Genomic DNA, 72,089 nt, shown 5'->3' with positions numbered 1-72,089 from the left:
TACTTAGGAGACAGGAATGACAGGTTATAGATCTAGAGATACTTGTGGAGACAGGAATGACATGTTCTAGATATACTTAGGGGACAGGAATGACAGGTTATAGACCTATCGACACTCCTATGGATCCAAATGGTAACCTTCTACAAAGATAGGGGTAGCTCCTTAGTGATCCTGCAAGATATAGGTGGTCGGTTGGTTGGTAAGTTAAACTACCTCACTGTGACTAGACTTGATGTTTTTTCCTGTGAGTGAGAATAGACTCTCCATGCAATATTCATGGAAAATTGAATGGTTGCTGCGCTAGTTTTTTCATGTTTTTTAATAATTCAACATAAAAGTTCAATTTAAAAAAAAAAGAGGATCTCTGAAAACACAGAACAAAAACTTGAATGCAAACATTAGTTAAGAAAGTAACAGAAATATCAAATTAAGAACAATCACTCCTCCAACCAGCCCCTACATGACAGTAAAAAATCACCATAAGAGAAGTTAAATTGAAGGTTCAAATGCATACCAGCACAGCCAAATGCAGCATGGATTTCCAAATGAAGGAAATGCACAATGTCCACAAGTTTCACTGTTACCTTCAGTAACGAGTAAACTAGTTGGTATACTATTCAAAGAAATTTGATTAATAAATCTATAACAGCCTAACCATATCATGCTAAGAATATGTATCATTAACGGGTCCACTGAGAAATAGGAATCGAATTACGATTATGTAAGTTCAAGAATTAAAGAGATATATAAAACATCACTGACTTGCTACCTCTTCTAATATCTTGGACCAGAGGGAATTCTTTTTCAAATTGTTGACATGTTTCCTTTGACTTTTCAACTCTGCCCATAAAATTGCAATGGTATCTCCTACACAAACGAAAAAGAAAAAGATCAAAAACTACAACGGAGAAAAAACTCACAGATGCTAGTCTCTATAAAACCTAACATCATTCTTAATCTGTCACTTAAATTAACCTTCCATAATCAACATGTGTTAAATCATTTTCTTAGGTAGTTGCATGAAAAAAATTAATTTTGTGAAGCACAAAGTAACCAGTGATTAAGGAGTATCATTAAAGCAATCAAGTAATAAGCTCTCAAGTCTCATCCTCATAACCAGATTTATATCACCCAGACAAAATGGTTCCTAATATTAAATGGGTGGTCAGAAAGGAAAAGATTCTGAAAGGGGGTGAGCTTTAAAACTACTTATTACTCATGAAGTCTACGTCTAAAACAATGTCAGTTTATTCATTATTGTAAAAAGAACTAAAAACAGAAGGATCAAACACTATGGTTGACTAAACCTAAAAGTAAACAGAATAAGGAGTAAGCAAGCATCTTCAGCCAAATACATGAAAAAGAATGAATTGATTAGCTATGTTTCTCGGACTTTTCAAAAATGCTGCCGGATGCATGTTGAGTCCTCCAAAAGAACTGCACTTTTGGAAGTTAGAAAACAGGTGCAACACCATTTTTGGAGAGTCCCAACAACATAGTGGATCAGTAAAAACTCGAGTCCGGAGCCAAAAGGGCAACATTTAGACGGTCTAACAAACACCGTCTAAATTAGGAAAAAAGGAGCAAGGCGCGAAGTACGATGCGCCTTGCAAGGCTCAAGGCTCAGACTTTTCAAAAATGTTGCTGGATGCATGTTGAATCCTCCAAAAGTACTGCACTTTTGGAAGTCCTGAAACAGATGCGACACCATTTTTGGAGAGTCCGAGCAATATAGCGGATCAGTATAAACTCGAGTCCGGAGCCACAAGGGAAACATTTAAACGGTCTAATAAACACCGTCTAAATTAGGAAAAAAGGAGCAAGGCGCAAAGTACGATGCGCCTTGCAAGGCTCAAGGCTCATGTGCCTCTTTCCTTCCTTTTTTTAAGTTTATGTTGTAATGTTTTGCTTTTAGTTAAGTTCCTTTTTTTTTAGTTTTTCCTTTTAATTTTTTTTTTCTATTTTGAAGTTGTTCCTATTTATTTTGCATGTGATATTTATATTTTTTATAGCAAATTAATCAATTATTTAGGTAAAATTTTATTAATTCAAGTTTGAAAAATATCAAAATCTAGCCATTTTTTAAAAATATTACTATAAAATATATATTTTTGGTTTTTCCTTTTAATTTTTGTTTTTTCTTTTGAATAATTTGCTAAAATAAAAAAAATCACATTCAAAATAAATGGGAATAACTTCAAAATAAAAATAAACAAAAATGAAAAGTAAAAACAAAAAAGACAAAAAAAAAAGAAGAGAAAACTAACTAAAAACAAAACATTAAACATGAACTAAAAACAAGAAAACAAACGGAAAGAGGCGCGGGAGCCTTGCGCCTTGTAAGGCTGCGCAACCATGCGCCTTATAAGGCGCGCCATACTCCGCACCTTGCTCATTTTTCCTAATTTAGACGGTGTTTGTTAGACCGTTCAAATGTTGCCTTTTGGCAATCACCTCATTTTTGTTTTCTTTTTAGAATTTTTGGCAAATTTTCTTGCCTTTTAGGCTCCGACTTGTATAAACTCCCTACACCTGGTTGAGATATTTCCCTGGTTGTCGCCACCAAAACTTCTGCGCTATGATTGAATAGAAAACAACAAATTAAACCAGTTGACTGCTCTAACTATTGCCTATAGTTCATTCTACACTTTTCCCTCATTGCCAACGGAAAAATATGGAAAAAGCTCTATAAGGCCATCTTTTGGGTAGCATCCTGAACAATTTTGTCAAAGGCGCGCTTAAGCGCTATAGAGAGGCTCAAAGTATGTTGAGCGCTTTGCCTCACTTCGTGTGCGCTTCAATGTCATCATCAAGATTTTAAGACATACTTTTCCTTGCCAACAAGCCCTTTACGAAGAGGTGACAAGGCTTGGAAAATGGAACAAGGTTCCACTCCCAGGTAGGTTCATGCCCAAAGAGCCATGACAAGGCTTGGGAGGGAGATTGAGGAAAGCCACAATGGTTTTATGCTCCAAGACACGCTCATTGCAAGAGAAGCTAAGCCAGGACAAGTTTCACCGAATAAGTTTGCACCAAAAAAAGCCTGATAACTGAAGAAAAAGACTCGACGATGGGCTCACATCCGAGTCCAACTGCGAGAGGTTCGGTCTCTATATATACACTAGATCATGAGTTTTTTGCCATTTTCAAATTTCAATATTTGGGCGTGTTAGGAGAACTAGAGGGGCGGGGCTCGGCCAAGGTTTCACTTAGGATATCCAAGGTGAGATTGTTACCATATTTTGTGTTGAATAAAGTAGATTAACGCTAATACCAGTCACACATTCAAGAACTCAAAAAGGAAATTGAGTAGGTTTTGCAACCAAAGGTAATTTCTACCTCTTGAAACTTACTTATTCAATGAATACAAAGTAAGTGGTTAAATGCTATTTATACGTGTTGAAAGTGGTAGGATAAAGGTATTAAATGAAACCCTAGGTTGCCATTAATGTATGTTATTGGGGAAGACACTAAGTAGTGAACTTGTATTTTTTTTTAAGAACGGTAACAGTTAATCTATATATCCACAGGTATCGCTACATCAAAATATGTAGTCCCCCTTCAAAAGTATTACAACTTACAACTTAAGCATCAATCTGTTGTTCCTTGAAATGTCAAAAGTATCTTTTATTTGAGCTATTAATTTCTGTTTACACCAAAAATAAAACAGAGCCAAACAATTCATTTTGAACTCCTGCAAGTTGCTCTGCTTGTCTTCAAAACATCTCTTATTCCTTTCTTTCTACATTGTCCACAAAAAGCATGCAGAGACAATCTTCCATCTTCCTTCCTTTTTGGTTGCATTGTCATCCCTTTTTCAACAGTTTAGCAATCCTTTTATGTTCCCTGGCCTCACCACTTAGTCCTTCACAAATAAATGAGTATCTTGCGCAACTGGTCTGTCCAACTTCCTTCAGTATCTTTGTAATATCCCCCGGTATCTTTGTTTCACGAAGACACACTACATCTGCTTTCCATGTCTATTTAAATAAATATTGGGTTATAATGACTCCAATAGACTATTGAATGCCAAGGACGGATGAATTTAATAGGGTGATTAAGCACCTTCAGTAGTATTTTGGGCTTGGTAGTCTAAGTTTAAGCCCTAAATAGACTATGTTGAGTTTAAATGAACTACTCTTGATACAAATTAGATTTATCGTTAGTGGCTTTGGGAAGTTGGAATTAAATTTGGGAAGAGTACTGAGGTATGTAGAGATTTATTACCTCTTTGAGCTTTTTCTCCAAAATGTGTCCGAAATGGCTCAACTATTTGATTCTATAAGTGAATCCTAGCTTGTGGGGACGAGCAGATTAGGATTGCATCATCATGTTAATTACTAAAAGTTTCACGCCAGTTTGGTTTATGTTTTTTGATACCTCATATATGTATACTTATAAAAGCTAAATGATTTGAAATAGCATTTTGTTTGAATTCTGAGTTCATTTCTCCAGTGATATCTCATACCCCAGTGTTAACTCACAGATAAAGGACAATGTTGATCCCCTTCACTCTATTTGAGTGCCTTTCCAAATCCACCTCCTTTCTGCTACAAAAAACTCAAGTTGATGCAAAAGGATTCACAATCTGAAGAATATATCCTCTTCTGTACATAATTATAAGCATAATAGACAAGGTGTACCACGTCAACGAACTCGAAACAAGGTTCGACTTCTTGTTTGTTTTTTCATCTTTCTTAAGTAGATGGGTGGGTTTAACTGGTCAGCTGAGATGATATTTACTTGTTAGGGAAATGGCATGACTAAAGGGCTTTAGAAGCATAAAGTTTATCACTTAGATGCCGGAATGCAGGTTTGTTATTCATGATAGTCAGATGAGCAAGATATGTAGAAGATGGGGGCTTTGCCTCTTTCCTTTTGCCTATGCATGATGCTCATTGCTCAAGAACAACTATCTAATTCATTTGAGTGTTGTTACACAAAATAAGATTAGAGTTGTCCTTTAAGCTTTGTCATCAATTTGCTAAAAGGTTAGCAGACAAACTTAAGATGTGATGCTAAATTAAACCACCACATTACACTCTCTCTCCCGCTATGTTTATACAATGGTCAGAAAAAAGTATACAACTATATATGGTGAACATCTACCATACACCTTCAAGCTAAGAGAGACCTAAACATCCTAAGCCTGACTTGTTGTAGCAAGATTATCAATCTGAAAGTGCTAGAAAGAAGAATCATTTTTTCCATACTTCATGGGATGCTAATAACTAAAGATAAAAAGCACGATTTTTCCATGACGTGTAGGGCATCACCCTTACAATGGGGAAACATCAACAAATTCGCTCATGATCAAATTACAACCTAAACTTTATGGCCATACTAAGCTAGAATAAGCTGAACGAGAGTGAAGCAACTACTTTCCCAACCCACAAACTAAAAGTGAAAAGAATTACAAGCATAAAGTTCAGTAAAATCTTATGCTCAACTATTCAAGTGAGAGGATGCAAAAGGTCATGCATCCAAAATTGACATTGATTTAACTGATAAAAATGAGATAAATCAGAAAAGTAAGCACTCCATTTCCAAACACATCAATCACAACACATCCCATATATAACAAAAAGTCCATCAGATGTTTTACTTGACAGGAAATAACTAACTGTAGGGTACAAAGGAAAAAAAAGAAAATGACAAACAGAAGGCAAGTAAAAATGTGATAAAGGTTGAATATAATTCGTCCAATCACCAACACAATAACATGGTGCTACATTAACAATCAAGAGTTCAAAGAAACTGCCAACACATTTAGGATGCCTTTTATGTCCAAACATTGAATATACTTTTGCAACCAAGTTATCTGAACAAGAGGTCAACACATGAATATCAAACTAGAAATCATCTGACAATAGGACAAATCACCAATGCAAGGAGATCCATCCTCTAAGAAATCTTTAACCCAGAGCAAAGAATAAAACATTTACTTAAACTGCACTATATTCACTTGATTGGCTTTTGGCCTGGACAATTACTAATCAAAAACAAAAGTCAATAAACCTCAACACTCCTCCTTTGGAGTTGCTGACCGGGTGTGTGTAGCAATGGTGCAAACCTTTTGTGTGGACATGAGATCATGCCTAGGAGCAGCTGGACAGTTCATAAAAGAAGTCACCATGTATAAAAACAAGTTTCCGGAAAAGAAGAGTTATAACTGAGTTAGCTGCAACCCATCGAGAATAACTTGAAAGAGTTTATTAAAGAGGGAATGAAAAAGCCACTCCTATCGGCAAAAATATTAAAACATGTTTAACTCCAAAACAGCATGTGTCAATCATATTTGGCTATTTGCTAGTAGTTTTTATCAACGTTACTCAACCAGAACAAGATAGAGCAGCTAGCTGCAGCAATATTAAAAGTTAAGATGATAAGATGATCAACTGTCAGAGAACCAAAAGTTAGAAAGATGACGGAGTTATGGTTCACTTCACTCATAAATAAATGGTATATTTCACACTTATGCAAATTGCAAAAACTTTATAATAAAATGGTTCATTTTACTGTGATATAATTGCATTATATCATCCCTCACAAAAAATAAAGGTTTTAAATGAATTGGAGTCTTGCAATCAACTTGAAGACAATATCAAAGCTAAAAATCATAAACCAAATAGTCATCATAGCAACAAAATTTCATATTCATTTGTCAAATTTAAAAACCATTTTTTTATTGCTTTATATCTATTTTACTCTTATTTTTAAGTACTAGTACTAATCATTTTCAATTTACTTTTCATTTTTCAATGAGTGAGATAACTTATAATAAGTCAAAGTAATATAATAAAATTAGCCTTTTTTTATTGGTTGTCAAGAAGTGGGAAAAAAAGGAGGATAGTGTATTTTATTTGAGGATTTGTGTCTAAGAGGTATTTAAATCATGATTTAATTGGTACTCATTGGCGGAGCCACCTTAGGTGAGGGATAGTCCGGTGTACACCCTTTGTTGAAAAATTAGGTAACATACACAGGTTAAATAGTCAATATTATAAATGTATATTTGTTTTTACTCGCCCTTAACACAATCGGAAAAAAAAACTTCTACACTCTCTTCACAACATTTCTAACTTCACACTAATGTAGTTTCTTTGAATATATATACATTAAAGACCACAACAAGATTACATGCTTCTTCTTTACAAATGAGTAGAATGTCATTCACAAAATGACATATTCACTGTGTATATATCAATGCTTTTAGTGACTGTAGTGTACTACAGAAAACAGAAAGACATCCTAACCTTTACAATAAGGAACATCAACAGATTCGCTCATGATCAAGTTACAACCTAAACTTTATGGCCATACTGAGCTAGAATAAGCTGAACGAGAGTCAAGCAACTACTTTACCAGCCCACAACTATAAGTGAATTACAACAAGCTAAAAGTTCAGTATAATCTTGACTTCAACTAATCAGGAGAGGGATGCAAAAGGTCATGCATCCAAAATTGATATTGATTTAACTGATAAGAATGAGATTAAGCAGAAAAGTTAGCACTCCATTTCCAAACACAGCAATCACAACATATCTTTATATAAACTAAAAGTCCATCAGATATAAACTTCACAGGAAATAACTAATAAACTTCACAGGAAATAACTAACTGTAGCGTACAAAGGACAAAAGAATCCGATAAACAGAAGGCAAGTAAGAATGTAATAAAGATATAAATATAATTTGCTCAATCACCATCACAATAACACGGTGCTAAGTTAACAATCAAGAGTTTGAAGAAACTGTGAACACATCTAGGGTGCCTTTTACGTTGAAACATTAAGAGTACACTTTTGCAACTAAGTCATCTGAACAACAGGTCAACACATGAATATCAAACTAGAAATCATTTGATAATAGGACAAATCACCAACGCAAGAGATGCATCCTCTTAAGAAATAAACCCAGCAAAATCAGGTAATTTTTAGGTTGGACTTGGTCAATAAAAGTGGGAAGTTTGAGAAAAAGTTAAGAGGGTTTACTAATAACTGACTTCTTTCGAAATCCTTTAGCAATTGGTTTCGATGATCATGCTAGAGTAATCATTGATTCCTCGACTCGTGCTGAACTAGGATAGGAGCCTAAATTTCCAAGCTTCGATCTGGTCCCTGGAGTTTCAGATTAAATTGTGGCAAGAGCTCTATTCTTTTGAATTATTGAAGAAATGTAGGTGAACTTTCTTGGAGATACTAAGGAAGTGGCTATGGAGATACACTCAGCTGGATCAGTGCCTATGAGAAGAAGTCATTATTGACAAACATGGAGCACCTAGTCACTGGTTCTCTAAAGTCTCAACTGAACCATATAGGGTTGGCAGCTGGAAAAGCATAAGCAAGCTATGAGAGATGTTCTCACAACACAAAGACCTGGTTGTGGGGAATGGCCAACACATCTATTTCTGTAGATATAAGTGGTCGGGGAACACCCTTCTAGAGGTTGCCTACCCTAAGATATTCCAGATTGCAAATCAACCAGGCAATAAAATACACCAACACAGGGTGGAAACTCAAGAAGCCTCAACCTCAAAAGAAACATACAAGACTGGGAGATGGAGGAGTTGATAAGCCTTTTAGGAACACTTCACAATGCCACAATCAACAGCCTTGAAACAGCACATATTAGATTCATTTCACAAAAGCTGTCGCAAGAAACATAACAATTGAGCATCAGCATCACCGAGCACTTAAATGAAGGCACTCAGTTCACATTCCAACTAGCAGCAAACATATTTGTTTATGTCTATTTTCACATAGGTGATGCAAGTTAGCATTAGTATTCAACATATGGCTCTAGGTGATAACATAAACCCTATTTCACATGTCATAACCAAAACATTCTCAACGAACACACATGATTCAAATTATACCAACACCTGCCTCAAATCGTTTGAAGTAACTCATGTAGGCCAAAACATGCATTTATGGTTTCTATGAAATTGACAGTCACACACAATGTTTACTGATCAACTAGAAGTCACATAAGATCATATTATATTTAAGCTCGACATTTCTTAAGAAAACAAATCATATTCTGTATCTCACTTAAATAGCCCATGTAGTACCATATTGACCTTAGTGAAGCAATCAGAATAATGTTTGCAAGCGTAGGTACAGTTCATACTCAGAAGAGTTTATCCAGTTGGGAGCCTCTTTAGTTAGAATAATATGACAAAATTGTCAAAAGCTGACTCCATGTACGCTACACTAACTCGTAAATAAGCTCTTAATATTTTTTGGTTACTCCTGTATCAGATAGCTAAAGCACAATCTTCATCCGATGACTGTTGTGGTACAAATATATTTACCAGTACATTTATTCAAAAGTTATATATATATCTTAATTTTTGACATTTTGGTATTCTATGGGGTGATTGCACTCAATATGATGGAATTTGAAAAAATTCACAGAAGTTAACATGGTTATTAATTTAACAGGTGAAATTCAATTTAAACTTCATCCTCGAACAGCCTAGTGCAGGAAGGAGAAACAAAATCTTGACAAGTCAAAGTCCCCCAAATCTTAGAATCAGTGACTATTCAAAGAAGAGAACCAGGTTGAAGGTCGACATATGGGTTATTACATTAAGCTTTATATACCGAAAAGAGTTTCTTTGTGTGGTACTAGCTTTGCGCATTCTATTGAATGTTTTTAACATATGGAAGTACGTATGCACCTGGACACCAGAAACATGTAACTAACAACATCTGGCTATGACACAAAATTCATAGTCCAGATAAGAGATCTAGCTAAAATTTATTTACACATCTTATTGTCAATTACTTCTGACAGAGTGGGAGCAAATGTTTGAGAAATTTTAACCATTGAATAATCCTCGAGATAGATTCTATTTGGCATCAAGATCATAGTACTCGAAGAGGACCTTAGAGTACTGCTATATGGTACTAGCTAAAACAAGAAAGAAGACTAGCACATTAACACCATTATCTCGTACAATCTACCAAGATAGTTGATTGTATGATAGTGGGTTATTAGAATTCCCTTGAGCTATGATACACAAAAATAAAGGCACACATGTACAAAGACATGGGTTCCAGCAGATTGAGGAGCTCCAGCGAGCTTCCGTGTCCACTTAACCATTTTAGTTTTAGACTCTTTAGATTTCTTTTTGGAAAGTTGTGATTCCATTTTGTATTTTGTAAAGTGGATTTGGTTTTTTTTAATTAAAAAAAATGGTTCAGCAGCCCGTCCAAATTTAACTTTTTTTTCAAAAAGAAATAGAAGGACCATTCACCTTGCTTAAGTTATAGAAAAGAACTCTTTCGGAAAAAAGTTTAATGGAAACCACTAAGCCGATAAATAATACTCATACATGAACCATGAACCTCCCTGAATACTCGATTAGTTAGGTATACCAACAACAACGCTCAAAGAAGAAAAAGAGAACAACAAAGATATAAGATGCACCATAGAACCAAATTCATTAATACATGTACAAAAATAAAACCTTACCTTGATGAGAGAACGAGAAAGAATGTGTTTTTTAACATCAACAACAGTTGAAAAGAGCCAAACCAACAGACCAGCAGGTTTGATGAGTGATGAGCAGTGCTGAGGGAAATTTGGATTCCTTTTAACACAAATGTGTTTTGTGACTGCATAATAAACTCCCAATGTTAAATAATTTACTAATTTATTACAAGGCAGATCTCTCACGATAGACGATATATTATTGAACTGGTGAATCATAATGGATCTTCCATATATATTGCACAAACACATATCAAAAATCTAGCAGCAGGGATGGCAAATGAGGTGGTGCGGGGCAAATCTGCATAAATCCTCGGATGAACTTGGCCCCGCATAAACCTCAAACAATTTTCTACTTGTAACAGCAACAATTCTTCATGATAGACATACAGTTGAAGATATAAATGTAAAATTAAGAAACTTTTGTTGATATTCAATAGGTAAACACAGGTAGAACATATGTAATAAGATAAACATTTTGATTACAATAACACTCTTGGTCAGAATCAAAAATAACTTTGGCCAATATAAGTTTCAAATCATATTGTAATTCATTAATTATCATAAACAACAATTTGGTTTGAGGCTAATTTTACAGTAGTAAGGCATGAACAAGAATGTAGCTTGCAAATTCAATAACAAAAAGTGTTACCAATTAACGAAGTCACATTACATAAAATGCTGAGCTCTAACAAACAGAAATCATTTGATCGGAAATTAACAAACTGGGCAAACATACAGCACCACCTTTATTCACACTTCCTCACCAAAACCTAACCAGCGTACCCACCGCATCCTGCATATTTTTTTTTTAAAAAAAATTGTACCCCGCCGCCGTCCAGCCCCTGCAAAAGCTCTAACACATACGTTTCCCACTAACATACTCAAGAGCACGACATCAATCAAAAAGAAAAAAGCAACCGAGACGAAAACAATACAATTCAAATTCAGAATTTGAAAAAATACAATCAAACATTCCACAAAACAATTTATAATTGTATAACGACAAAAATTTTACCTTGAGAAGAGAACTCCAAGATTAAGTCCAAATAGTACCAATGGCAGACTAGAGGAGAAGACTGATTTTGTTACTATGCTATCAAATCAGAGAAATCTAAAGGAAGAGTCGTATCTACTTTGCTGATTTTACCCTAACATAACTGACACATGCTTTGCACGAACCAAATTCTTATTTAAATCAGAGAATGACTCGTAAAAGGCTATAAATACCTCTCTTCCGCTTTTTTTGCTCTAAACATATCCTTAAAGTTGTTTTTGTTGCTCTAAAAATATCCTTAAGGTGTTTATGTTTAGCTTCAAACATATCCCTCAAATAATAGAAAAATATTTAGGCAATTTTGACTTTGTAAAAAGCCATGTGGTATTTTCTAATTGGTGCCCCATTTTAATTCACAATATTCCAAATCCATTAGTGAATGCTTTCAACAATTTATTCTTACTGAGGAAGAAAACGAGGCGGTGGCAATCGAAATTTCAGATATTCAGTCAAGCACGAAGGATTACGAAGTAAGTCTTTTTGGTAAGGTCATTTCGGATAAAAAAATAAATTTTCAAGGATTATGCCTTTAGCTTGGGGAAACTCAGTACTATTTCAGTTCATTTTTAGAGACAAGAAAACTATGAGTAAAATACAACTAGGTACACCTTGGGTGTATGATAAATATCTCCTTAATGTTCATCCATGGGAACTAGGATTGAAAGGTGTTTCTCCGTTGTTTGATATATGCAATATGTGGATTCAAATATGGAATATCCCTTTGCAAAGATGTCAAAGGATGTGGGGGTGTAAAATAGGGAATACTTTGGGAGGCATCTGTGATGTTGTAATTCCTGAAAATGGAAGTAAGGATGGATGGTATATGAGACTCAAGGTTATGATGAATACAACTAAGCCACTACCTAGAGGTAAACTAATCAAACTAGGATTGGAACAAATATGAATCGAGCTACGATATGAAAATCTTCTATATATTTGCTATTGTTGTGGTGTGCTCGGGCATAATGAAAGAGCTTGTGTACGAAGAGCCAAAGATATACAATCAGACACTCTAAAAAGGGATCAACTTGGTACGTGGCTAAAAGCAGAGAATCATATTATTCCCTCAGGATATTAGCGGCGTGAAGGAGGACATAATACTAAGAAAATGAATACTATGGTCAGAAAGCATAACTCTAATCTGATCGAGTGGAGAATAGGGGAAGAAACTGAAAGAAATTTGCAGCTCCTATAAAAGAAGGTTGAATCAAAATGAATCAACCGATAAGGAACTAGTGAGTCAAAACGCTAGTGACTATGATGATTTGATCATAACAGACTCAAACATAATAGAACCGATGGAGATAACAAACTATGGACCACAAGAACAACAAAACGAGCAGGATTGGTGTATAACGAGAGAAGAAACGTTTACTGGTATCACAATGCAATGTGTGGATAATTGCTCGAGAAATAAAGACGTATGTACATAACCGCAACTTGATAAAACAGCAAATAACAACACACCAAGAGAAATAGAGGAAGCTATACAAATTAACACGAAGGAGCTGCAAGCAGATATAAACCAGACGACCTTAATTGCGGACCAAGTATGTACTACTGCTTTAGAGCCTTATGTTGAGTCCTCTTCTCATGCACTTGGCATTAAAATTTTGGATTATCATATAAATCTTTCTCTATCTATGAATACTAATAAAAATGTAGAAAAACCAAGGAAAAATTGGAAACTTATGGCTAGACTAGTTGATACTCCTGATGGATTTAATAAGGACAAAACTTAATGACTTATAATGAAAATCCTGTCAAGACTATTAATGAGGAAGACATACAAAATATAGGAGATAAGCGAAAAAAGTGATACTACTATCATTAATAATATGGAGAAAAAAAAGAGTAAAATCATGGTGGAGCGGGAGGTCAGCCCTAAATGGCTTCCCTGATCACAATGCAGATTATGGTGTGGAACTGTCGAGGCCTTGAGGGTCCTTAACAGTTCCCTATATAAAGAAGTCAATGCTACTCCACTCGAAGTCTGTTATTTTTGTGTGAAACAAAAAATAGAAGTACAAGAATCGAGAGATTGAAGCAGCAAATTGGATTACCCAATTCAGGGGTTGTGGATCTTGTTGGACTATCTGGTGGACTTTGTGTTCTATGGTCAGAAGACATCTAGGTTCGTTATTTCTCCTCCAATTATTTTATTGAAGTTCTAATCTATGATCAACACACTGATTGCGAGTTCCCGTGTATCTTTGTATACATAAGTACTGATAGAATAACTCGGAGAAGACAATTTGTTGAACTTGTAGCTAACTCGAGAAAATGGAGTACATCCTGGATTATCACAGGGGACTTTAATGACATAATTGATAACTCAGAAAAAAAATGAAGGACACACTAAAGAGTCTTGGTCCTTTACTGATTTCAAAATTTTTATTTGGAACTTGAAAGCTCTTAATTTAGTGTATAAAGGAAAACCTAAGACTTGGTGGAGTTATAGGGAAATGATGTTGTGACGCAAGACTGTCTTGATCGGACTTTAGTATCCCCTAAATGGAGAGAAAACTTCGAAAAAGCTAATGTTGTTAATGTTGATACCGAAGCTTCAGATCATGCAGCTCTCATTATTTCTATCGAAAGCAGTCCGAGGAGAAAAAAGAAAAGATTTAATTATGATAAAAGAAGGTGTGAAAACAAGGAAGTAACAAGTATTATTCTGAGAGCTTGGAATCAGGACTATAACGACTTTGAGCAGACTCATTTTTACTTACAATTAAAGAATTTTAAGCACTCTTTAGTTGCGTGATTACAGGGAGGTAGTGCTAATTCTAGTAAATAAATTGTAGAAATTAAGAAAAGAATTGAGGAGATTAGGAGAAGCTCAAATACTATAGACCTTAATAAAATTAGACTACTTCGTAGAGGTTTAAGTCATGCTTATAAAAATGAGGAGATCTTCTGGAAACAAAAATCTAGAGTTCTATGGTTAAAAGAAGGTGATAAAAATTCCTCCTTTTTTCATATTACTACTATCCAGAGGCGAAGAACAAATTCTATTAAAGGTTTTCAATTAGACAATGGAGAATGGGTCTTGGATCCGGTAGGCATTATATGGATAATAGAGTGTATTTATGAGAACTTATTTAGATCATCTAGGTCAACATGACTTGAAGAGATTGTTTCTTCCGTATCGGTCTCACTTAATGAATTTATGAATAGAAGAATTATTAGAGAAGTGTAGGATGCTGGTATCAAAATGTCATCTTTTCGATGCACCCCTTGGAAGCACCTGAAATTGATGGCATGACTCCTTTATTTTTTCAAAAATATTGGCAACTAATTAGTAAAGACATTTGTGAGGCAATAAGAAGTTTTTTCTCTTCAGGAATCCTAATACCGGAATGGAGCCAAACTTTAATTACTTTGATCCCTAAAGTTAAAATTCCTACATCAGTTGCTCAATTTAGACCTATAAGTTTATGCTCTGCCGCATATAAAATAATTGCTAAAGTTTTAGTGGTTAGAATGAAGGAAGTCATACCAATGGTAATTTCTCTTAATCAATCGACCTTTATAGGCAATAGGCACATTACTGATAATGTTGTATTAGCTCATGAATTTCTCCATTTGCTCAAAAACAAGAGAAGAGGAAAAGAAAAATTTATGGTAATGAAACTTGATATGTCTAAAGCCTACGATAGGGTAGAATGGAACTTTGTTAAGGAGATGCTCTTCAAAATGGGTTTTGATCAAATTTTTGTGGCTTGGATTATGGAATGTGTCACTTCTACAACATATCGTTTCAATATAAATGGAGAAATTGCGGGAGAGATTAAACCAACAAGGGGCCTAAGACAAGGTGACCCATTATCACCTTACTTGTTTTTGATTTGTGCGGAAGGTCTATCTACACTACTTAAAAAGGCCAAGAAAAAATTCAGATTCGAGGCTTGAGTTTAAATAGAAATGGTGCTACTATTTCACATTTACTCTTTGTTGATGATTCCTTAATTTTCTGTTTGGCCAATGATAAAAGTGCTAGATGTGTTAAAGATATATGCTAAATGTTTGGGACAAGTGATTAATATAGATAAATCTGCTGTTTATTTCAGTAAGAATACTTTAGAGGCCGAAAAGGAAAATATTTTTTCAATATTGGGACAACGCCAAGAAAATCAAATAGACTTGATAGGAAGATCTACAAAGAATATGTTAGACTTTATTAAGGAAAGGGTGCGAGCAAAAATTAAAGGGTGGAAAGGATTATTTTTAAGTTTAGCTGGAAAAGAAGGTGGTGTTAACTGCTGCACCCACGTATGCCTTATCTTGTTTCCAACTTCCCGAAAAATTATGTAAGGAAATAACTTCCATACTTTCAACTTTTTGGTAGAGCCAGGGTGACGGGAAGAGAAAAATTTATTTTGAAAGATGGGATAAACTATGTGAACCAAAAACTTGTGGGGGGCTAGACTTTAGAGATATGAAGGCTTTTAATAAAGCTATGTTGGCAAAATTGGCTTGGAGAATTTTGCTTAATCCACACTTACTTCTAGCGAAAATCTTGAAGAGTAAGTATTTTTCGAATGTTTCTTTCATGAATGCTACAACTTCCTCTCCAGCATCTTGAATCTGGAAAAGTATAATTTGGGGTCGGGAATTATTAGAAAAAGGGCTAAGATGGAGAGTAGCTACCGGTGAGAATGTTTATGTGTGGAAGGACCCATAGATTCCTAATTCCATTGATTTTAAACCTCAAAGAACTTTTGACCCTGAAATTTAGATCTAAAAGTGGTTGACCTTACAAATGAGGAATCCAGACTTGGAGGATGAATGAATTGACTAGTCTTTTTTGCTTAAATGATATTAATAATATTTTGACTATCCATTTGTCTACTACATGTTCTAGGGACAAAGTAATTTGACATTTTACAAAATTGGGAACGTATGCGTTAAAATCAGGTTACCAAAAAAATTAAGCATGATGAGGGATGTTAGGGGTAATATTGCTCATATACCGTGGTTTCACGGTATTATTAATACTTTTTCCTTACGTTTAGTGTGTCCAAAAGCCTTTTTGTGCTAATTTTTATATAAGTTTCTCCTTATTTGCAGGAAATCTGTCCAAAGATGAATGCGGAGATTTTTGAGCGAAGAAATGCAGAAGAGACCACCTACGGAGCTTGTGACGGTCCGTCATGCTCGTGACGGTCCGTAGGTGGCAGCGTAGTGCAGCTGTTGAAGGAAGATGGGGAAGTCTGACCAAGTGTGGGGTTACGGAAAGTGTGATGGACCGTCGTAGACATGACGATTCGTCCTGCAGGTTCGTCATGAAGATCAGAGAAGTAGTCCTAGTACCCATATTCCAAGAGTTCAAGTGTTTTGGAACGGAGACCCTCGACGGACTGTTATGCCTCTAACGATCCGTCATACCTGCCGTCGAGGGTAATGAAAAGAGCAGCAGAAGAGTTGCACAAGTATGGGACGACGGAATCTATGACGGCCCGTCGTGACCACGACGATCCGTCGCGAGGTACGTCGATCCAGCCGCGTTTTGACAGATTTCCAGCAAATAGAGTCCTTGTTTAATTAGATTTTTATTTTCTATAAATAGTTCGAAAAACCTCGGTTTTGAGGTTAGACTCTTGATTATTTGGTTAGGCCCTTGATTATTTGTTAGACCCTTGATTATTTTTAGACTCTTTATTAGACTCTTTGTTCTTCAATTAATTTCAGTAATTGATTGTTGGTGATTTTGGTTGATTAATCAAGCGAACTTTCGGATTTTACTCTTTCTCATTGAAGTAAGTGCATGAATTCTTATATCATATATTTGAATATTGTGATTATGACTATGAGTAACTAAACTCCATAACTAGGGTTGTGGGAACCATAGGCGAATAATGAGGTAAAATCTAACTAAAATAACAATTCTAGAATAGTGTCTTGCATGTATTGATAATTCTTTCGCTTAGAAGTTCTTTTTAACGGATGACCAACGTTAGAACTCGCCTTAATGCTACTTGCCGGACCAAGGAGGTAGATAATAGGAAAAGGATTATCAACATAAATTTAGTATATACTATCTAATAGGCTAGTATTGATTGGTACGAGGTAATAACTTAGTCAAATATCGAATACGATGCTTAATATGAGGTAAAGATAAGGGTTAGTATAGCAACACACGTAGCCGGACCAAGATGCGGAGTGAAATTTTCTAGATGCCGGGCCAAGGATTTAGAAATACATAACTTATCACTTTGCATGCAAAATACTAGGAAATAATTGTTATAGTTAGAATTATCAAGTTATGAACCTGTGGGGAACACGTAAATTCTAGTTACTTTGATTAATTGATTAAACTCCAACATTCGAAGCTGTTAGTTGTCTCCTTTAATTTGCTAGTTATTTTCATTTATTTAGGAATAGAAACCCTCCTTTTTATCATTTTTGCTTTCCAGGGAAGTAATTGACTGAACAATAGTAATAATAGATTGAAGTTAAGTCTAAACTATTTTCCTCGTGGGAACGATCCCAACCTCATTAGTTGTGTTATTTACTTGACACGATCGCTTTACTTCTTATTTGAGAAGTAAGTTTGAGCGTATCAATTGCTCAGTTTAGTAATCACGCTTTTCCAAAAGTCTTTTGGGATGTCTTATGAGCGATGAAATAAAAAAATAAACATAAACATTTTTAAAGGTGTGTGCTTAATACCTTACCTGTAAACAATATTATTAAGAAATGACTACATCATGTCAATAATGTTTGTAAAAAATGTGATTTAGAAAATGAGATAGTGGAAAACACGCTTTTCAAGTGTCGGGACTCACAAATAACTTGAAAAATGAGCCCTATAAACTGGACTGATCTTGTCAAATCACTGACTTTTCTTTGTGGTGGAAGAATAAGATTAATATGACAAAAAAAATATCAGAATTCTGCTAGTGTTTTGAATTTAACAGTAATGATTATGTGACATATGTGGAAATCCAAGAATGCTTGGAGTTTTAATAATGAATTAACCGATCCTTCACACATAGTGACAAAAATGCTTTATTTGAATATAATGAATATCTTGACATAGTACCTGCAAATTCTTCAAATGCAAAATTTCAAGAGATTTCTGACCATCGATTATTAAGAGTTTCCGAAGATGGGATATGTTTATTTGTTGACGCAGGTTTACAGGTTGAATCAAAGAAGGCAAGCATTGATTTGGTTGGTATGGATAGCAAGGGTAATTTGTTTCATGCCCATGGATTCCCGAAACAGTTTGTTGGGAATTGTTGAAGCGTGTGCAATAAGAAAATGTGAGGAAAAGGCGATACAACATGGATGGAGGAAGTTCTATGTCCTCTCTGATGCAAACGGTGCTATAGATATTTGAAATATGTGTGCATCTCTAGAGCATGTCATGTTTGTAAATATTCCTAGAAGGTTTAATGTTGTAGCTCACAACGTAGCTAAGTTATCAATTTCTCTGTTATCGAAATTCTATTGGGAAAGACAATTCCCAACTTGGATTGTAAACGATGCTGAAATTTCCTTGGACATACTACTATCTCCAGCATGAATTAATATATGACAGTTTCTGGGTGAAAAAAAAATCCATTAGTGACCCATTTTCGCTACCAATTAATCCAACATTCTTTTTCTCCTCCAAAATTAATTCGGCAGTGTTTGTTTATAATATATACTACTTCTTACCTTTACCCATCGCTTCTTTTCAAGTCGTTTCACAATTGCTGACTTATTGTCTGTATTTTCACTTTAATTTTTAAGTTGATCATTCATCTCCATTATAACATGGTCGAATTTCGGTATCGCCTCAACTTTTCATCTCATTTTATTTACTCTTTTTTGTATCATATGAATATTATTCAATCGAATGTTTGGTTTATATTCGATCGAATCAATATATTCTGATTTTCTAGTTAATATTAACAATATTACAAGTCCACTTTTAACTACTTTAAAAAATAATGGATTTGGTCAAGATTGGTTTTTGCTTGCTTATTATGATAATCGTGATTATAGTAAAATTGCAGCGTGTGCATCCATCAACAAAGTAAGCAAAAATTACCCTATTGGCCAAATTCCCCCATCTAAACTTGTCAGCAACTTAAGCACTTACCTTCGATCCAAAGGACAATTACAAAAATACACACACAAAAAAAATAAAATGACAAGATAATCACTTTTACTCTACTATAAGCTAAATATAGAAGAAAGTATCTTAAAATCCTCAAATGTTTGACGTAGATGTGATTGTGATACAATTTTATGATAAAAAACTAATAATTTCACTTACGAAAAAGAAGATTAGGTGATGGATTTTGGAGGAACAAAAGAATGTGAGATTAATTTTAGGGCAACTTTCACATATAGCAAATAAAAAATTTATATTTGTATGCAATAACAAACTTTACATAATTGCGCTCCATAGCAAACATAAAACTGTATAATTTGCTATACATATACAATTGTATAATTCGCTGGCCTAAATTGTATAATTCGCTGGCCTATTTCGCTGCAATTGTATAATTTGTTTTGCATATAGTTGAATAGAATTAAAATGTATGTATATTGTATAATTATAAGAGTACAACAAAAAGATATATGTTTTTCTCGCTTTATACAAAAACAGAAACACAATATATACACTTCTGTTGTATAAAGCTAGAGAAAATTGTATTTCACTGCAATTGTATAATTCGTTGGCTTTTTTCTCTGCAATATTTGAAGTAAAATGTTTGTAAATTGTATAATTAAGTGTATAACACGAAGTTATACATTTTTGCATGTGTATATACAATTTTCTCTCGCTTTATACAAAACAGAAACAGAATTATACACTTCTGTGTATAAAGCGAGAGAGACGAGCGAGAATGGAGAGTGGCGAGCGAGATTTTTGAGAGAGACGCTCGCAAATTTGAATTAATATTTACTATGGAGCACAATTAAATCAAACCTTAGCTATTTCATTTAGTTTAGGTTATTAATTTGCTATTATATACAATTTTCCTTCGGAAAAAGGTCAATAATGGGTTTGGATGGATTTGAATTGTTGTGAATTTTAAAAATTTTAAATATTTTTAGACCATACGGTGAAATTGGGATATTTATGAACCTTTTCGCGTAAGTTACGAGCATAAATGAAATAACTGCGCAATTACCGAAAATACCCCTACAAACCCCAAGCGTAGCAATGACAAGCTCTGCTAAACCCTTGCAAGCAAGCAGCAGCAGCAGTCTCCAAACTATGTACATGCATTTCCTCCTCCGTCGAACTCACCACCAGCGTCAACAATGGCGGACACTGTTCGACGATGCCCTTTCCATCAAACATGTAAGAGATCGTGGATTAGACCACGCTGTTGAAAGAGAAAAGAATCTCAAACCACTTCTCAACATCAAGAATCTTATCAAATCTGAACCATCGAAATCGATTCCCTTAAACATCATCACACAATCTAAAGATTCTCTACAAATCCCATCTCGCCCCATTGAGTTTATCCGAAAATACCCTTCAATTTTTCAAGAATTTTTCCCAGCTAGCATAAACATACATCCCCATATCAAGTTAACCCCAGAAATTCTCAGTATTGATTCAGATGAAGAGTTGTTCTATCAAAGTGTAAGTTACAAAGAAGATGTTGCAGATAGGCTTTTGAAGATTTTGATGATAGGTAAAACTAATAAAATTCCTTTACATGTTATTGATAAGCTTAAATGGGATTTGGGCTTGTGTAATAATTTTGTGGAAACTATAGTACCAGAATATCCGGATTATTTTCAGGTGAATAATGAGTCAATGTTGGAATTAGTTTGTTGGAGTCATGAACTTGCTGTCTCCTCTTTGGAAAAACAAGCAGTGAAATGTGGAAGTGAAGATTTGTTAGTTAAGTTTGATTTGAAGTATTCAAATGGGTTTGAGATGGATAAGAAGTACAAGAAATGGGTTGATGAATGGAAAAAATTGCCTTATATTTCGCCATATGAGAATGTAAAGAATCTTCCTGCAAAGAGTGATGAAGCTGATAAGTGGGCAGTGATAATTTTGCATGAAATTCTTAGTCTTTGTGTTGGGAAGAAGGCGGAGAAAGATAATTTGCTTTTGATAGGAGAGTATTTGGGACTTCGTTCTAGGTTTAAGAGGGCATTGTTGTTGCATCCTGGGATATTCTATGTGTCAAGTAAGATCGACACACATACTGTGGTACTGAAGGAGGGATATAAAAGGGGAATGTTAATTCAGAAGAACTCGTTGATAGAACTGAGGTCTAAGTATGTTTATCTCATGAACAAGGTTACGGAGGATAAAAAATCAAAAGAAGTGCAGCTAAAAGGTAGTCATGATCTGAAAGAAGGTGATGGAAAGGAAACTGATGTTGATAATGAAGATGAAGATGAAGACTATGATGAGGACTCTGATGATGTGCATAATGACTACCATGATGATGAGACGGACAATGAGGGTAGAGATGAGAAGCATAGCCAAAGAGTAAACTTGAGGAGAAGAGTTGATGATAGAAACTCAATGACAAGAGATGATGATAGGAAGCCTACCCGAAGATTATACTCAAGGACTAGAGATTATGATAGGAATACTTCAGCTACCTCTTCGAGGACTAGAGATTATGATAGGAATACTTTAGCTACCTCTCCAAGGACTAGAGATTATGATAGGACTACTTCAGCTGCCTCACCGAGGACTAGAGGTTATGATAGGAATACTTCAGCTACCTCTCCGAGGACTAGAGATTATGATAGGAATACTTCAGCTACCTCTCCGAGGACTAGAGATTATGATAGGAATACTTCAGCTACCTCTCCGAGGACATCCTTGGGGAGAAATCAAAACAGAGATGTGGAAAGGCCATCAAGAAGATCGTGTTGGAGGGCAGAAAATAATAGTGAGCTAGATGCTCGATCAACATATGGGGACAGAAAGCTTCCAATAAATTCATGGAAGACTTCAGCAGGAAGAAGTTCCAACAGAACCAACGAAAGAACCTCTCGATCTCCTAGGAGGGTGGAGATTAACGATAATCAATATGCTCACCGGAGATCAAGTAACAAATTTGATCTTCATAGAAACCGGGGAACATCCGAACGGAGGAGGAATTCCACTCCATGAAAATCTATCCGCTTTGTGAAGACACTGCATAATAGGCTTGCTTTTGATAGTTTTAGGTTTGTCAGTTGTCAATCACATATGCAAGGTATAAGGTTGTAACAACATATTGCAGAATCTTGTCTCATCTAATTTGGTAATTTAAGTGAATTTTCCCCGTGTGATTCTTAACTGATTTATGTGTATAAATTTATCATCATGTTTATTAGTTTGTTTTTAGCCTGTAATCCTTGATGTCTCACCTGCTAATTTTGCCTGCTTCAGCATCAGCAACGCCACATGGTTCACCAGGAACGAGATCTGGTGTGCCATAGTTCATGAAGTTGGCGCACGTTGATACCGTTGTCACTGTGCTGTTTTAGTGCGAATTTGGTGCTACTGTTTTGGTGCAATTTCGGGGTCTGATTATGGTGTTTTTATTGTTTAGTTTTTGGTGCAGTTCCGATGCTTTTCTGGTGGTTTTGTTGGTGCAAGTCTAATGTTGTTTTAGAGGTGATTTTGATGCTGCTGTTCTGGTGTAATTTTAATGCTGTTTTGATACTTTTTTGGAGTAAATTTAGTGCAGTTTTGGTGCATTTCTGGTGCTATTTTGATACTTTTCTGGTGAAATACTGGTCTTGTGTTGAAGAACTTTTGGTGCATTTTTGGTGCTGCTTTCATGCAGTTCTGGTGTAAATCTGCTGCAATTTTAGTAGTGTTCTTCTGCAATTCTGATATACTTTTGGTTCTTTTTGTAAAACTAAATACAAGATACTGATATGTTTAGTACCCTCCTAATAAAATTCAATTAGGAGTTCTAGTTAGTGAATTATCAACAGCGAAAGCACACCCAATGATCACCATAATATCAAATTTTTATAGCCTTTTCTCTCTGAATTTAAACATTCTATCGCAGAGGACATCACGTGTTACCTCTTTTTTCAGATAATTAACTTAGGATGCAAAAGTATTTAATGTTTGAACATAAAATGTGTTGGCAGTTTCTTCAAACTCTTGATTGTTAATGTTATTGTGTTGGTGTCAACTCCTATGTAAAGATCATGTCATCGATAAGCTCATGTCATCGATAAGCTGTAACTTGTAAGTATGTCATGTCCTATCTAATTACCTCTTCCCAATATTACTTCGCCTTACAACTACCTTTTTCTCATAACCACCATAACAACCCCTCACACCTTTTCACTAGGAAATCTACGCATTTCCTCTTTAATGCTTGAACCATTTCAGTTTTGCCTTTTGTTTGGTCAAAATAATCAAAATGTTATGCGAAAGCTGATAATTGCAACTCATGACAGTGATAAATTAGACCACAAAGAAAAGTATACGAAAACAATCATTATTATTAATATTATTTTAACCAAACAACCTACATATAAGAAACTAATTAGTATAAAAAAAATATAGCTATAAAGAAGAAATAATTACTTCTTAAATAAATTCTTTAACTACTATATTGTGAATGTTATTGTGTTGTTACAGGTACAAATGATCTTCAATGTATAAGATTTTTTTAAAAAAAAATCCTTCGAGAGGATTAACCAAACATGAAAGTCTTTTTCTTCAAGAAAGTTTTTTCCATAGAAGACTGTTTTTAATTAAGGCACAATTGTAGTAGAACTCAAATTAAATAAGGTAGAAGATTCGAGGCAAATCCTAACACCTCATACATCTTGTTCAGTATGGAAGTCACTCCTACTTTGTCTCAAACATTTCTGTTTCACTTGCATACCTTCTAATATGCCAACAAATTCACCTCAATATCCTTATTTTTGCTACTCTCATCTTTTGGACATGCAAATTTTTGACCTAGCAATACCACCTCATGCAATATATATAACTGATCTAACGACTACTTTATAAAACATATACCTTTTTAGGTAATTTGAAATGAGCATAAAGATTTAATATAGTTGACTATATATGTAGCTTTATTACTATAATTAGATAATTATTTGTTTGGTTTATGTATGTCTAAGTTGACAAGTATTCAACAAATTAAATTCCTACATGATTACATTATATTTTAGTATAAAAATAAGAGTTTTTCGACTAAAAAAAGACGATCCCTTTTTAAATCAAAAGAACTACCTCATCTCACTTACCAAAAAAATTGTGTGAAAATGAAAGAGGTGTATACCCTCAAATTGCCTCTATTAGGTGCAACACCAATTAATAATAAAGCACTCGTCAATCCACAAGGCAAGGTAGAAACAATTGAAGGTTTGTTTTAAGATGCTCAAATTACATGTAAGCCGTCTTTGGCAGCTTGATTTAGACTTGAGAAATGGTGATTTTATTAATCCAAGAGAAAAAAAGATTAAAAGGTAAATTGAGCAAGCTATCTGTTAAAGAAAGAGGAGAAGTTGTTGACTTTAATCTAAAGTTAGAAGGAATGTTAAAGAAAATATAACCTAGCTAATGAAAAGAAGTCAACTAGGCATTTCTTATTCCTATCTGTAAATGGAACCTTCTAACTATACACATGCTTGGGAAATGGTGATTCTCCAAAATGAACCTTTTTGGAGTATCTGCTCGTCGACATTTTTAAAAAGTCCAAGCAATATTATACCTAACTTAAATTTGTAGTTAACTTTCTTATCCCTTGAGTATACCTACGCAAGCCCAAGGTACTCTTCCCCTATGCATCTCTGAAATATTTCAGCACACATTTCAAATCCATATCAATGCTAGTAGCAGTTTGACTCTCTACATAAGGTTACGACATAAGAGTTTAGTGTTTACCCGGCAAACCATAAAGACCAGAAATACAATTTTCTGGATCTGCAGACATTATAACTTCATGATATTCGAACAAAGCGACTAAGGAAGATAACAAGGGAGTGTCAAAAGAAGTTAAGTCGAAATCTTGACATATATTTGGGTGAAAAATCCTTTAGTGTTGGGACAAAAACCCAATCGCTGCATAATTCAGCATGAACACATTCGTAGGAATGGTTGGCCCCATGACAGTGAGTATGAAGACCAAGGTATGGATATTCATTGTGATGCTTCAAGCTGTGATGTAACTTTTCTTCTTTTCTTCCTTTTGATTTGCCTCATAAAAGCAAAGCTAGGACCACAAGTCCACAACTATAGTTACAATCATTCTAAGACATTAATAATATTCAACTAATATACTTTAGAATTAGCAAGCAGTTCAGACTCAAAAAGATGTACAAAAGTTCTCTTAGAAAGTATTCAAATCACCCCTCACACCTGTCCACAGCAACCAGAAAGCGAGAGTATAATCTCGAGCTGTGAGGTCATCAAACTTTTCTGACAATGAACCCCAAAAGAATACTACCCAAGCCAACCAGCAAGATGTACAAAAGTCGAACTCCAGTACGACGTTCATGACGTCCATGCCTCAGAAGCTCCTGGACAATGGTTTCAAACAGAACCAAATGATAAAATCATCTTAGCCAAAATGTCAACAGAACAGATGGAAAAATTTCTCTGTGCACACCTACTAAATTCAAACAGTTGTTGCAAGAAAAACAGATAAAGGCGCAAGTTTGCTATGAAGTTCCCAGCTTAGGCCAAATCACCAGCCTATGGTTATCACACTAAAATTAAGTAGTCTGCGAACTATTTTCTGCTGAACGCACAATAATGTTTCTTAAAATCAGCTTGGTCCACATCTGAAAACAAGTTCTAGTCTCTAACAGTTACTACCTTCTCTCTAAAACTCGCCTTTCAAGACTAACTTAGATTATTTGGTTAATGCTAGTACGCTAACGGACCTGTTTACCACTATAACTGGGGATTAATGACACCATGCACATAAAATTATCTGAAACTTGTAAACTAGTAGACAGAAAAAGGGAACATCAATTTACTAAAAAACCATTGACCAGTAAATAGTAATGCAGAAACACAGGGAAGACATATTTACTTTGACTGCTGCACTATGCAGCCTCCTTCTGGAATAATATGGATTAGTAGCATTAACATAAACTCCTCCCATGATCATAGCTTCAAAGACCAGGCCTCTGGAGTCCACTTGGAAAATCACTAATAGAAGCAGGACTGTTAATGGGTTCTAACCTGGAAAAGAGCTGTTACCTTTTTGTCTTTCAAACATTTGGCTCTGGAAATGACACCACAACAACATACCCAGTGTAGTCCCACAATACTTCTCATAAATAATAAAAATCATTTTCCCTTATAAAAATGTCAGCACAAGGGCTATGGAATTCCATTTGTGAACAAATAGCTAGACTAGTGATATGCCCATAGCGGTTAGTTGGGAAAAAGCTAGAAGGAACCACTATAAGCTTAACATGGACGGTTCTTTATTAGGCAATCTAGAAGTTGGAGGTATGGGAGGGATTTTAGCGATAGCAACAGAAATTGGGTTCTTGGATTCATGAAAGGTGTTCCAAAAGCTACTAACAACATGACTGAGCTTTGTGCCTTGCTCTATCGATTGAGGATCACTATGGAAAATAACTACGATAGATCAACATTGACTCCTTAGAGGTAATTAAATTAATCTACTCCTTAAAAACAAGGACATTTACTCTACTATTATGGATGAATGCAGGATATTGACGGTGATGCTACAAGCACCTCAGCTGACTAACTGCTACAAAGAAAGAACAGCTTCACGAACTTACTAGCAAAGGAAGGAGCAAAGAAGAAACTTTTTGGTAACATATTTTTGTTGATAGTTCCTCCTTGTTCGCTAATGAAGCTTTTCAGTTACACATATTAGGAACTACTTTTGAAAGATCCATCTCAGTTATCTATACCAATCCCGGCTTGCATATATAGTAGAAGACTCCAGAGTCTGTCTGAATCCTGTATCTTGTAATAATGCCTAACTATGTGTAATATATATAAAGAATGTCTGTTAATCCAAAGAAAAAGAAAGAAACATCAAATACCAGGTCTCGGCTGAGTTTAGCATTTTCTCGAAGAATGGAGTCTCTCTCTTCCATCAACCTCAAAATGAGATCTCTGGCCTGCAGTACAACCAAGAAATGAATTTTGTATCAAAAAGGAATTATCACACATCTGTCTGGTATCAAGGTTGGAAATGTGAGAGGGCATTAAGTTTGACACTAGCATGCTGAAAGAACGAAACCCGTTGCCTAAATTCAAAGATAGGTGTTGAGGCATAATGTGTTTCTGGTAGAAGAAGCACAGACAATTCTTATTGAACAGTTCTACTGTTTATGTTTTTTTTTCTTGTTTTGATGAAATTTCACATGTAATAATTATCAAACTATCTCCTTCTCAGGAGAGATAATCCTGAAATAGTAAAGAAATATTTTAAAATTCATAAATACAATAGCGTTGGGTGTTTCCAGCTTGTTTATCACCTCTACCTGTGTGTGCAAAGTTGAGCTAACTCTTTAAATGACTAAACAATTTCTGAGTTACCAAGTAAGTTAGTGAAAATAACTGACAACACAATAATACGCCTCAAACCAATCAAGTTGGGAAGCTGGTGAAAAGAAACAAACATAAATTCATTTCCTCTTCAGGTTCTGGTGTCACCTTATATTCAATGAATAAGAGATTTCAGCAAGTAGGTTTTGCCATTTGTCAAAAGAGTGTCCGGAGTTGCTGACTACCAACAGAAGCAGCAGACTAATTAATTTCAAAAGAAATGCGCTTAGCATAAATTGTTGAAAACAGAACATTAGATTAAGAGGGGCTGAAAGAGAAGGAAAATACTATTCTCACTTATCACATCTTGAAGGTGAATAACAGTGTTTTTATTCTCTTTTATTCCTTCTGATGTTATATTAAGGGTTTTCAGATCATTCTTGCAAAGTCCTTCCGAAAAGTGGCCACTGTCAAAGAAATGAGAGATGCTCAGATTGGAATTTAAGGTTCAGAAGACCTTTATATGATTGGGAGGTGAATAGAATGGTTGAATTTCTAAATAGCCTGGAACGGTACAAGGAACTCAGTAACAGTGAAGATAAACTGTTATGGGCTCCAGATACACAGGGGAGATTCTTAGTTGGAACAGCTTAGAAACTCACAGAGGACACACACTCAATCAAGCTACTAGCCATGGAAAATGATCTGGAAAGTTAAGGTACCCTTCAAGGTTGCCTGTTTTACTTGGCTCTTAGAAAAACAGGAGGTTCTCACACAGGATAACCGTATGAAGAAGGGCCTTGATTTGTGCTCCAGATGTTTTTATTGTGAATGTGAGACAGAGACAATGAATCATCTCTTTTTACACTGTAAGGAGACAGTGAAGCTTTGGCAAATTTTCATCAATAAAAGGAGCATCAGTGGTCTATGCCAAGAAACATGAAGGAAGCTTTGGCATGTTGGAATCTGGGTGGAAATCAGTGGGGCACAGGGAGAGATGGAAGATTGTCCAAGACTGCATTTGGTGGACTATTTGGCTGGAAAGGAATCAGAGATGTTTTGAGAACAAGAGCTGTTCTATGGAGAAGATGAAGCTGAAATGTTTAGCTCTTTTCTATTTTTGGTGTAAACATGAAAATCCTCATTAAAAATGAGGATACCCGTAGTATCTTACAGTACTTACGGAGTTCATAGGAAAACAACAACACTTCTGTTTTTCTGATTGTAAGTATTACTGGAATACGTCCTGAGCATTCCTGTGTTTATAATACAAGTTACCTTTTCAAAAAAAAACTTTCTATTGAATTACATGTTTACTACAATGACCTCCATCTTCTTCTTTCTTTCTGGAAAACTGAGAAATCCCCAAGGGTGAATGGAGAACAGTTAGGAACTCGCCAACTCGGTGGATAACGAACCCACCCTTCTCCACTTAACCAGGCTTTCGTAGAGGCATTGTTCAAACCTGTGACGTGTGCCTAACCCACATATCACATATTTGTGCTCTTACTATCAGACCAAAGCCCTGCAGACCTAATACCTCCATCTACTAAACAGATTAACTGCACAACAAGGAAATGATGGTTGAGGTCTTGAGGATCAAATCAACTTCCTATAAGAGTAGGTTATAAAACACCAACATATATTGGCTCCTTTTAGGAGAAGAACCAGTTGAGAAGATGGTAGCAATTGGGAAACTAAATATTGAATAAATCTAAAGCTGATCAAATTTCTCGAGTTGAAAAAGTATAATCTGATAGGTTAATGAGGTTCATTAATCTTTCTAATGAACACAAAGATTCAAAGAATTCACTTAAAGGTGTGCCCAGACTTCTTCCCTGGTTGAGCCCATCAAGTAACTCCAATGAGTCAGTAGGTACTCCACGTTTACAGGTCAGATGACAAACATTTCTCCCAGGAGACTTATTTGTCTGATGAATTATAAATATCCAGACGTCAATGCTTTACATGACCACCAAGACATACCTTAATGGAGTTGTCCTGAGGCTCACTGTCTTCTTGTAAATCCTGTATAAGCAACAAAAAAATCATTTACAACTATGTCCCTACCATGATGAACAGATGAATAAAATTAAAGGCGGTATTTTAATCGATTAAATAAGATACAAAAAACTAATTTAGATAGTCATTTTACACTGTCAGAAGCTGTTGGTGAAGTTCCTTCCTCAGAATCTTCAGGGACTGGTGATGGTTTTCGCGGTGGTGAGACATAAATAACTTTTAGTTTGCATTCCTCAACATCATTTACCCCGGACTTGTTGAACTTCAGAAAATGAAAAGAATAAGATTGGAATGTACCGAAGTTGACTACAACACATCAAACTTTACGAAAGGCTAAAACAAAAAGAATCCATAAGCTAAAATACCATGTCTGGGTTAATATCTTTTGCTGTAGACCCAGGGTCCACAATCACACTCTGTACAAGAAACTTGTCTTTGCATTGCATACCTGGAGGTAACTCCATTTGAGGTTGCATCGTAACTAAAGTCCAATTGTCCACAAATGTAAACCAAAAATAACATCAAACAACATCCATCAGATCTAAAATAACCATCACATAAACTAGAAAAGCACCTGTAACATTGGACCTTGATCGTGGGAGAACAATTCCACTGTTCGGCCTAACAGTATACTTTCTGGGATTGGTCGTCTTTACCTATTAAAAGTTAAGAATAGTACATAATTTGACCATTTTAATACAGTAGTAAATCCTGCTCAGCCAAATTATAAAACAACTAACTTCTAAATGATCGTTTCCTTTATTACAGAAGATTTTCCTCATATATATTTTTTTCCGTCAATTATGATTCTTTTTACAGAAAAATAATAATCCTTAATTGAGTTAAGGTAAGGATTTCAGCCTTTTCTATCATCTAAATCTATAAGGTAAAATTACCCTCAACCAGCATTTGAGGCAAACCAAGTACTTTAACTTTATCAATCACAAATTAATATGCTTCTTCATTTCTGGTATTTCCTTTTTCAATCTACTTTGTACTGTTTAACTTGATCTATCAAAAACAGTGAATAAACCCAGACTCCACTTTGTGAGATTACACCAGGTATATTGTTGGGTGGCTCTACAACATGATTTTCTCCTTACTTAGGAGTCAGGACTCAGAACCCTGGTATGTTGTTGATGTTGAATCACAAATTTAAAGTACACATATTAATCAACGATAGTTACACTATTTTTAGTCCCCAAAACCCATTTCAAAAATAAAAAATTTAAGTAAAAAAACGATATAGTACCTTGAAAGCAACATGATTATCAGTCTTATTGATGAGTTGAAAAGCGGTCGAAACTGGCTTGTTGAGTTCAACTTGGAAACAAGAAAAAAACAATAGTCAAAACCCTAGCAAGTTAAATTAAAACTGATGAAATTGAAGAAGAAGAAACTCACATGGAAATTTGAGGTCCAAAGGATCGATACTTAGAAGTAGTTGTTCAGTTGTCATCTTCAAAATCAAACAAATTTCTGAATTCTCAATTCTCAAGAGACGAATTTGAACATGAATTTTATAAGTTTGCGTTTCCCAATGCAAAATAGAATCTTATTTTGATGGAATCAGAATACATATACTATTTTATTAACATAATAATACTTAGTACTTTTAATTGATTAAATAAATTTATTTAACTCACGAAGCACGTTTTTCTTTACAAATTTTAAAAATTATTTTCCAATATCCTCATACTATTCGGCGAAGATCTTCTATTAACTATTATTATTGATAAAATAAAGGTTTAAAATGTTCTTAAAATTATAAGAAATTCAAAAATATTCTCCATTAATAATTTGTCTAGTGTTTTGATAAAAAAATCATTTTTACCTTTCATAAAAAATCTCTTTCTTATAAACATATTGTTGTCTTTTTTTTAAAAAAAGGGGGCTAGTTTTAAAATATAACACTTTATTTTTTTTGTGGTTTACGATATTATACTTACCTACTTTATTTTCATTTTCTTGTAACCATTCTTTAAATCGATTTAAAATAAATATAAATTAATTTAAATTTAATAATTTTAACCTTTTATATATTAATTTCTTCATATTAATAAATATTATATTTTTAATAAAAATCATTTGACAAATACTTTAAAAATAAATAAGCAAAAATACATTAATACTATTTTATATATATATATATATATATAAAACTGATCCACCATTTTTTATTAAACAAATATCAAAATCTTCATTCAAGCTACCGCCATTTTCAACAAATATTAAATTTTCATTTCCATTTCATCAACTTTACCAATTAAATAATGGTTTCTTGCCACAATAACCTATTTCTTCAAAAATCGAAGATAAAAATGACTCTTCAAGAGAGAAATCCGATATCATATTTTTGTTCTTGTTAAGCATTTCCCCGAGCTAAGAAGAAAAATGACCCAAGAAATAGATAAAAAATCGTTGAAAATTAGATCTAAGCTTGCATAAGGGGTCAATAATGGAGGAAGTTGCTAGTTTTTCAAAGTAATTGAATTTGTAATTTCTAAAATTACGTCACAATTGTTATTGTAGCAATGATGATGATCATCATTTTCTCTATATAACCACAACTACTCAACGTCCGACCAACCTCCGAACTCTCCTTGGATGGAAGCTATTCTTTGCGGAAGGTAATCTTTTTCCCTTCTTTTAGTCAAATTAGTGAAATCTGGTGATGTGTTCTGTTTGAATTTTGAAATGTCAGTTTACTTTAAAATATTTTTCTGGGTGCGTATAATTTTCTCCAAGTGGTAATTGATGTTAATTGTTTGGATGAACAATTGATTTTGTTATTTCACTTTAATATGCCATTTGTAGATTATAAAAAGATGCAATCTTTTGCAATGAAGGGACTTGATTAATCTTGTTAGATATGAAGTTTAAAGTCCAACATTGTGGAGATGGTGCTTTGAATTGTTATATTTTTACTTCCAAACTCATCGATATATAAAAACAAAAAAAAGAGTCACTTTGTAATTCAAATTGCTGTTTTTAGGAACTCTGGTTAAAAGATATTTTGTTCCTAATCCTTTTTATGGGTTGGAAAATGAATCAATTATTGACTTTGCCAATTCATCTACAGGAACACTAGACTTTCTGATTTTTCACCACATTTGATTGCAAGCTAGTATGTTTATAATGTATTTAATCCATCTCATTTACATAAGACTGAGTGACTGTTACGAACTACTACTTCATTTTCTTTGTGATTTTGCAACTATTCCTTGTGTTTGTTGCCTCTAATAAGTGATTCCTTTTTCATGGGTAAGTCAAATGAACTTGCGATTTCTGAAGCGACGACATAAATGTTTGTTGTAATGGATAAGCTAATTCATCTCTCTTTCGCTTCTTATACTCCAAAATATCTCTAATATGTTGTAGATTAGGTTCTACAACATCAACCATTGATAATCAAAAGGGAGAATACCAAGTAACACGATTAGTGTTACATATAGATTTTTAGATTGAATTAAGTTTTGAGATGGAGAGCCTCATTTTCTTCTTCTTATCAAAAATATTTTCTTCTCTATTATCGATCCATGTTGCATACTATAAAATTTCAGAAGTGATATTCTAATATTCTCTTAAGATTGATATCGGCAAGCATCTTATTTTAAAGAAAATAGTGCAAAATGGGAATGAAACATTGGAACTTTGCCAGTAGATGGATCATGGAAAATGTACTAATGTGTTTTGATATTTGGCTCTAATAACAAGCTTTCACAGAATGATAGAATAGATCTTTTGCCACAAACCAATGTATTTTACTAACACTTCAATCTATCTTTTTCTTGCCAAGATGCATTATATTTTCCAAATCTTTCACACTTCTGTTGCTTTGCTTGACTATCAGACTTCAGAAATAAATATTTTCGAAGTCCTTCCTCTCTAGAAAATGAAAAAATGTTTCAGAAATAACATATAAAGGTGTCATAAGGTAAACCACAAAGGCACTATTGAATAACCTTTTTAGGTTGTCTAGTTGCAGCAGAATTTTTTGTGCAACATTATTTGATCGTCTTGAAGGACTCGTATCTCCATTAAGAGATGCATTAAGAGCTGTTGTATTTGCAAAGGAAGGAGTGTTTCTAGTTGACTTCCTTGAGTAGGGAAAATAATAGTAGTATTTCTTGTGGCATGTTCCTGTAATAATTACTATTAGCTAATGTATATTTTATACAAAATAAGAGAAATAAAAAAAATCTTGAAAGAATATTTCACCCATAAAACAGCTCCACTTAAATCAGCAGTAGATAATCCAGGCCACCTTTTTGTTTTTAGCCATATCCTTTCCTCTTCTAGTCGTAAATAAAATGAATTAGAATACATGATACGTATGCAAATTGTTATATGTTTTAATGTAAGGCATGATGTCTATATACCTTTTCCCCTTTGGTTTAACTGGTGCTCCCTGACAAGTCCTTTTATTATGTCCATAATATTTACAATTTGAACACCTTAATGTGCATGACCTCTTTGATTGGAAAGTTACATCACCTTCATCAGCAACTCTTTTTCTGTTTTTATCCGAGTTTGTAAAACATCTATTGCTATGAATTCTTGATTACATCTCCTGCATAATACTTATTTAACAAATAAAGCAAAAATTCAACTTGTCTGAAGTTGTATATCTACTCTTACAATGATTCTTTCATTTTGTCAATTTACCTTTAAAGTATGTGCTCTCGAGACTAGTTTTATTAGTACAAACAAATCAATAATTTGTTCTATCTAAGGTAGTAAGACTTTTCAAAAATCAATTTACCTGAAGTAGTAAATCTTCTCTTCTAATGATTCTTCCATTTGGTCAAGTTACTTACAGATTATGTATTCTCCAATATATTTTTTACACTTTTTTAATTGGTTGATTACAAAATAGTTATAACTGTTCATTTTCTATTGCAACAATAAATATATTCTTTATGTTAAAACTTCATCATCCTCTTTAATTGTAGGTTAATAGATGCATTGGAGATATTTAGTAGATTATTCTGTTAATAAATGAATTTAAATTATGAAAAAATTGATAAAAAAGATAAAATAGAAATGGTAGTCACAGAGAGATGCCACATCAAAGGTTATTCACCCGTTGAGACTTGATGTGTTGATGCTCTTCTATTTCACAAAAAAAAAAAACTTAACAAAATGATTAATAATTATATTATAAATATAGTGAATGTTTGTGAACCTAGGGTTTAAAAAAAAGTTTTCCTTGTCATGATTAAACCTAGGGTTTCTAAAACTTTGATAAAACTTCATGAATTTATTATATATATGTTCCAAATCAGATTATAATGTTATTACTCAGATTATCGCATGAATTTCAGAACCCTAGCTTTGTATTTCTTTAGTTCTTGAGTTACACATGCTAGGTCTGATATTTTAGACACTTCAGATATTCATGCCTCAGTTATAAATGCATAACTTCCAGATTAATTGTTGCATTCTCAATTTGTATGTTGAGTTTTGAGCTATACGGTATTTACAGAAACTCAGCCATAATCAATAAATTTATAGAATTAGTTGGGAATAGAATCATACAGAGTTGGACTAGGGTTCAACGTACCCAATTAGTCCCAGAACTACTAGTCAAGTAGGTTGTAAGTCCCCTCTGTAGGCAATCAGTTTAGTGATTACACCAGCATGCCTTTATACCTTTGGTAGGGTATATTGGGTCCTCTCGATGGGGTGTATACATCAGACTCCACATTCAGCTCATGTGGTTTTATTATCGGTTATTAGTAGCTCCTACAGTTCAGTCAGACTCTCTATATTGACCATTTATCAGTATATTCAGTATTCAGTTTCAACATGTTATAAAATTGGTGATTGCATCAGTTAGTTCAGAAATCATCATATCATGTTCAGATTATTTTACTAGCTTCTGTGCTTGTTCATTTATGTTTTATTTCAGCTTCACTCTATCCTACATGCTCAGTACCTTTCAAGTACTGATGCATACGTGCGCTACATCTTCTCGTGATGTACGTTCAGGTTCTCAGCATCCAGATCACGCATAGATTGATTTCCAATCTCCAGTTTAGCAGATTCAGTGGTGAGTCCTCATTCTCCGAGGACAACAATCATGAGTGTCATTTCAGTCTTTAGTCATTTAGTTTCAGTTTTTGCTAGATTTAGCTGGGGGCTTGTCCCAGTAATTTTAGTCCAATTTAGAGGCTTATTTCAGACATAGTTAGTTTCAGCTTAGTGTAAAGTTAATAACTTCTTTGTATTAAACTCATTGATTTCATTTATCTTAGTTATAGAATATGGGTATTCTCCCTCTTTTGAGTTTAAATTTATGATTTAGCTTCCACAACAGTTTATATTCTTTAGTATGTTTATGCACATGCCAGCAGGGTTAGCTTGGGATCACTTGTGGTCCTAGATTCCTTGTCCGCATCTCGGGTTAGCTCGGGGCGTGACAAAACTTGGTATCACAGCACTAGGTTTAAGTGTCCTAGGGTGTCTGAAAAGCCGCACTAAGTAGAGTCCTTTTCATGGGTGTGAAGTGCACCACATCTAATGAGAGGGAGGCTATGAAATGTTTTAGGAAAAACTTCACTTTCTTGGTATTCTTATCGTGCGTGAGGTATGATCTTATTCCATTCTTACTTGACGTTCTACGTTTCAGATCATGCCTCCTCGTATAGCTAATGCTAGGAATGCGAAAGCCACGAATGCAAATGCAACTCCTCCAGTCCTAGATCAGGAAGTCTCCAATGTTAAGTTCAAAAATGCCATGCAGATGGTGACTCAGAGTATGACTAACCAGAATAATTGGGTTCATGATCATGTGAATGAAAATGATAGATTAGTAGCAGCAAGGGTCAGTGACTTTGTTAGGATGAATCCTCCTGAGTTCTTAAAATCACAAGCTAAAGAGGAACCTCAAAATTTCTTAGATGAGATCAAGAAGATCTTTTAGGTAATGCAAGTCACCGGGAATGATCGGGTTGAGTTAGCATCATACCAGTTAAAGGATGTTGCTCATATTTGGTACACTCAGTGGAAGGAGAATAGGGGTGCAAATGCGGCTCCTATCACTTGGGATTGCTTTAGTGAGACTTTCCTCGAATGGTTTTTTCCAATAGAGTTGAGAGAAGCAAAAACCCAAGTATTCATGAACTTAAGGCAGGGTAACATGACAGTCCAAGAGTATTCCCTAAATTTTGACCAACTCTCAAGGTATGCTCCTCACATGGTTGATGACTCCAGGGCTCAGATGAACAAGTTTTTGTATGGAGTGTCGGATTTGGTGAAAATTGAGTGCAGAAATGCTATGTTACTAGGAGATATGAACATGTCTAGGCTTATGCCTCATGCTTAGCAGGTTGAGGGCGATAAGCTTAGGGAATAGGCTAAGGAAAATAAGAAGGCTAGGACTGTGAACTATGACTATTCTCAGCAGAAATTGGGTGGTGGAAATTGCTTGCAGGGTCAGCAGAAGTTTTCGGCTCCAACCCTTTCATCAGCTAGAGTTCCATCCTCTAAGAGCAGGTATGACCAGAAGGGTAGAGCACCAGACTCTAAATCTCAAGGAAGTGTTTCAGGCACCAAGACTTATCCCACTTACCTTAAGTGTGGTAAGAACCATCCGGACGAGTGTCTTACAGGAAAAGAGGGATGTTTTGGGTGCGGTCAATCTGGTTATAGGTTGAGGGATTGTCCTTCTAGACAAGGTCAAGGAGGTGGTAATGGTAGATCTAAGTCTACAACTTCAGCAGCACCAGCAAGTTGCCCAACTTAGCAGGGTAACTCATCTGGTACAGGTGGCGGTCAGCGCCAGAACAAGTTGTATGCTCTTCAGGCTCGCCAGGATCTCCTAATGTAGTCACAGGTACGTTACTTGTCTTTGACCTTGATGTTTATGCATTGTTAGATCCAACAACTACTCTTTCTTTTGTAACTCCTTACGTAGCAGTCCAATTCAATATCAGTCCAGAAACTCTCTCAGAACCTTTCTCAGTCTCTACTTGAGTCGGTGACCCAGTTATAGCTAGACGGGTATACAGAAATTGCCTGTCACAGTCTCTTAGAAAGCCACCTTAGCATATCTAGTAGTGATAGAAATGGTAGACTTCGATGTCATTTTACGTATGGATTGGTTACATTACTATTATTCCTCAGTCTATTGTAGAACTAGGATTGTTAATTTTCAGTTTCCAGACGAACCAATCTTAGAATGGAAAGGTAGTAGCTTAGCGCCTATGGGTCGATTTATTTCTTACCTTAAGGCTAGAAAGATGATATCTAAGTGTTATCTCTATCATCTAGTTCGGGTTAATGATTCTAGCCTTAAAACCCCAACTCTTGAGTCAGTTTCAGTAGTCTGTGAGTTTCCAGAAGTATTTTCAGAAGATCTTCCAAGAGTCCTTCCCGAAATGGAAATCGACTTTGGAGTTGATCTCTGTCCAGATACCCAGCCTATTTTTATTCCTCCTTACAGAATGGCTCCAGCAGAGCTTAAAGAATTGAAAGAGCAGTTGAAAGACATTCTAGATAAGGGCTTCATCGGACCTAGTATTTCACCATGGGGTGCACCAGTGTTGTTCATAAGGAAGAAAGATGGTTCTCTCAGAATGAGCATTGAATATAGACAGTTGAACAAGGTCACAATCAAGAATAAGTTACCATCCCCAGGATTGATTACTTGTTTGACCAACTTCAGGGTGCTAGTCACTTCTAAAAAATAGATCTCAGATCGGGTTATCATCAGCTTAGAGTCAGAGATAGTGACATTCCGAAAATAGCCTTTAAAACTTGGTATGGTCATTATGAATTTGTAGTTATGTTGTTTGGACTAACAAATGCACCTGTAGCTTACATGGATTTGATGAACAGAGTGTTCAAGTTCGTTATCGTCTTCATTGATGATATCCTCATTTACTCTAGGAATGAGAAAGAACATGCCAATAATTTGAGAATAGTTTTACAAACTCTCAAGGATCGCCAGTTATTCGCTAAGTTCAGCAAATGTGAGTTTTGGTTGCAATCCGTTGATTTCCTTGGTCACATTGTATCTAGCGAAGGGATCCAAGTAGATTCACTAAAGATAGAAGCAGTGAAACAATGGCCCAGACCTACCTCTGCTGCAGATATAAGAATTCTAAAGTCTAGCGGGTTATTATAGAAGTTTCATGAGAGGATTGTCCCTTATAGCCTCACTATTAACTAGGTTGACTCAGAAGATGGTCATGTTTCAATAATCAGATGATTGTGAGAAAAGTTTTGTAGAGTTGAAAACAAGATTGATTACAGATCCTGTCTTGACTATACCAGAGGGTTCAGATGGTTATGTGATGTATTGTGATGCATCCAGAGTTGGCCTAGGTTGTGTGTTGATGCGGCGAGGTAAGGTGATATCCTTTTGTGCTTGTTCAGTTATGTCTTATTTTAGCTTTACTATATACTACATGCTCAGTACCTTTCAAGTACTGACGCATACGTGCGCTAAATCTTCTCGTGATGTAGGTTCAGGTTCTCATTATCCAGATCACGCATAGATCGATTTTTGATATCCAGTTCAGCAGATTCAGTGGTGAATCCTCATTCTCCGAGGACAACAGTCATGAGTGCCATTTCAGTTTTTAGTCATTTAGTTTCAGTTTTTGCTAGATTTAGTTGGGGGCTTGTCCAGTATTTTTAGTCCAGTTTAGAAGCTTATTTCAGACATAGTTAGTTTCAACTTAGTATTGAGTTAAAAACTTCTTTGTATATAAACTCATTGATTTCATTTATCTTAGTTATAGAATATGGGTATTCTCCCTCTTTTGAGTTTAAATTTATGATTTAGCTTCTGCAACAGTTTATATTCTTTAGTATGCTCATGCACATGCCAACAGGGTTAGCTTGGAATCACTTGTGGTCCTGGATTCCGTGTCCGCGTCTTGGGGGTAGCTCAGGGCATGATAGATTCCACGCGCATCAAGCCGTGTGAACCCGGTCTAACCTATGCATTCTAGGTATGTTTAGGTTTTACTTAGCATAGTCGTTTTCGGGTTGTTACTGCAAATCACATAAGTCACACTAGTTCAAGTCTTAATTATTAAGATTTCCAATAGTTTTACATATTACTTCTTCTACCATATTTCATGCTTAGAATGCATGACTCAGGATTCATGAGATACGCGATATATCTGTCAAATTTTAAAATTTAGATATAAAATTTATTTATTTCAATTAATTGGTTGTAACTGATTTTCTTAATTAGAGGAGTAATGAGGATTTTCAAAATACATAGATAATTAATTTCATGTTATTATTCTTAGAAATAATAAATTCATTAATATTATTTTTATAAGATAAAAAGATGTATATCTTGATAATGTAATTTTGTTAATTTCAAATTATTACTCTTAAAATAATAAATTCATTAATTTGGTATATATATTATCAATATATGATGTATTCAACAAACTAAACACTTTGATACATGAGTATCATACAGGTACATTCATATGTATCATAGATTTATCTAGCATTAATTTCATGTATCTATTTATATATGTCTAATATTAATTTCATGTATCTTTTATATGCATCTAGTATTGATTTGATGTATCACTATCAATTGCATATGTTATATCCAAAAACATGTGTATCGAATGCATAGTAAACAAATACATCTAATTATGTTTATTTAAATTCATACGTTATATCCAAAAACATATATCTCGAATACATAATAAACATTTACATTTAATTATGTGTATCTAAATATGAAATGTAGTTGAAACATATGAATTTAGGATAAATCATGATTGTAGAGTATCTGTTATATTATTAATATCATCGTATTGTTAAATATCATGTATACAAAATTTAATGATGGATATACATGTTCATATACCCCATTACTAAAAATACAATTGGAATCTTAATTAAGATTACTATTTATTGGATACACATATTTCAATGGCTATATCAAAGCGATATTGGTACTAACACATCCATGACACAGTAACCAAACAAAGCCTTAGAAGAACACCAACAAAAACTCTCTATAATACTCCCTTTGATCCTTTTTACGTTCTGGCATAACATAATCAAATCTAAGATCCGTTTCTTTCGAAGACAAACAATCAAGATTCACTTTAAATTGAAAGTTTTTTTCTGTAGCAGTTACTTTGATTTGATCTCGTTATAAATGAACAATACAGAATAATATTTGGATTCATGAGAATTTGTCGGCAATGATGATGTTATTTTGAGAAGAAGAGAGTAGAATAACTATTGTTGGAATGAAATTGTACTTTGAAATTCTTGAATTAGAAATGAGGTACATAATTGAGTAAGAAATATAGGATGGGAGAATTAAAAGAGATAGTAATTGACTTAGAGTGATAGAGTTGATTAAGCAGATAATTAGTCGATCCTAATTTTTAGGGATGTGGATATTTAATTGTATCTTCAAATAATATATTAATATAAGGTATAAAATACTAAAAATTATAATGTATAATTGTTTGAAAATAAAGATAATATTAATATATATATAGTAGTGATGTATATGTAATAAGATAGTTTTCCTAAAAAATAATCGTATCAATCTAACTAGTAGTCGGGTACATATATAACTTTATCTTATGGACGTGATTAGTAACTTAATTCTTCAAAATGTTCTTTCCTCTATATACAATAAAATAACATATTCCTTCTGCCCGCTTTCAATTGTCATGTTATATTTTTCGAAAGTCAATTTGATTAATATTTAAAGTTAAATTAAATTATATTAATTTAATATTTTTTTTAAAAAAAATAATTAGATATTTAAAAACTATATGAATAGAACTATAATTATAATGTTTTTTTACATATTAATATGATAAAAAATACATTATAAAATATTAATTAAAATTTTTATAATTTGAATATTAAAAAAACTATCACACTTAAAATGAACAGATGAAATAATAATAATAATGATGATGAGTGGAAAGCATGTTGAAGTCAAATTAATGAGTTGGTATAATAATAGTTCCTTTATTAGCTAGAATTATCCACTGAAGTGTAAGAAATGTGACTCAAGTTGTATTATATTAGGAATACAATTAGTGTTAATTATAACAAATATAGGTTTGAAATTTAGAGGCGGCGTTAGAATTTCCAATAAGGGGTTCAAAATCTATAGAAATAGATACATAAAATAATCGGAGGGGTTCGATATATATTGTACATACATATAAAATTATTTTAACCAGATATAAATATTATAATTTTCCGCTCAAAGAGGGTTCAGACGAAACTCCTTCGTACAAGGTGGCTCGGCCCGTGCGTTGAATACTAAATCAAGTAGAATTAGGAAAGTAAGTGATATAAATGCCTATACGCAGGTGATATGATATATAAACAACTAAGTCCACACCTTCAACCCTAAAATAAGAAGATGAAGAATTTTTCAGATTCAATGATCGATACGTCTTTTTCATGCGAATACATTGATGATGAGTGGGATTGTATGGAAGAAGATGTTCTGGTGGTGCACATTCATCATAAATAATTTTAAAACAATTAAATGTCACTTTAATTTCTCAAAATCCAACAACGTGATTTAGGGTTTTGAGAGCAAGTTTATGTGGTATTGGTGGAATTTTGAGAATCAGTTTTTTTTTGTTTTTTTAATTTTGACCGTAAATTTAATTTTTGAATAAAATTTATATATAAGTTATAATAGTTGTTGAAAAAAATTCAAGTTTTACTGATTTGATATATAAATTTAAAATTCAACGCAAATAATTTTTATTTGATTTTGAAAAATTCAAATCAGCCTGGTCATATCCTCTATAATTCATATATCATCTCTTGTCCTTTAATGATTATAAAAGGATCTTTATAATCATTAACAAACAAGAGAGGCCTTCTGAGCACTTGTTTTGGTTTCTCATGTAATCCCATTGATATTGAGCTTCCAATTATTGCCGTTAAGTCTGTTCCAGTGTATCATCTTGCTTGTGATTATACCATTAAAGTTTCTGTCATAACACATACTTTGCTCCACTTTATAAATTCATATCAATATTTCAGTCATTGAAATGTTTCTAATGATTAAATAGAAAAATATAAATGGGAGTAAACGTTGCTGAGTTTCGTAGCTAATTGGGGTGGGGAAGTTAAGCCTATTGCATCTTGTAATTATAAATTACTAATAACGTCTTTGCTATTGGAAAGGTAGAACTAGTATATTGTTACTGGTACCTCTCCAGTAGAGATCTACGTACTGATATGAATATTAAATTTCTTTATGAGGAATTTATTGATATTGGTTACTTCTTAAAGAGGTCACACTAATTACATGATTCATCCTTGGATACCTTCCTGCTATATGATTTGATATAGAAATGTTTTTTGTGAGTTCACTACTAAGATTTGATATGAAAGTGTAGGTGAAATGGGTAATGATTTCTTTAACTAGAGCTTACGAGTTGATAATTCCTGGTGAGTTCGTGTGGACCACAAGCTTATAAATTTTTATAAATATTTCTTGGAATTCTTAAAGTCGCTCCATAATCAATCCTTTTATTAGAAGTTATAAGTTATGAATATTCTTTCGTATTGTAAATTTTTGTCTAGTATGAGACTTCGTATGTTTGGAGTTGGAATTAGTATCGTTGACTGTATTATTCATTTCTAATATACTTCAGGATAGGCCCAAAAATAAAGAAAACTCTGCTGAATTTTCTGTATCTGGTAAGACTTGCTTTGGTATTCTTTCCTTTTGAGCCAATAACAGACCTAATTTGGATCGTGATAGAGATAACTTTACTTTTTGGTAAAACGTATCCAGGGATGTGGGATCTAGCTAGCTTCCACTTTACTTTTACTTACTATTCTCCTCAATTGTTTTGATTTCTCCTTCACTCTTTTTCCTCTATTAATTACATCCTTATAATTATTTTACATGTTTTTCCAGAAATTGACTTGTGCCGCTACACTTCTCGATTGCACCATTAAGATTCAGTCTACCGTAGTAAATATAATTTGGTTTTATTATCTTTCTTTATTACTCTTCGTAATCACAATCTCATGTATATTTATTAATTTCCAGTTCTTGTGAATTTTTTCGGTTAATTTTTATGTACATGTTCATAATTGTATTTGACTTTCTCATGCATTATGTTTCTTTGGTGAATTTTGTCTTTGTTTTCAATTAATTAATGAAAAAATAAATCATTTTAGGAAAAAATGAGCTATCAAGTACACTGAAATTTACAAGTGGATACTACACCCATAGTGTTTCCCGTTTAGTGTTATGCACAGTCATCAACTAATCAATTTTGGAGTATGCTATATTTTTTGTCCTTTTTGATGTCATGCATACTCATCGACTAATATCGTAGCTGCAAAATCTCTGAGAGCGATTGAGCAAAGACTCCAAAAGTTTAGGGTTTAGCTATTATTCACTAAATATGCAAGGTCAATGTATGGTTGTTAATTATTTGGATATTCTCCTTCTTTTTGTTAAAAGCATGTGCCTGCTGTTTTTACGGAGCTGGTGGAACAATGCATCCAATAACTCTTTAACCAAATTCAGACCCCGGAAGAAGAGGGGAGGAGGAAGACCCTTTCCCGAGATAGGGAGGACCCTTTCCCGAGACAAGGAAGACCTTATTGTTAAAATCGAGTATCTCTGTTTACTTACTATTTATATTTTTTAACTTTTGGTGTTTGATATATTTGAGATAACTTATCCCACTATTTCTACCACAGTGATGGGACAAATTATCTCTTATACATGGTGGGATAAATACGATAGCTAATCGTGGAATAACTTGTTCTCAACCAAACGACTCACTTATTTATTTATCCTTTCTCGGACATTTAAATCAAAATCTGGATTATTTTAGCAATGCATGCTGTATATGTACAAAAAGGTTCAAACTTTATTCGTGTGAGTTGTGTATTTCTTTAAGTTAGACTTTATGTTTATCGTATGTGATTGGATTTTTTGTCTTATGTAGAATGTAATTGTGTGGTGTCCTGATTGCTAGAATGATTGTAGCCTTTGGACATCGATTGCGTGAGCCTCGTTCCATTATATTTGTGGTTCCAGTAGACAAAAGTTTGGATTGATGGTCTTTTTTGTTTTTGATGGTTCTTGTGATTTTGGATAGTTTGTGCTCTTTTTTGTTTTTTTTTGAGTTGAGTTGTTTTCCAAAGACCTAATATGAGAAGATCTTTTATGAAAGAGCCGAGAAATGTACGATAAAAGAAGTTTGATTTTAAATTATACGAATATTTCTCAACTATCTCTAATTTCCACACTTGGAATCAAAGTAATGATGAGAGTACATTATTTTTGTTTCCTGAAATTCTTGGACAGAGTGAAATTAAAACTTATTTGTCCGAATAAATCTCTTTGTTCATCCCATACGATTGTAATGTATCAATCCCTTATATTCATCTTACTTCATGTAGTGTGTCTCCAATTGTATTTTTAGTTGTAATGGAGATTGCTATTAAATATGTAATTTGGTGATATTGCGAATACATACATGGCAGAACACTACTGATAAAAAATTATTTTACTTGATTGAAATATTATACTGTCATTGAAGCTGAATTGAATTGAAAATCAATGTTTAAAAGTTAATTTTCTATCTTTCTGTAGTTAATTGTCATAGCATTGGACATTAGTAATCCTGAAATTTAGACTTTAAAGGCATGGTAACTGGCAAACAAACACTTCAGCTCAGGTAAAAGTATATGTTAGTTCTCTGACATTGTTGTTATAGAACTTTTTTTCTACTTTTGTGTGTGATATTTTAAAACTAATTTAGAAACTTCAAAATTTTGTGCACTTTGATCTCAATATTATATCTTCAATTTCTACTGTAGTTTACAACAATCATATTAGAAGATGTTAATGATCTAACCTAAGTAGACTAGAAGTGCAACACAATGACATCTCACGTCATTTGGATAGGATTACATTAGGAAAATTGTAGGTCCAACTTATGTGGTTCTTACTTCTTAGCATGTTTAATCACTGACTACTCAATAAAGGTTGATATCAGGGGAATATATAGTTGAGGATATCATGAAATTTAATCTTCAAATTTATTTGAATGATTCAAACAAAATAAAATATTTTATTCATTAATAAAAATGAAAAATATTATATGTGACTATATTATACTAATATTTTCAAGTTATAGCAGTAAAATTAGACTTTGAAGTTGTAACGTTAATAATTTCATGTTATAACATATTATTAAAAAAATTATTTTAATGATTGAAAAGATTTGTTTGTTTTTTAATTAAAAATACATTTTTGGTGAAAAAAAGGTAAATAAAACAGAAATAATTATCTTCAATTCAATTTGAATTAATTGAAGATAATTTATGAATTAAGAAAATTCAAGCTAATTAAGAATATTCAATTTTTTTAATTCACTCTAAATAAAAATAATTGAAAGTTCAAATTTTATCCATTTTTTTTCACGTTTCTCTCTTTTCATTTTTCTTTCAAAATTCTTATCACTAATTGAAGTTCTTTTTATTTGAAAAATCTTAATTTTGTTGTGATGGACAACTATGTATCAATATTAATTAAATTTGGTGTATGATGAGATCCTTCATGTTAGTATTTATTATTGTTTTTAGTTTGTATTTGAATTCAAGTGAAATGAAAAATAAATAAATAATGAAGCTGTAAATCACATTTTGTGATTTTTTATTTTGTAAATCGTCACTATATGTATGGTGATATGATTTTCGTATAAACAATACATTTTGTTCGTTGTGTTCATAATAGGTATTAATACATTTTGTTCATTTTGTCAGAAAGTGATGTAATATATGAAAAATTTGAGTATAGATGTATAAAATATAAATAGTTATATCGTTGTAGATTGTGTACGTATATTAAAATTGAAAAAGTGAATAGTGTTTTCTTTCCGAAAATATAAAGTAAATGTATAATATTGAATGGATTTTAAATGTAATGAAATTGATATGAGAGTGTGTACACTAATCTATAATAAAAGTATTTAGAAGTTTGAAGAAATGTATGATAAGTGTTTTAAGTTGGTATGAAATTTGATTAAAATTTGACATTTGTGTATAAATTTGTGAGAATAATGAATTCATTGTTATGAGAAATGTATAGATTTGGTATGAATGATAAGTGTCGTATGAAATGTGTATTAAGTGGGTATGAAATGTGAAATATTATTTTTTGTATGAAATTTATTTTGTTGTGTACTGTTTGAATGATAGTTATATGAAAAAATAATGATGAGTGTGTATAATTTTGTTGCTAATATAATGAATTCTATTGATTAAATTTCTATTGTCTTTGAAATGAAAAGTGGGAAAATGCACAAGTACCCCCTCAATATATGTCTGAAATTTTAGAGACACACTTATACTATACAATGGTCCTATTACCCCACTGAACTTATTTTATTAATAATTTTCTACCCTTTTTTCGGCCTACGTGGCACTAGCTTGAAAAAAAAGTCAACCAATGTTGTAACCACAAAATAGTACCACTTAGGCAGAAAAGGGATAGAAAATTACTTATAAAATAAGTTCGGGGGGGGGGGGGTAATAGGAACTTAATATAAGTATAAGTGTGTCTATGAGATTTTGGGCATAAGTTTTTCCACGCCCCAAGCTACCCTCGAGAAGCGGACACGGAACCTAGGGCCACAAATGATCCCAAGCTAACCTTGTTGTCATGATCATGAGCATACTAAAGATAACAAATTGATGCGGAAGCTAAATCATAATTAAATCTTAAAAGATAGGGAATACCCATATTCTATAATTGAGATATTTGAAAACAATGAGTTTAATACAAAGGAAATATTAACTCAATACTAAGTTGAATCTAACTATGTCAGAAATAAGCCTCGAAACTGGACTAGAAATACTGGGACAAGCCCCGGCTAAATCTAGAAAAATTTGAAACTAAATGACTAAATACTGACAAGAAACTCCAGACTGTTATCCTCGGAGAATGAGAACTCACCACTGAATCTGCTAAACCGGAGATCGAGAAATCGATTTATGCGTGATCTGGATGCTGAGAACGTGAACCTACATCACGAGAAGATGTAGCGCACGTATGTGTCAGTACTTGAAAGGTACTAAGCATGTAGGATAGAATAAAGGTGAAATAAAACATAACTGAACAAGCATAAAAGCAAGTATAGTAATCTGACATGATGAACTGAATTCTGAGCTAACTGGATGCAATGACCAATTTATAACATGCTGAAACTGAATACTGAATATACTAATAAATGGTCAATGCAAAAAGTCTGACTGAACTGTGGGAGCTACTAATAACTGATAATAAAACCACATGAGCTAAATATAGAGTCCGATATATACGCCCCATCGATAGGACCCAATATACCCTGCCAAAGGTATAAAAATATATTCGCGTGATCACTAAATTGATTGCCCAGATAGAGGACTTACAACCTACTTGGCTAGGAGTTCTGGACCAATTGGGTACGCTAAACCCTAGTCCAACTCGATATTATGCTACTCCAAATGAATTTTGTAAATTTACTGATTATGTCTGAGTTTCTATAACTGGATAGATCAAAAACCGAACATACAAACTGAGAATATAACAATTAATATGTTAAAGTTTAAACGGAGTGGAAAAGATCCAAAAGACCCCTGGGAAAGTTGTTGTCTTACCAAACGACGGCCAGGACTGACGTTTCGTCGTTTGACCGACGCCCCATCGTTGGGTCCGTCGACTGGGCCTGTTCAACAGACTTTTACTAAAATGGGCATAACTTTTTACTCGGAGGTCTGATTTTAGCAAGGTCGGTGGATATGAAAAGATAATTCAATTATGTATCTGTGGGTAGGTGATGGAACACATAATACATTTTGTCTTAAGAGTTATAACCATTTGAAGTTGACCCAACAAGATTTCCTCCTTAACTGTTTGCTAATTCCCAGATACAGTTAAACCTACGGACCGTGTTGGTAAGAGACTGGGTGAATGCGGGTCTTAATTGATGATCACGGACTACAGACCATCGTCTGACCTACGGACAGTAAATCCGTCCGTCGTCTAAGATTTAACCAATTTTTTTGAGCTGAAAATTTTGGGAGTTTTTGACCCCATCGACGCTTGTGCAGGACGGACAGTGCTTCAGGCTACGGTCCGTCGATGCCACAGTTGGTTGCACCTGTACATTTTTCTGTAAAGTTGATTTTTGGTATGTTTTGGCTACGGGGTGTTACATTATCTACCCCTTGGAAACATTCGTCCTCGAATGTAGACTAAACTAGAGAAATAGCGGGAGAGAGCTACAAACCCTACTACTAAACACTGAGAACTGAGTTTCTGACTGAATTGAGTTCCGATAACATGCAAATACGCTAAAAATGCAAGTACAAACAGAGGGAACATGATTCTAAGACTGAATTCATGCATAAATGACTGGAAAACTGAAGAGGAAATATTACTTTAAGCTGGAGTGGAATCGGAAGGAAAAAGGTGAGGATACTTGACTTTCATGGCTGCTTCTGCTTCCCAAGTAGCTCCTTTTAAGGACTAACTCCTCCACAAAACCTTGACTGAAGCGACTTCTTTGTTTCTCAACCTTCTGAAGGTCAAGAATATCAACTCGTACATTCTCATAAGAAAGACTATCTTTCACCTCCACACTCTCTAATGACACTACAAAGGCTGGATCACCCACACACTTCTTCAAGAGTAATATGTGGAAGACCGGATGCAATGCTGCTAATTCTGCTGGCAACTCTAACTCTTATGCCACCTTGCCAACCCTTTTTAAGATCTTGTAAGGGCCTATATATCTAGGACCGAGCTTCCCTTTCTTTCCAAATATCATCACCCCTTTCATAGGGGAGACCTTTTGAAAAACCCAATCATCAACTTGGAAATCTAGTTCCCTTATCCTTACATCTTCATAAGATTTCTAACGACTTTGGGATGTCTTATGTCTATCTCTAATAAGTTGCACTTTCTCCATAGCATAAAGGACTAAATCTGGCCCTATCAAAGCTGCTTTACCTACTTCAAACCAACCAACAGGAGATCTACATCTACGCCCATATAAAGCCTTATAAGGGTCCATCTGAATGCTGGAATAGTAGCTATTATTATAGGCAAACTCAATAAGATGAAGGTATCATCCTAACTACCTTTCAAATCAATCACACAAGCTCTCAACATATCCTCTAAGGTTTGAATGATACGCTCTGCCTGCCCATCCGTCTGTGGATGAAATGCTGTACTAAGGTTAACTTGAGTACCAAGACCTTTCTGAAATGACATCCAGAAATGAGAGGTAAATTGAGGACCTCTATCTGAGATGAGACAAAGAAACTCCATGTAACCTCACAATCTCATTAATGTAAAGCCTTGCATAGTCTTCTGCCGAATATGTAGTATTGACCGCCAAGAAGCGAGAATACTTAGTCATCCTATCAATTATCACCCAAATGGAGTCATGCTGCTGCGAGTACGCGGTATACTGTGATGAAGTGCATATTGATCACATACCACTTCCAAGTAGGAATATCGATCTCTTGAGTCATGAAGTGCATATTGATCACATACCACTTCCAAGTAGGAATATCGATCTCTTGAGTCATACCCCCTGGTTTCTGATGTGCTACCTTAACTTGCTGGAAATTGGGGCACTTACTCACAAAGTCTGCTATATCCCTCTTCATGTCATCCCACCAATAGACTTCCCGTAGATCGCGGTACATCTTAGTAGCACCTGGATGAATAGAATACCTAGAGTTATGGTCTTCTGCAAGAATATTTTATCTCAACTCGCCCATATCAGGAACACACAATCTACCCTGGTAGCGAAGTACACCATCTCCCTATTGGAAGAAAACCTCCACTCTTTGATTCTGGACTGCACCCTTCAGTTCAAGCAAGATTGGATCACGGTCTTGCTTTTCCTTAACCTCCACTACCAAAGATGATTCTTCTCTATTCTGAACTGTTACAACATTGTCTGATAATGCTCATAAGGCGAACTCCCAAGCGAGCAAGTCTGTGAACATCCTTCACTAGCTCATTCCTTTCTTCCTCAACATGGGCTACACTACCTATAGATAATCTACTAAGAGCATCCACTACTACATTAGCCTTACCCGAATGATAATGCACACTCATATCATAATCCTTAAGGAACTCTAGCCATCTCCTCTGGAGAAGATTCAACTCTTTCTGGGTGAACGTATACTGAATGCTCTTATGGTTAGTAAACACATCTACGTGAACACCATACAAGTAGTGTCTCTAGATCTTGAGTGCAAACACCATTGCTGCAAGCTCGAGGTCATGAGTTGGATAATTCTTCTCATGAACCTTAAGTCGTCTAGAGGCATAAGGTATCACCTTACCTCTCTGCATCAACACATAACCTCAGCCAACTCTGGATGCATCACAATAGATCACATAACCATCTGAACCCTCTGGTAGAGTCAAGACAGGAGTTGTAGTCAATCGTGTTTTTAATTCTGCAAAGCTTTTCTCACAATCATTTGACCATTGAAACTTGACCATCTTCTGAGTCAACCTAGTTAATGGTGAGACAATGAATGAAAATCCTTTTATAAATCTTTTGTAATAACCCGCTAAACCTAAGAAACTTTTGATATCTACAGCAGAGGTAGGTCTGGGCCATTGTTTCACTGCTTCTATCTTCTGTGAGTCCACTCGAATCGCTTCGCTAGATACAATATGACCAAGGAAAGCAACGGATTGCAACCAGAACTCACATTTGTTGAACTTAGCAAATAACTGGCGATCCTTGAGAGTCTGTAAAACAATTATCAAATGACTCACATGTTCTTCCTTATTGCTAGAGTAAATGAGGATATCATCAATGAAGATGATAACGAACAAGTTCAAGTACTGTTTGAAAACTTTGTTAATCAAATCCATGAAAGCTACAGAGCATTAGTTAGTCAAAATGACATAACTAAAAATTCATAATGACTATACCGAGTTCTGAAGGCTGTTTTCGGAATGTCACTATCTCTGACTCTGAGCTAATGATAACCTGATCTGAGTTCTATCTTTGAGAAATGGATAACACCCTGAAGTTGGTTAAATAAGTCATCAATCCTAGGGATGTGATACTTATTCTTGATTGTGACCTTGTTCAACTGTCTATAGTCAATGCATATTCTGACAGAACCATCTTTCTTCCTTACAAACAACATTAGTGCACCCCATGGTGAAATACTAGGTCTGATGAAACCCTAATCTAGAAGGTCTTTCAACTGCTCTTGCAATTCCTTAAGCTTTGCTGGATCCATTCTATAAAGAGGAATAGAATAGGCTGGGTATCTAAAAGGAGATACATTCGAAAGTCGATTTCCCTTTTGGGAGGGACCCCGGGAAGATCTTCTGGAAATACTTTTGGAAATTCACAGATTACTGGAAGTGACTCAAGAGTTAGGGTTTCAAGCCTAGAATATTTAACTCGAACTAGATGATAGAGATAACCCTTAGACATCAACTTTCTAGCCTTAAGGTAAGAAATAAATCGACCCATAGGCACTAAGCTACTACCCTTCCATTCAAACATTGGTTCGTCAGGAAACTGAAAATGAACAATCCTAGTTCTACAATCGACTGAGGAATAACATGAATGTAACCAATCCATTCCTAGAATGACATCAAAGTCTACCATTTCTAACTCTACTAGATCTGCTGAGGTGACTTTCTGAAAGACTATGACAGGGCAATTTCTTTATACCCGTCTAGCTTTAACTGGGTCACCATCTGAAGTAGAGACTGATAAAGGTTCTGAGAGAGTTTTTGGACTGACATTGAATTGAACTGCTATGTAAGGAGTTACAAAAGAAAGAGTAGCCCCTGGATCTAACAATGCATAAACATCAAGGTCAAGGACACGTAACGTACCAGTGACTACATCAGGAGAACCTTCTGGATCCTAGCAAGCCTGAAGAGAATACAACCTGTCCTAGTGCTAACCGCCACGTGTACCAGATGAGTTACCCTGCTGAGTTGGACGACTTGCTGATGGTGCTGAAGTTGTAGCCTGATCTCTAACATTACCACCTCCTTGACCTTGTCTAGAATGACAATCCCTCAACCTGTGACATGACTGACCGCACCCAAAACATCCCTCTTTTCCTACAAGACACTCACTGGGATGGTTCTTACCAAACTTAGGGCAAGTGGGGTAAGTCTTGGTGCCTGAAACACTTTCTTGAGATTTAGAGCTTGGTGCTCTACCCTTCTGGTCATACCTGTTCTTGGAGGATGGAACACTAGCTGATGAAGGGTCTGGAGCCAAAAACTTTTGCTGACCCTGCGAGCGATTTCCACTACCCGATTTCTGCTGAGAATAGTCATAACTCCCAATCCTAGCCTTCTTATTTTCCTTAGCCTGTTTCCTAAGTTTATCACCCTCAACCTGCTGAGCATGAGTTATAAGTCTAAAGACATTCATATATCCAAGTAACATCGCATTTCTACACTCAGTTTTCACTAAATCTGACACTCCATACAAAAACTTATTTATCTGAGCCCTGGAGTCATCAACAATGTGAGGAGCATACCTGGAGAGTTGGTTAAACTTGAGTCCATACTCTTGGACTATCATGCTACCCTTGCTTAAGTTCAAAAATTCTTGATCCTTTCCCCCTCTCAACTGTATTGGGAAAAACCTGTCGAGAAAAGTATCACTAAAGCAATCCCAAGTGATAGGAGATGCATCTGCACCCCTATTTTCCTTCCACTGAGTGTACCAGATATGAGCAACATCTTTCAACTAGAATGATGCTAACTCAACCCGATCATTCCCAGTGACTTGCATTACCTCAAAGATCTTCTTGATCTCATCCAAGAAATTCTGAGGATCCTCATTAGCTTGCGATCCTAAGAACTCAGGAGGATTCATCCTAACAAAGTCATGGACCCTTGCTGCCACTGATCCACCATTTTCATTCACATGAGCATGAACTCGATTGTTCTGGTTACTCATACTCTGAGCCAAAATCTGTATGGCATTTTTGAACTTAGCATTGGAGACTTCTTGATCTGGGGATGGAGGAGCTGCATTTCATTTCTAGCGTTAGCTCTACGAGGAGGCATGATCTGAGACGTAGAACGTCAAGTTAGAATGGAATAAGATCATAACTCACGCATGATAAAAATACCAAGATATTGAAGTTTTTTCCGAAAACACTTCATAGCCTCCCTCTAATTAGATGTGGTACACTTCACACCCATGAGAAGGACTCTACTTAGTTAGGATTTCCAGACATCCAAGGACACTTGAACCTAGTGCTCTGATACCAACTTTTGTCATGCCCCAAGCTACCCCCGAGACGCGGACACGAAACCTAGGATCACAAGTGATCCCAAGCTAAACCTTCTAGCATGATCACGATCATACTAAAGATAACAAACTGATTTGGAAGCTAAATCATAATTAAATCTGAAAATATGGGGAATACCCATATTCTATTACTGAGATATTTGAAAACAATGAATTTAATACAAAGGCTATGTCTGAAATAAGCCTCTAAAATGGACTAGAAATACTGGGACAAGCCCCAGCTAAATCTAGTAAAAACTGAAACTAAATGACTAAATACTGACAAGAAACTCCTGATTGTTGTCCTCGGAGAAATGAAGACTCACCACTGGATCTGCTGAACTAGAGATTGAGAAATCGATCTATGCGTGATTTGAATGTTGAGAACCTAAACCTATATTACGAGAAGATGTAGCACACGTATGCATCAGTACTGGAAAGGTACTAAGCATGAAGGGTAGAATAAAACTGAAATAAAACATAATTTAACAAGCATAAAAGCAAGTATAATAATCTGACATGATAAACTGAATTCTAAGCTAACTGGATGCAATGACTAATTTATAACATGCTGAAAGTGAATATTAAATATACTGATAAATGGTCCAATGCAAAGAGTCTAACTGAACTGTGTGAGCTACTAATAACCGATAATAAAATGACATGAGCTAAATGTGGAGTCCGATGTATACGGCCTATCGAGAGGACCCAATATACCCTGCCAAAGGTATAAAGGAATACTGGCGTGATCACTAAATTGATTGCCCACAGAGGGGACTTACAACCTACTTGGCTAGTAGTTCGGGGACTATTGGGTACGCCAAACCCTAGTCCAACTCGGTATTATGCTCTTCCCAATAAATTCTTTAAATTTACGGATTATGTATGAGTTTCTGTAAATACTGGATAGCTCGAAATTGAACATGCAAACTGAGAATGCAACAATTATGTAATTATGCATTTATAATTGAGGCATCTATATCTGAAGTGCCTAAAATATCTGACCTAACATGTGCAATTCAAGAACTACAAAAATACAAAACCAGAGTTCTAAAATTCATTCAATAATCTGAATAATAACATGGTTATATGATTTGGAACATACAACTAATTAATTCATGAATTTCTATTGAAGTTCTCGAAACCGTAGGTCTAAGCAGGATATGAGACTCAAGAATCTGACTGAAAACTAGGTAACCAATAGGTGAAAGGAATCCACTAGCAGAATCCCACATACATGGTGATGAAATTCACGGAGAAACACTTAGATTTTGGGGATGGAGATGCTGGAGCTTGTGACGTTCTTGAGCTAGGGTTCTTGAGCTTTTTCTCCTCTCTTGCTTCTAATTTTCTAAGTTTTGATTTAATGATTTGACTTAGATATGTTTTAATTATGTTTCTAAGCTTAAACTGAGAAAAATCTGATGATTTAGGGTCAAAATGAAGTGGGAAAGGTCCGAAAGATCTCTAGGAAATTTGCTGTCAAACTAAACAACGACCAGGACTGACGGTCCATCGTCTGACCGACGCCCCATCGTTGGGTCCGTCGACTGGGCCTGTTCGACAGGCCTTTACTGAAATGGGCATAACTTTTTACTCGGAGGTCTGATTTTAGCAATGTTGGTGGCTGTGGAAAACTAATTCAATTATTTATCTGTGAGTAGGTTATGAGACACATTAGTGATTTTTCTTAAGAGTTATGACCATTTGAAGTTGACCCAACTACATTTACCCCTTAACTGTCTGCTAATTTCCACCTAAGGTCAGGCCTACGGACGTAGGTCCACCTACGGACCGTGTTGGTCATCCCTAGCTATCTTTAGAGAGTGGGTGAATGGGGGTCTCGATCGATGGTCACGGACTACGGACTATCGTCTGACCTACGGACTGTATGTTCGTTTGTCGTCCAAGACTTAACCAATTTTTCTGTGCTGAAATTTTTGGGAGTTTCTGATCCCGTCGACGGTTGTGCAGGACGGACCATGGGTCAGCTACGGTCCGTCGATGCCACCATTGGTTGCACCTGCACATTTTTCAATAAAGCTAATTTTTGGTCTGTTTTGGCTATGGGGTGTTACATTTGTGGGGTACTTAGTAGTCAACATATTTCTAATTTCTTTGTATTGTGTTAGACTAATTGTATTTTTTGACAAAATGATCCGGCAAACCCTTATACTTGTACGAGTTTGTATTATCGACCCTTCTATTTAACTCTTTACCAATTTAACCCCTAAAGTAAATTAAATAAAATAAATTTAAACCCCTCTTATTATGAATGTAGTTTACTCTCTCATAATAGATGAGACGTCGAGTCCAAGTCCTTTAAACATATAACACGTCATAATTATATTCATTAACTATTTTTTAAAATTATTAATTAAAATAATAGGTTTATTAATCCTTTAACTCAACATTTTTAATTAATTAAATAACCTTTTGACTAGTTCAAACTGAGCCCGTCGTCTTCCTCCTCTTCTCCTCTCCTCATTTCCATCGAGAAACGGCCTTCGCCACCAGAAAAGAAAGCCGCCGCTGCACCACCTATACTCTCTTCCTCTCCATCTCCATCTCTGCCGCACACCCGCTATTTTCTCTTTCCTCATTTCCCGACCTTCCCAAACTCAGCCGCTGCACCACATACTTGTATTGTTATATAGTTCAAATTAAATTATATACAAAATAGTTCACAAAGGTGTGTGACAAATAATGATGGTCAGTAATTAACTTTTCCAGAAAATTGTTATAATTTGAACGTGTAATGCAAACAATAACTACCTTTCTTCAAAAATTAATTAAGTCTAGAAATAAACTAATAAAGTATTTCCGAATTCATGCCTCTATAACAAGTTCATTTTCTAAAAAGAAAAAAATCACTAAGATTAGCAAAGTAATTCAATAACACCATGTAGTACAAAAGACTTTCTAGGAAGGAATCCTAAGAGTTCTCCATTAGACTGAACAAATATGGAGCCACTGCTACCAATTTCTTCAATTTCAATTGAGCGCGCCCTGAATGACAAATAAAAACCGTTGAACAATCTCATAAACATAGAAAAGCAAATCTCATAAACATAGACAAAGCTAATAGATCACTTAAATTGGATCTTTGAGGTTCTTATGAATATTACAATATATTGATATGGAAAACCCCAAAACAGTGAACCCTATGTGAACCATTACAAACCGTTCTTCTCTCTATCTTCTCCGGCTTAACCCTCGCCGCCTCCATTCTAGCTAAAAAGGGACCAGCGCCACTTTTTTTTCTCACTCTACTGTCGGTAAGCACACTCAACAATGAAGTAGACATTTATTTTTTATTTTTTATTTTTTTTAATTTATTATTTTATAATTTTAAATTTTTAGAATTTAAACATAATATAACTCTCTTGTTGGAGCGTGTAGTCACACACTCCTGTCAATTCAGTCATCTCAATGTCACATAAGCTTAGTCAAGGGCAGAGGGGTTCAATATATGGTGTTTTACTGAGTTTGAGGGTCCAATTGATAAAAAGTTAAGAAGAAGGGTCCATAATACAAACTCATACAATTTCATGGGTCCATCAGACCGTTTCACCTTTTTTAAAAATGAAACGTGGAGATATGTTGATATATAGATGGAGGGGATTATATATGGTTCTTCTAGTCTTTATAGTGATCTAGTATGTGCAATAATATCACAACTTATGATAGATGTTAAAATAAATGATATATAGATAAAATATATAGTTAGTGATACATGTCCACCTGTTAGTATCCACAATGATATTGGTGTATGGGTATTTTTAGATAAAAAAAAAAGTTAATTTAGATTTCGTTATGAAATATCCACTATACATAACTTTGAAGAATATGACAACGGATAATTAATATTATGTAGTTGTTGTGGATATGATACATTTTAAAGTTAGTAGAACACTAACTAACTTTGGTTTAGATTCCAACAATTTTATCCGTTTGATAGGAGTGAATTTAGATGGAGCTGTTGATGAAAATGCTGATGAAGAAGATGGAGTAGTCAATGACCATTCTAATTTATTTGTAGCTAAAATAAAATTTATAAGGATAAAGGAACACTTATAGAGGTGATGCAACATTTTGGAGTTGTTCAGAAGATTCAGATTTATTGTATCTCGTTCTTATTCATCTTGGTAAAAATTTAATTGTTTGTTTGAATGAGTATTTATTTTTGAGTGAATTAGTTATATCAATTTTTAATTGATCTTTTTTTATTTTATTTTTAAAACAGTTATTACTTGAAGTGTCTTGCTGATAATTGTTCTTGGATAATGAACTCATCATGTTTGAATAAATCAAAGCTATTTAAAATAAGAAAGTATAGTGGGAAACACACTTGTTTCGTTAGGGATAAAGTGTATACAAGGCATGAGGGAATGAATGACGCTGTAGCTGCTTTAATAATTGATAAATTTATTGATCCATCTACCATATACACTCTAAAAGATATAACGGAAGACATGTTGAAAGTGTATGATGTTGCACTGACATATGTGAAGACCTAGAGAGCTAAAGAAAAAATGATAAAATTAGTGCGTAAAGATTAGACCGGGTCTATGCCAAACTTTCAGTTTTTTTCAATCTAAATTTTGTATTTTTTTTGGAATTGAATTGGTGTGAATTTTAGCAATGCAATAATTTAGCATGCAGTTTGTTTACGGATTGAATTTCAGTATCCATTTGGTTTTCTTACTGTATCCTATTGATATTTATTCTGTGACTAATTCAAATCTAATTTGTATTCCATTTTGTATCCTTTTGTAGCCAATTCATAGCCTTGTATCCATTTATTTTTCTTTCTGTATACAACTGATATTCATTCTATGACTACTTTGAATCTAATTGGAGTTCCACTTTGTATCCTTTATGTATCCAATTGATATCCATTACGTGTCTAATTTGAATCTAATTGATATTTCAGTTTGTAGTCTTTTTGTATCAATTTGATAGCCTTTATGTATCCAATTGGTATATTGGTTGTTTCATAACGTTCAAATATCTAATTGTAAAATTAATTGTAACAACGAAAAAACTTTCAGGTTGTCTATATACTCCGATATTGTTTGTCATGTTCGAAAGTCAATTTGACTAATTTTTAAAGTTAAATTAGATCACATTAATTCGATATTTAAATAAAATAGATAATCCAAAACTATATGAAAAGTACTATAAATTGTACTTTTTTACATATTAATATGATAAAAAATACATCTTAAAATGTTAGTCAAAGTTTTTATAGTTTGACTCTAAAAATAGAAATCATGATAAACAATATTAAATGGAGGGAGTATATTGAAGAAAATGTATCCTGGATCAGTTTTAAAATTAGAAAGAAAGGAATGTGATAAATTCCTATATGCATTTGTTCCATTAGAAGCATGTATTAAAGGTTGGGAGTATTGTAGGCCAATTGTAATGGTTGATGGGTAGCTTTAAGCGGTTTATATGTTGGTACAATGTCGACTGCAAGCACTATAGATTCAGGAGATATTTTTTGAGTACATATAGTTTTACACTTATACCCAATAAATAAATATCATATATAAAGTGTGTTTCCAATTTGTATAATTTTTTTCAAATAATGCATCAGGTCATATATTTTCATTTTCTTATGTCATAGTAAATTTTGAGAATGATGTGTCGTGGACCTAATTTTTGGAGCAGTTTAGAAAAACATATGGAGAAAGGGAAAACACGTGTTTTATGACAGATAGAAACAGGAGCATATGGAAAGGAACTAGAAGAGTATATCCAGAATCAGAACATTTTGCTTGCAACATGACAATTAGGTTGTAATATGTTGAAGAACTTTCATAGGAATAATGAAGATTTGAATAAGCTATTTTTACAATGGCAACGGTATACAATATAACAATTTGAGGCGATTATGCAAAGTATAGACCAGATAGTTCCAAGAATAAGAGATTATTTATATGATATTGTTTATAGAAAGTGATCAAGGACTTATTCAAAATGTAAACAAACACGGACCATGACTTCAAACATAGACGAATCATTGAATAATGGTAGAAGGATAGCAAAGATATTACCAGTGAATTCGCAAAGATATTACCAGTGAATTCACTTCTTGGATTTATGAGGGTAACAATATTTCAAAGATGGATACATAAGCACAACTAGAATGCTGCAAAAACTAGATCAGAGAAAAGTATTTTTTTGTCTAGCAGTATGAGGATATGTTTTTTTCTTTATTCATTATGAATTAAATGTATTCATATTCTGAATTAGTATGATTATTTGAATAATTTAGTATAAACTGCCAACTAGCAAGAACAATACGTTTAATTTGATATCCATTATATATATAATTGAAATCTCTTTTAGTGGCTTATTTTTTTTGTAACAGTGTTTTAATGAGCATTAATTTTGTGTGTTAGGTAATACCATCAATGGTTGATATGCATGTTGTTGTTGAAGGACCAAAGAAGCATACATTAAACTTAATCACCAAGATGTGTAGTTATGGAAGATTTCAAAATGATGAGATATTATGTGGGCATGGAATGACAGTTCTGAGATATAGAAGGTTGTATGAAACAAATTTCTACTCTTCCTTTTATACCCTAAATTTTTTTAAAAATGCATATGACATCTCTGTTAACCTATCCCCTGTGAAAGAGTACATGAGATATAACAAGTTATATTTCAGAGTCTAAATCCACCCGATCCAAAGAGAACGATAGGAAGCCACAACTTGAACGCTGGAAAGGGTTTGCTGATGAGAAATTCAAAAGATCGAAAGTTACTTGCGCTAGATATTGTCAAGTTGGCCACAACAGGAATACATGTTCAAATTATCATGCGCAAAAATAATGCTCATTTATTTGTTTAGGTTGTTTGACAATTTTTATTTTATTTTATTTTATTTTTTAGATCATGTTTTAATTTTGATATTAAACATAATTGGTGTAAAATGCATTATAAATTGGTGCTTAATATATTGTACAAATAAAATTTAATTTAGTTTAATATATAAAATAGTTTTGGTACTTGATAATTATATAAATTAATTATGAAATACATTTGGTATCCCGAGTATATAACTGAAGTTACCATGAATATTAATTTGGTTTTCAAATGATTTCCAACTATAAATAAAAGTATCACACACTTTATACTAATCTTATTCAAATTTCATTCCAACACTTACTTCGGTTTATATCAAACTTGAATAAGATTGGTATAAAGTGTATTTTAATCACAATTCATAGTATGTGTATACCAATAATGTAACACAATTCATACAAAGTCCAACAATCAAAATCAATGTCATACACATATTAATCAAATTTCATACACGTTTCATTCAAAAACATGTTTAGAATATAAAATAAGCATAACGTGATAACTTTTTTTTAAATAAATAGTTTGAAAATTCATACCTTTTGCATACAAATTTAATAATTCATACCTTGCACACAGTTAATAGGTATTCATACTATTTGTATATCAATAATGTATCACAATTCATACAAAAGCCAACAATAAAAAAGTGAAGTCAGATTTATATACGTATTAATTAGATATATACATATTTAATCTAATAAGGATACAGTTTGAAACCTTACTGATACTTTAAAATAGTGAATTCAAATGGTATGAATTGTGTATATTACTTGAATACTTAAATATAGTAACCAATCAGTAATTTTTATGTAGACGGTATCTCACTGGAAGAAAACATATGATATATAAATCATCAAATACTTAAACATTCATTCCACCACTAGCTTCAGTTTATATCACACATATTATACCAACAATAAATCAATTTCATATAACATTCATCAATTTCGTATAAACATGCGTAATTGCATATAATTTCACAATGCATAGTGTTATACCAATAATGTAACACAATTCATACAATATCCAACAATCAAACATTAAAGTTAAATTCAGACACATATTAATCAAATTTTATACACGTTTCATCCAAACATCATGTTTAGAATAGAAAATAACTAGTTTGACAATTCATCCAAATTTAATACTTTATATCATACACACAGTTAATAGACATTTATACCATTTTCATACAAATTTAATAATACACAGAGTTAAGAGACATTCATACTAAAGTTAAAAACACAATTCATACTATTTTTATAGTAATATTATATCACAATTCATACAAAAGTCAACAATCAAAAAGTAAAATCAGATTCACACACGTTTTAATAAGATTTTATACATATATCATCCAATAAGAGTACAGTTAGAAACCCCACTCATATTTTAAATAGTAAATTCAAATGGTATAAATTATAAATATTATTAGTATCTTGAAATTATAGTAACCAATCACTAATTCTTATGAACAAGGTGTAACGCCCCGTAGCCAAAACAGACCAAAAACGTAGTTTTTTAGAAAACTCTGCAGGTGCTACCAACGGTGGCATCGATGGACCGTTGGTTTAGACCGTATCCTAAACCACGGTCTGTCCTGTACAACCATCGATGAGTTCAGAAACTCCCAAAAATTTCAGCCTAGAAAATTTGGTTAAGTCTTGGACGACGGACGGACTTACGGTTCGTAGGTCAAACAACGGTCCGTAGTCCATGACCGTCGATCAAGACTCCCTTCAACCACTCTCTGACAAGAGCTATGGATGACCAATATGGTTCGTAGGTGGACCTACGGTCCGTAGGTGAAAAATTTGCAGCCAGTTAAGGAGAAATGTAGTTGGGTCAATTTAAAATGATCATAACTCTTCGCAGAAAATAAATTAGGTCTCCCATGATCTACCCACATATAGATAATTGAATTATCTTTTCATAGCCACCAACTTTTCTAAAATCAGACCTTCGAGTAAAAAGTTATGCTAATTTTAGTAAAGGTTTGTCGAACAGGGCCTCACAACGGACCCAACAATGGGGCGTCGGGCGCATGACGGACCGTCAGTCTTGGCCGTCGTTAGGCCTGACAATAGCCTTCCCAGGGGTCTTTTTGACCTTTTCCACTCCGTTAAATCCAAAGTTACGTCGTTTTGACCCTAAATCATCAGATTTTAATTAGTTTAAGCCTAGAAACATGATTAAAACATATCCAAGTCAAATCATTAAATTAAAACTTAGAAAATTAGAAGCAAGAGAAGAGAAAAAAAAAGAACCCTAGTTCAAGAACGCCACAAGCTCAAGCAGTTCCATCCCCGAAACTGAAGTGTTTTTCCATTGTTATCATCACCAGGTATGTGAGATTTCATTAGTGGGTTCCTTTCACTCACTGGGTCCTTATTTTCAGTCATTTCTTGATTCTCTTAGCATGATTAAACCTAAGGTTTCTAGAATTTGATATAACTTCATGAATTTATTAAATATATATTCCAAATCAGATTATCATGTTATTACTCATATTATCGCATGAATTTCAAAACCCTAGCTTTGTATTTCTTTAGTTCTTGAATTACACATGCTAGGTCATATATTTCAGACACTTCAGATATACATGCCTCACTTATAAATGCATAATTACTATATTAATTGTTGCATTCTCAGTTTGCATGTTCAGTTTTGAGCTATCCAGTATTTCCATAAATTCATATATAATCAGTTAATTTATAGAATTCATTGAGAGTAGCATAATACTGAGTTGGACTAGGGTTTAGCGTACCCAATAGTCCCAGAACTACTAGCCGAGTAGGTTGTAAGTTCCCTCTATGGGCAATCAGTTTAGTGATCATGCCACCATGCTTTTACACCTTTGACGGGGTATTTTATTGGGTCCTCTCGATGGGGAGTATACATCGGACTCCACATTTAGCTCATCTGGTTTTATAATCTGTTATAAGTAGCTCCCATTGTTCAGTCAGACTCTCTACATTGACCATTTATCAGTATATTCAATATTCAATTTCAGCATGTTATAAATTGGTCATTGTATCCAGTTAGCTCAAAAATCAGCACATCACGTTCAGATTATTATACTTGTTTTTGTGATTGTTCAGTTATGTTTTATTTCAGCTTTACTCTATCCTACATGCTCATCACCTTTCAAGTACTGACGCGTACGTGCACTACATCTTCTCATGATGTAGGTTCAGGTTCTCAGCATCCAAATCACACATATATTGATTTTCCAATCTCCAGTTCAGCAGATTCCGTGTTGATTTCTCATTCTCCGAGGATAACAGTCATGAGTTTCATTTCAATCTTTAGTCATTTAGTTTCACTTTTTGCTAGATTTAGCTAGGGCTTGTCCCAGTATTTCTAGTCTAGTGTAGAGGCTATTTTCAGACATAGTTAGATTCAGCTTCGTATTAAGTTAATATTTCTTTTGTATTAAACTCATTATTTTCAAATATCTCAGTTATAGAATATGGGTATTCCCCATATTTTCATTTTAAGTGCTCATGATCATGCCAGCAGGGTTAGCTTGGGATCACTTGTGGTCCTAGGTTCCATGTCCGTGTATCGGGGGTAGCTCGGGGCATGACAAAACTTTGTATCAGAGCACTAGGTTCAAGAGTCCAAAGATGTCTAATAAGCCGCACTAAGTAGAGTCCTTTTCATGGGTCTGAAGTGCACCACATCTAATGTTAGGGCGACTATAAAGTGTTTTAGGAAAAACTTCACTTTCTTGTTACTCTTATCGTGCGTAAGGTATGATCTTATTCCATTCTATTTTGACGTTCTATGTTTCAGATCATGCCTCATCGTAGAGCTAACGCTAGGTGCGAATGCCAGGAATGCAAATGCAACTCCTCAAATCCCAGATTAAGAAGTCTCCAATGCTGAGTTCAGGAATGCCATACAGATTTTGGCTCGGAGCATGACCCACCAGAACAATCGGGTTCATGATTTTATGAATGAAAATGGTGGATCAACAGCAGCAAGGGTCCGTGACTTTGTTAGGAAGAATCCGCCTGAGTTCTTAGGATCACAAACTAATGAAGATCCTTTGAATTTCTTGGACAAAATCAAGAAGATCTTTGAGGTGATGCATTTTACTGGGAATTATCGGGTTGAGTTGGAGTCATACCAGCTGAAAGACATGGCTTATATCTGGTACACTCAGTGGAAGGATAATAGGGGTGCAAATGCAGCTCCTATTACTTGGGAGTGCTTCAGTGAGACTTTACTCGATAGGTTTTTCCCAATAGAGTTGAGAGAACCAAAGGCCCATAAATTCATGAACTTGAGGCAGGGAAACATGACAGTCCAAGAGTATGGGCTGAAGTTTAACAAGCTCTCCAGGTATGCTTCTCACATGGTTGCTGACTCTAGGGCTCAGATGAATAAGTTCTTGTATGGAGTATCAGATTTGGCGAAGACAGAGTGCAAAAATGCTATGTTGCTGGGATATATGAAAATCTCTAGGCTTATGACTCATGCTCACCAGGTTGAGGGTGATAAGCTTAGGGAACAGGATAAGGAAAATAAGAAGTCTAGGACTGGTAACTATGACTATTCTCAGTAGAAATCGGATGGTGAAAATCGCTCGCAGGGTCAACAGAAGTTTTAAGCTCTAGCTCCTTCATCAGCTAGTGTTCCATCCCCTAAGAATAGGTATGACTAGAAGGGTAAAGCACAAGGGTCTAAGTCTCTGGGAAGTGTTTCAGGCACCAACACTTACCCCACTTTCCCTAAGTGTGGTAAGAACCATTCGGGCATGTGTCTTACAGGAAAAGAAGGATGTTTTGGATGTGGTCAGTCTGGTCATAGGTTGAGGGACTGTCCTTCTAGACAGGGTCAAGGAGGTGGTAAGGGTAGATCTCAGTCTACAAATTCAGTAGCACCAGCAAGTCGCCAAACTCAGCAAGGTAACTCATCTGGTACAGGTGGCGGTCAACGGCAAAATAGACTTTATGATCTTCAGGCTTGCCAGGATTAGGAATGTTCTCCTGATATAGTCACTGGTACGTTATGAGTCTTTGACCTTGATGTTTATGCATTGGTAGATCCAGGGGATACTATTTCTTTTGTAACTCCTAATATAGCAATCCAATTCAGTGTAAGTCTAAAAACTCTCTCAGAACCATTCTCAGTCTCTACTCCATTAGGTGACCCAGTTATAGCTAGACGGGTATACAGAAATTGCCCTGTCATAGTCTCTCAGAAAGTCACCTCAGCAGGTCTAGTAGAGTTAGAAATGGTAGACTTCGATGTCATTCTAGGCATGGATTGGTTACACTCATGTTATGCCTCAGTCGATTGTAGAACTAGGATTGTTCGTTTTCAGTTTCCAGACGAACCAATCTTAGAATAGAAGGGTAGTAGCCTAGCGCCTATGGGTCAATTTATTTCTTACCTTAAGTCCATAAAGATGATATCTAAGGGTTATATCTATCATCTAGTTTGGGTTAAGGATTGTATCCTTGAAACCCCATCTCTTGAGTCAGTTCCAGTAGTCTGTGAATTTCCAGAAGTATTTCCAAAAGATCTTCCTGGGGTTCCTCCCGAAAGGTAAATCGACTTTAGAATTGATCTCCTTCCAGATACCCAGCCTATTTCTATTTCTCGTTACAGAATGGATCCAACAGAGCTTAAGGAATTGAAAGACCAATTGAAACATATTCTAGATAAGAGTTTAATCAAACCTAGTACTTCACTATGGGGTGCACCAGTATTGTTCGTAAAGAAGAAAGATGGTTCTCTCAGAATGTGCATTGACTATAGACAGTTGAACAAGGTCACAATCAAGAATAAGTATCCCATCCCAGAATTGATGACTTGTTTGAACAACTTCAGGGTGCTAGTCATTTCTAAAAGATAGACCTCAAATCGGGTTATCATTAGCTTAAAGTCAAAGATAGTGACATTTTGAAAACAACCTTAAGAACTAGGTATGGTCATTATGAATTTGTAGTTATGTCGTTTGGACTAACCAATACTCCTGCAGCTTTCATGGAATTGATGAACAAAGTGTTCAAACTGTACTTAGACTTGTTCGTTATCGTCTTCATTGATGATATCCTCATTCACTATTGAAGTGAGAAGGAACATGCAAGTCATTTGAGAGTTGTTCTGCAGACTCTCATGGATCGCCAATTATTCACTAAGTTTAGTAAATGTGAGTTTTGGTTGTAATCCGTTGCTTTCCTTGGTCACATTGTATCTAGCGAAGGGATCCATGTAGATTCACAAAAGATAAAAACAGTGAAACAATGGAAAAGACCTACCTCTGCTACAGATAACCGAAATTTCTTAGGTGTAGCAGGTTAATACAGAAGGTTCGTGGAAGGATTTTCATCCATAGCCTCACCATTGACTAGGTTGACTCAAAAAATGGTCAAGTTCCAATGGTCAAATGATTGTGAGAAAAGCTTCGCAAAATTGATAACTAGATTGACTACAACTCCTGTCTTGACTCTACCAGAGGGTTCAGATGGTTATGTGATTTATTGCGATGCATCCATAGTTGGCCTTGGTTGTGTGTTGATGCAAAGAGATAAGGTTATATCTTAAGCCTCTAGAAAGCTTAAGGTTCATGAGAAGAACTATCCAACTCATGATCTCGAGCTTGTAACAGTGGTGTTTGCACCCAAGATATGGAGACACTACTGTATGGTGTTCATGTAGATGTGTTCACCGATCATAAGAGCCTTCAGTATGTGTTCACCTAGAAAGAGTTGAATCTTCGCCAGAGGAGATGGCTTGAGTTCCTTAAGGATTATGATATGAGTGTACATTATCATCCTGGAAAGGCGAATGTAGTGGCCGATGCTCTTAGTAGATTATCTATGGGTACTGTAGCCCATGTTGAGGAAAAAAGAAAGGAGCTAGTGAAGGATGTTCACAAGCTTGCTCGCTTGGGAGGTTGCCTTATGAGCATATCAGACAGCGGTGTAACAGTTCAGAATAGGGCAAAATCGTCTTTGGTAGTGGAGGTGAATGAAAAGCAAGAGAGTGATCCAATCTTGCTTGAACTAAAGGGTGCAATCAACAATGAGAGAGTGGAGGTTTTCTCCCAAGGGGGAGATGGTGTACTTCGCTACCAAGGTAGATTGTGTGTTCCTGATGTGGGAGAGTTGAAGTAGCATATTCTTGCAGAAGCTCATGTCTTCAGGTATTCTATTCATCCAGGAACAACTAAGATGTACCGCGGTCTGCGGGAAGTCTATTGGTGGAATGGCATGAAGAGGGATATAGAAGACTTTGTGAGTAAGTGACCCAATTGCCATCAAGTCAAGGTAGAACATCAGAAACCAGGAGGTATGACTCAAGAGATCGATATTCCTACTTGAAAGTGGGATGTGATCAATATGGATTTCATCACAGTGTTACCTCATACTCGCAGACAACATGACTCAATTTGGGTAATAGTTGATAGGATGACTAAGTCTTCTCGCTTTTTGGCGGTCAAGACTAGATATTCGTTAGAGGACTATGCCAAGCTTTACCTTACTGAAATTGTGAGGTTGCATGGGGTTCCTTTGTCTATCATCTCAGATGGAGGTCCTCAGTTTACCTCTCTTTTCAGGAAGTCATTTCAAAAAGGTCTTGGTGCTCAAGTTAACCTTAGTACAACATTTCATCCACAGACGGATGGCAGGCAAAGCGTACCATTCAGACCTTAGAGGATATGTTGAGAGCTTGTGTGATCGATTTCAAAGGTAGTTGGGATGATCACCTTCATCTTATTGAGTTTGCCTACAATAATAGCTATTATTCCAGCATTCAGATGGCCCCTTATGAGTCTTTATATGGACGCAAATGTAGATCTCCTGTTGGTTGGTTTGAAGTAGGTGAAGCAGCTTTGATAGGTCCAGATTCAGTCCTTTATACTATGAAGAAAGTGTAACTCATTAGAGATAGACTTAAGACAACCCAAAGTGGTCAGAAAATTTATGCAGATGCAAGGAGAAGGGAACTAGAGTTCCAAGTTGATGATTGGGTTTTCCGGAAAGTCTCACCTATGAAAGGGGTGATGAGATCTGGAAAGAAAGGGAAGCTCAGTCCTAGATATGTAGGACCTTACAAGATTTTGAAAAGGATTGATAAGGTGTCATATGAGTTAGAGTTTCCAGCAAAATTAACAGTAGTGCATCCGATCTTCCACATCTCACTCTTGAAGAAGTGCGTAGGTGACCCAGCTTTATAGTGCAATTAGAGAGTGTGGCAGTGAAAAATAGTCTTTCTTAAGAGGATGTACAGTTGAGATTCTTGACCGTCAGGTTAAAAGGTTGAAAAATAAAGAAGTCTTTTCAGTCAAGGTTTTGTGGAGGAGTCAGGCCGTAAAGGAAGCTACTTGGGAAGCAGAAGCAGCCATGAAAGCCAAGTATCCTTACCTTTTTCCTTCCGATTCCACTCCAGCTTGAGGTAATAGTTCCTCTTCAGTTTTACGGTGATTCATGCGTAAATTCAGTTTTAGAATCATGTTCCCTCAGTTTGTATTTTCATTTTTAGCGTAATTGCATGTACTCAGAACTCAATCCAGTCAGAACTCAGTTCTCAGTGTTTAGTAGCGGGGTTTGCATCTCTCTCCCTCTATTTCAGCTAGTTTAGTATTCGTTCAAGGACGAATGTTCCCAAAGGGGAGATAATGTAACACCCCTAGCCAAAACAGACCAAAAAATTTGTTTTTCAAAAAAAATCTGCAGGTGCTACCAACGGTGGCATCGACGGACGTAGCCTGAACCACGGTCCGTCCTGCACAACCGTCAATGGGATCAGAAACTCCCAAAAGTTTTATCCTAGAAAAATTGGTTAATTCTTGAACGACGGACGGACTTATGGTCCGTATGTCAAACGATGGTCCACAGTCTATGACCGTCGATCAAGACTCCCTTCAACCATTCTCTGACAAGAGATATGGATGACCTACATGGTTCGTAGGTGGAAAATTTGAAGCCAGTTAAGGGGAAATGTAGTTGGGTCAACTTAAAATTATCATAATCTACCGACAGATAGATAATTTATTTATCTTTCCATATACACTAACCTTGCTGAAATCAGACCTCCGAATAAAAAGTTATGCCCATTTTAGTAAATGCCTGTTGAACAGGCTCTCACGATGGACCCAACGACTGGGCGTCGGGCGCAAGACGGACTGTCAGTCCTGGAAATCGTGAGGCCCGATACCAACCTTCCTAGGGTTTTTTTGACCTTTACCACTCGTTTAATTCCTAAGTTACGTCGTTTTAACCCTAAATCATCAAATTTTAGTTAGTTTAAGCCTAGAAACATGATTAAAACATATCTAAGTCAAATCATTAAATAAAAATTTAGAAAATTAGAAGCAAGAGAGGAGAAAAAATCTCAAGAACCCTAGTTCAAGAACGCCACAAGCTCCAGCAGTTCTAGCCCCAAAACATAACTATTTTTTCCGTGGATTTGATCACCAGATATGTGGGATTTCACTAGTGGGTTCCTTTCACCCATTGAGTCCTTAGTTTCAGTCATTTCTTGATTCTCTTATCATGATTAAACCTAGGGTTATAGAACTTTGATATAACTTTATGAATTTATTAAATATATGTTCCAAATCAGATTATCATGTTATTACTCAGATTATCGCATGAATTTCAAAACCCTAGCTTTGTATTTCTTTAGTTCTTGAATTACAAATGCTAGATCATATATTTCAGACACTTCAGATATACATGCCTCACTTATAAATGCATAATTACCAGATTAATTGTTGCATTCTCAGTTTGCATGTTCAGTATCGAGCTATCCAGTCTTTACAGAAATTTAGATATAATCAGTTAATTTACAAAATTCATTGGCAGTAGCATAATACTGAGTTGGACTAGGGTTTAAAGTACCCAATAGTCCCAGAACTACTAGCCAAGTAGGTTTAAGTCCCCTCTGTGGGCAATCAGTTTAATGATCACGCCAGTATGCCTTTATACCTTTGGCAGGTTCTATTGGGTCCTCTCGCTGGGCATATACATCGTACTCCACATTTAGCTCATGTGGTTTTATTATAGGTTATTAGTAGCACCACAATACAGTCAGACTCTCTGCATTGACCATTTATCAGTATATTCAGTATTGAGTTTCAGCACGTTATAAATTGGTCATTGCATCCAGTTAGCTCAGAAATCAGCACATCACGTTCAGATTATTATACTTGTTTTTGTGCTTGTTCAGTTATGTTTTATTTCAGCTTTACTCTATCCTACATGCTCAGTACCTTTTAAGTACTGAGACATACGTGCACTACATCTTCTCGTGATGTAGGTTCAGATTCTCATTATCCAGATCACGCATAGATCGATTTTCCGATCTTCAGGTAGCAGATTCATTGGTGAGTCTTCATTCTCCGAGGACAACAACCATGAGTTTCATTTCAGTCTTTAGTCATTTAGTTTCAGTTTTTGCTAGATTTAGCTGGGGCTTGTCCCAGTATTTCTAGTCTAGTGTAGAGGCTATTTTCAGACATAGTTAGATTTAGCTTAGTATTGAGTTAATATTTCTTTTGTATTAAACTCATTGTTTTCAAATATCTCAATTATAGAATATGGGTATTCCCCATCTTTTCATTTAAGTATGATTTAACTTCTGCAACAGTTTATTATCTTTAGTATTCTTATGATCATGCCAGCAGGGTGTGCTTGGGATCACTTGTGGTCCTAGGTTCCGTGTCCGCGTCTTGGGGGTAGCTCGGGACGTAACAGAAGGTATATCGCTGGAAGAAAACATATAATATTATAAAATCATCAAATACTTAAACACAAAAAAATTATTCAAAATTTAAAAAAGTAACTTTCAAATTTCTTGTATGTGATCTTGGTGTAGGATAATCGGTGATATCTGAAACATATTCTTTTGCT

The 72,089-nt window shown here is 34.8% G+C and overlaps 3 protein-coding genes and 2 long non-coding RNA genes across 8 annotated transcripts; 3 read left to right on the top strand and 2 right to left on the bottom strand.

Annotated features, from left to right (window-relative positions):
* The first annotated feature begins 1,649 nt into the window (after window positions 1–1,649).
* On the top strand, window positions 1,650–9,773 carry LOC109120507 (uncharacterized). 2 transcript variants are annotated; one of them, XR_003247160.2, is made up of 3 exons: window positions 1,650–3,101; window positions 4,487–4,666; window positions 9,446–9,773. It is a non-coding gene; the product is annotated as an uncharacterized lncRNA (long non-coding RNA). The 2 variants fall into 2 exon arrangements; XR_002027915.3 differs by lacking the exon at window positions 4,487–4,666.
* A 10,847-nt stretch (window positions 9,774–20,620) lies between these two features.
* LOC101246929 (protein WHAT'S THIS FACTOR 9, mitochondrial) lies at window positions 20,621–23,229 on the top strand. Of its 2 annotated transcripts, none has more exons than XM_004240755.5 (2): window positions 20,621–22,742; window positions 22,919–23,229. In XM_004240755.5, exon 1 carries the CDS (start codon window positions 20,726–20,728, stop codon window positions 22,655–22,657), a length of 1,932 nt encoding a protein of 643 aa, XP_004240803.2. In that variant the 5' UTR covers window positions 20,621–20,725; the 3' UTR covers window positions 22,658–22,742; window positions 22,919–23,229. The 2 variants fall into 2 exon arrangements, with proteins under 2 accessions (XP_004240803.2, XP_010322008.1); XM_010323706.4 differs by having other exon boundaries at window positions 20,621–22,790.
* Window positions 23,230–25,497: 2,268 nt separating this feature from the next.
* LOC101248682 (vesicle-associated protein 1-1) lies at window positions 25,498–32,222 on the bottom strand. Of its 2 annotated transcripts, none has more exons than XR_011221701.1 (8): window positions 31,418–32,222; window positions 31,266–31,336; window positions 30,588–30,669; window positions 30,379–30,494; window positions 30,147–30,275; window positions 29,978–30,019; window positions 26,550–27,621; window positions 25,498–26,031 (listed from the first exon to the last, which is right to left on the bottom strand). XR_011221701.1 is itself a non-coding variant. In XM_004240711.4 (8 exons), the coding sequence occupies exons 1-8, from the start codon at window positions 31,470–31,472 to the stop codon at window positions 25,921–25,923; spliced, it is 684 nt and encodes a 227-aa protein (XP_004240759.1). In that variant the 5' UTR covers window positions 31,473–32,222; the 3' UTR covers window positions 25,498–25,920. The 2 variants fall into 2 exon arrangements, 1 of the variants encoding a protein (XP_004240759.1); XM_004240711.4 differs by having other exon boundaries at window positions 27,544–27,621.
* A 281-nt stretch (window positions 32,223–32,503) lies between these two features.
* LOC138349121 (uncharacterized) lies at window positions 32,504–39,797 on the top strand. The gene is made up of 2 exons (XR_011221702.1): window positions 32,504–32,643; window positions 35,928–39,797. It is a non-coding gene; the product is annotated as an uncharacterized lncRNA (long non-coding RNA).
* Window positions 39,798–51,401: 11,604 nt separating this feature from the next.
* Window positions 51,402–53,997, bottom strand: LOC138349301 (uncharacterized). Its single transcript, XM_069299621.1, has 4 exons — window positions 53,833–53,997; window positions 52,983–53,751; window positions 52,744–52,868; window positions 51,402–51,797 (listed from the first exon to the last, which is right to left on the bottom strand). Exons 1-4 carry the CDS (start codon window positions 53,995–53,997, stop codon window positions 51,402–51,404), a joined length of 1,455 nt encoding a protein of 484 aa, XP_069155722.1.
* Window positions 53,998–72,089: the final 18,092 nt, after the last annotated feature.

The sequence above is a fragment of the Solanum lycopersicum genome, chromosome 6, assembly GCF_036512215.1.
Source record: "Solanum lycopersicum chromosome 6, SLM_r2.1".
In the NCBI taxonomy this organism is placed as follows: domain Eukaryota; kingdom Viridiplantae; phylum Streptophyta; class Magnoliopsida; order Solanales; family Solanaceae; genus Solanum; species Solanum lycopersicum.
The sequence above is the reverse complement of the archived record's forward strand: the minus strand, read 5'-3'. Positions and strand labels throughout refer to the sequence as shown.

What these genes read in the sequence shown, in the direction of transcription:
- LOC138349301 (XM_069299621.1), bottom strand. Translation starts at nt 53,997, where the DNA reads ATGAGTAACCAGAACAATCGAGTTCATGCTCATGTGAATGAAAATGGT. An exon ending in CTCATCTGGTACACGTGGCG is followed by an intron (nt 52,869 to 52,982) that starts GTTAGCACTAGG and finishes ATGCATTGTTAG; the next exon opens with ATCCAGGGGCTACTCTTTCT. An exon ending in ACCCAGTTAAAGCTAGACGG is followed by an intron (nt 51,798 to 52,743) that starts GTATAAAGAAAT and finishes ATTGTTTTACAG; the next exon opens with ACTCTCAAGGATCGCCAGTT.
- LOC101248682 (XM_004240711.4), bottom strand. Translation starts at nt 31,472, where the DNA reads ATGACAACTGAACAACTACTTCTAAGTATCGATCCTTTGGACCTCAAA. An exon ending in AAGATATTAACCCAGACATG is followed by an intron (nt 30,276 to 30,378) that starts GTATTTTAGCTT and finishes CATTTTCTGAAG; the next exon opens with TTCAACAAGTCCGGGGTAAA. An exon ending in CTAAACTCAGCCGAGACCTG is followed by an intron (nt 26,032 to 27,543) that starts GTATTTGATGTT and finishes ACCATTGTCCAG; the next exon opens with GAGCTTCTGAGGCATGGACG.
- LOC101246929 (XM_004240755.5), top strand. Translation starts at nt 20,726, where the DNA reads ATGACAAGCTCTGCTAAACCCTTGCAAGCAAGCAGCAGCAGCAGTCTC.